Source organism: Salvia hispanica, chromosome 1, assembly GCF_029641045.1.
Source record: "Salvia hispanica isolate PSC_SH4W2 chromosome 1, Shi_PSC_v1, whole genome shotgun sequence".
Taxonomy (NCBI): Eukaryota; Viridiplantae; Streptophyta; class Magnoliopsida; order Lamiales; family Lamiaceae; genus Salvia; species Salvia hispanica.
The window spans coordinates 62730126-62787222 of NC_142692.1; the positions used below are offsets into that span (position 1 = coordinate 62730126).

Sequence of the window (57097 nt, forward strand, 5' to 3'; positions counted from 1 at the left end):
ATTAAAATAAAAGTGAATCGAAGCTAACAATTAAAGTGATGGAGATGAATGCGGTCCAATTATCTATATCATATTCCTACAAAGTAATGGAAAAAGACCTCAAGTTCAAAGTGGAATTCGATTTGATCGTCCAAGAATTTTATACGGACAAAGTGGACCTACAAAGAATTTTTTTATTGGCCGGCAATGTTTAATATTAGTGGATTTGTCTGTACACAAAAATCTATATAAAATAAATAGTACGGTCCAATATATATGGACTAATGTGATAAACACCTTTTTACTACTTTAATTCAAGTGGAATTTTCTTACTTCCTTGCTATTTGTTTATTAGAGCATCCACTATGAACACTTTTTAGTGGACAACTTTTTTTTTCATAGTCCTATTTTATTTGTCCACAGCCACAAAAAAAAGTGTTCACAGCAATAGTGGACACTTTTTGGTGGACAAATTTCACTCTATTTTATTTGTTGTATATTTTAATTTAATTACAATTAAAATTATCGGACTATAAATAATTAGAGAACGAGATAATAATAAAATTAAAAAGTGCGATGAGACCAAATATTCGTTGTATTAATGGATACCAGAAAATTACACAACAAACATTTTATAAAAAAAACATTTAAAAACAAATAAAAACACCGCCACCATCTACTCGGTGGCGGAGTCGGAATCCTCTGCCTCTTCTTCGTCGCCCACTCCCCCCGCCGCCCCTGCCCCCGCCGCACCCGGCGTCGCCCCTGGACCAGTCAGCCCCAGATCCTCTCTGATCCTACACATGAGCTCATAGTATATCGCCTTGGTGATCGGGTCGGTGGCCGACTCGTAGAAACGGCAGTTATCTTGCAGTTGTTTCATCAACTGCACATTCAGGTTCTTGTTCAATACCACATGGGCCCCATGGTCCACGGACTGAGCTCCAGAAGGCGCCTGCGCGCTGCGCGATCCAGACCCGGGCGCCGAGTAGCGGGAGGAACCTGCAGACATTCGGGCGCTGCGGATACTGGCCTTCTGCCCCGGAGGATGTGAACGCCTAGTGTGTGTATCAGAGGGCTCCTCCGTTTGGGTGTCGTTGAGGTCGATTGAGTGTCCGCCGCTGCTGCTGCTGTAGTTCCCGGCTCTGTTGCGTCTATTGCGCTTCGCCGCGTGACCTTCAGTCTCCTCTGCACAGATGGACTTGAATTTCGGGCAGTTCTCGAGAACGAGAAACTCCTCCCACTGGGTGAACTTAGGCTTATATAGCGCGTTGTATTGGGACACAGACAGAGCCTTCACGTCGGCTTCGTTGCGGCCACTCTCAACGTTGAGAAGGTTGTTGCCGTAGATGCCCGCGAACTTCCTGGTGGGTGTCAGAATCCTCCCAAACTTTTTCCGGAGCTGTTCCGCGTCACGCGGTTTGGCGCCTCTCGGCTTGAACTCATTGTAGGTCAACAAGACGCGCTTCCAAAAGCCCATCTCGGTCTGATCGGTGCCAACACAGGGGTCTGATGTGACGGCATCCCATGCCCTCGCCACAACAATCGACTCGTCTTTGGTGTAGTGCCCGCCCCGACTTGTTACCGCCGACTCGCTACCGCCGCTGCCGCTGTCATCCCCGTCGCCGTCGGCCCGCCCCCCACCGCCGTCGCCGCCGCCTCTCCCCCCACCGCCGTCGCCGCCGGCCCTCCCCCCACCGCCGTTGCCGCCGCCCCTCCCACCACCACCGTTGCCGCCGCCTCTCCCACCACCGTCGTCGCCGCCGCCTCTCCCACCACCGCTGTCGCCAGAAGATCTCGTCGGTGGGGTCTCCGGTAGGCCCGGACTCATCAGCCCCATCATCTGCTCCAGTGTGAACCTATCGAAATCAGACAAAGGAGTCTGGGTGCGCTGGAAAGAGTGAGAAGGGGTATCCGGCCGCGGATGGTTGGGCGAGTCCATAGTGGGTCGATAATCTCCAAATGTCGAACGACCCAAATTCCTCTGATGAGAAGATTGACCCCGATATTGGCTTTGTTGCCACGGTGGGGATGTCGGTGACCACGACTGGAATGGAGGGGGACTGGGACTCGATCCCCGAGGGATGGGACTCGATCCCCACAGTTGAGATGGCTGGGAAGAAGGATAGTATCCGTATCCCGATTCTTCCGTGCCGGGTGAATCTTCGTCTCTCCCGTGCATTTGGTATAAAATCTAGGGTTGTGAAATTGGGGGTGGAGTGAAAATGGGTGTGGAGTGAAAAATAAATTGGTGGGGTAAATAAACCAAAAAAATTAATTACAAATTCGAATTTAAAAAAAATAATAAATAAATAAAAGCCGGCGACCGCCGCGGCGGTTTCGCCGCGCAATAAATAGGCGCGGCGGCCGGCGCGCTTCTCTCTCATCCGGCCCGTCCTCGCTGCAAACGCGGCGATGGCCCTTCCGCCCCAACATTTTCGTCCGCCCCCGGGGTGGACGCGTGCTCCCCTATACACCGCCCGGCTAAGCCGCCTCCGGACCGGCCGGCGCGCCGCCCCTATAGTGGATGCCCTTAGATCTCTGCATTAAAATATTACAGTATTTCAACAATTAGTTTTATATTAATATAAATATTATAATATATTAATATTTACTAAATGTTCGAATTTAAGTAAAAGATGCTATAAATTTTACTCTCTCCGTCCTAAGATAAGTGACCTAAAACTTTTCGGTATGGGATTTAAGAAAGTGGGGTTTTATTAGTAAAGTGGAAAGTAAATAAAGTAGAGAGAAAAAGTAAAAGAGAGAATGCCAAAAAAGGAAATGAGTCACTTATCTTGGGACGTCCCAAAAAGGAATGTGAGTCACTTATCTTGGGACGGAGGGAGTACAACATTACTCCATCCGTACTCAAACAATATACGCTTTGAGTTCAACATGAGTTTTAATGCAATATTGATAAAGTAAGAGCATCCACAATAGGGGAGCCGTGGCTCCCTATTGCTAGAGCCACGGAGGGGGGCGCCCATGGGAGAGCGGCTCTTGGGCGAGAGCCGCGGCTCTACCCTATTCGCATTTATTTATTATTTTTTTAACATATTTTTTTTAAAAATAATTAATTTGTTGGCTTGGGTTTGTCCACTTTTATGGGGTGGGCAAGTATTTTTGTGGCCTGGCCAAGCTTTTGTGGCTTGGGCAGTGCCACGGGGTTTCTATTATGGACACCCTAAGAGAGGTAAAGAGAAAAGATAAATAAAGTATTGTTAGTGGAGAATGAGTCACACCTTATTATAGATAAAAGAGTTTTCACAATTCGAAAGTGCATATTCTTATGCGACGTACTAAAAAGGAAAGAGTGCATGTTCTTTGGAACAAAGGGAGTATATTATATCACACATTTATTACTGATAAACTGGTTTTAACTGCACAGTGTTTTTTTTTTCCCATTTTCGGACTCAAAAGAAATAAGTCTCGTACAAACATTGAAATAACTTGGATAATAAACGGATAGGTAATTAAATTTCAAAACTAGAGTAATATGAGTTTGGTTTCATAGGATCTACTAACGAACAAATTTCAAAAAGTATTATTGGGGTAACTATGGTAGTACGTATTAAACATTGTTTAGTTACAATCATTAATTAATCAAAGTATAAACACTTCCAAAACGATCTTAATTAGAAGTAATAAATTGTAAGGTTCTCTTTTTTGACACCGCAACCTTCTTACGAACCAGCTTATATTAATAGTTATTTCATAATAAATCAATGTATGTATACTTCTTTTTTAGGCGACTGCAACCTTTCATGCATCATAATCATAGTAATTAAATGACTTTTCTATTCTAAAAAATCAAAATCATTCAACATGTGAACCTTAAACCTAAAAGAGGATTGCTAGCTTGAAGAGTTGAGGAACTAAGAAATAGTCGTCAAAATGTTGCAATTCATATTAATGTGGAATTGACAAGAGAGCATATGGAATATACCTACAATACCAAAAAAATGTACGTACTTTAGGTCAGGCTGGTTTGTACTAAAAAATTATATATTTTTTTATTTTATTGTTGTTTGATTGTACTAAAATGCAGGTAAATGTGTAGATGTACGAATTTTTCATCCTTTTAGTATGTTAGTGTCGAGCTTTCTACAAAATTTAAATCTCTTGTATTTTTCCTTTTAACTTCAACGTAGCTCTCTCTCACGAGACGGTGTTTACTCAAATTGCTAATATTAATGTTTAGTACATTAAACTACTCTTTATTCGATAACATTTGAGCTTTAACTTACATTAAAATTGAAGGTGCAACTTGCAGAGAGAGACATATTTTTAGTATAGCTAAAAGTTTCTAAGATAGCCAATTGAATTTTAGAGTACGAGCCGCCAATTATTTTATAGCAACAACAGTTATAGTGAAAGCGACGCATGGATTGATTCAAATAAAGTTGTAGTTTGAATAGAGGAGTATCGTAGCAAAGGCTTTGATACCATTTAACAAGTGCAAAGTGTAATACAGAAAAGCATTAAATCCATTAATTAAGATTTACTACATACCTAAATACGCTAACAAAAGAAATTTCATTCTATATAGTACATAAATAAATCTTATACGATATGTAGACTAATTTACAAGTCAATAAAAAGCAATAATTGAAACACACGTTATTAAAATAAATCAATTATCAAATACTCCTAATCATTCTGGATCAGAAAACAATAATATTAACAACGTATTATAATCCAACTTCATTTAAAATATACTCCATTTGACTAGTTCAAATGTTCAATTATCGTGTGTTAATTAAGAATCTTATTGAAAAGGCTAATGCAACCAATTATTTTCTCATCATTCTTGTTGAAGTATATTTGATAAAGATTCCATAGAATAATTTGGATAACGCGGAAATGAAAATTAGAAGTAAACTTGAATACATTGATGCTCATATATAAATAAGTGCTACTACGATAAATAAAACAGTACAAAGTAATGAAGTTTATAGAACTAGATGCAACTGTTGCTTCAACTCATGCATAGAATAACTTATTACTATAAAATATTTACGTAATTAATTTGAAGTGGTTGATTAATTTTTTGGTTAGTGGATAATGATGTGTTAATGGGTTCATAATAATTATGCACACCGCACAAAACTTTAATTAATTTCTACGTCATCTACAAATGGACGGCGTTGCATCTTCGAAGAAGTGCAAATTACAAAACAGAGTAGCATTAAACACATTGGGTTTGAAGTTGTAAGTTTCAAAGATTGGAGTCCAGATTATAAATGCACCAAGATTGAATATCAAATAACTCAAAACTCGTTGCTTGTTTATTAGTAAAAGTACTTGGAAGCAATTAAACAAGCAAAAGAGTTTACAAATATAGTTTTGAGCTGGAACACTTATCTTTATCTTCACAAAATGTTTGTGTGAAACATCATTTTCATTAAGCGTAGACAATGCAACTGCAGAAGAAAGCAGCTAATGGTCCACAATCCAATAATTATACCAAAATATAACCAACTTTTCTGAAAACGATTTAAATTGTGTGCAACACCACCACATGGCATGGCATCCCACTTGACTTCCCCATTCCCAAAACAGAAGAGCTTTATTGTGCAATATTTCCATCCAAATTACACAAGAAAATTCAGTTTAACAATTCACCTAATGTAAAAAGAGAGTAATTTAAAAAGGAACTAAGATCATTTTTCAACTAGGAATGTAGTAAATGAGAATCTCACACAAACAAACACTAGCATTGAGTAATCTAATTAAGTAGTGAGTTTCCAAGCTGAGGTAGCAATCAATGGCCTGGTGTGCCATCCCAACATCAAACATCCATTATTTTCATCCACTCTGTAACCATCCCCACCTGCAAACAGCGCCAGCAGCATGCTCGCCTGCTTGTACGCGTTCGACCCCAAATTAACCCCCTCGAACCCACATGAACCGAACCGGATTTTCCACTGCTCCAGCGTCTCGTGTCGCTCCACCCGTTCCACCCCTTCGCACGCCACCACATTGCATATCTGCCTCCCTAGGTACACCTCGCTCATCACCTTATCCTGAACACTAACCCCCTCTTCTCCACCTCCTCCTCCTCCGCAGCTCTCCAGCGAGTCGAATAGTGTGGAGTAGTAATGCAGGGACTCGGTGAACCGGTCCAGGAACACACTCCCGTTGTGATTCGCCTCCTGCTCCACCACTGTCAAGATCTCTGGTTTTAATTTTCCGACAACTTGAAGCACCTTCTCGATTGCCCCCGGCCGCGCCAGCAGCTGGTGGAGCTCGAAGATCGAATTCACCGCCACCGTTTCCCCCTCGCGGATGTCGAACATCGCGGCGTCCAGATCGGCCAACGAGCTCGCTACGAAGCCTCTATATTCGAACTCGACATTGATCGATTCCGCCAATTGAGCTAATCTCCACCCGACTTCCTGCAGGTGATCGGTTTCGTCGTGCGAGGGAGGGCCGATTCCGGTTAATCGGAAGCTCGGCGGGCCGCCGGGTCTCAGGGCGAGCGCCTGCAGCAGGGCGGGCCACTGCATCCCCTGTTTCATGCTGAAATCGATGACGTGGACTCTGGTTTTGCCGGCGAAGGCCTCGAGGATGGCTTGGTTGGCGGTGAAGTGGGCGAATTTGAGATAGGGGCAGGTCTCGTAGAAGTGCATTTGCAGCAGATCGTTGAAGGCGGAGTCCTGGTGATTGGGAGGGTACAATTTGTAGATTCGGCGCGCTAGGGCTTCGGCGAAATAGGTGGCGACTTTTCTCATAGCGCCGGGCTGCGAAACCGCGAGAAATCCGATGTTTTTGACTAAAGCTTCGGCCAATTTGAAGTCCTCCTGCTGTACGGCTTCGGCGCAGGCCATGAGCGTGTGAACGAGGCGGACGCCGTTCTCCTGCGAGTCGACTAGTAGGAGCGGCGTCGCAGCAGACATGGGAGGAGTAGATTTGAGTTTTTTGGGGTGCGGAGGGTTGGATTTGGGGTAGAGGGCTTTACCGGGGATGGAGATGAGATCGGAGCCGAAATCGGAGTGGAGAAAGGGATCGGAGGAGGAATCGAATTCGGAGATCATGGATCCGAGCCAGGAGGCGAGATCGGAGGGGTTGTAGTGGACGGTGTCGTCGGAGAGGGCGGCGTCGTGGTGGACGGTGGACATGACTTGTTCGAGGCGTTCAAGTTGGTGAGCTACCTCGGCCATGTCGGAGGACTTGACGTTGTAGCCGAGGACGGCGAAGAGCTCGTCGACGCCGGCGTCCATGGCGGAGGAGGAAGAGGAGCTGGAGAAATTGTCTGGATTCATGTGGTCTCGCTTCATGTTGTTGATTTGATTGAAGGAAGAATCAGGACATCGGGGATTGGAAGATTGGGCAGCTAGGGTTACTCTGCTTGGTTTTGCTCACAGAGTTTTTGCTTGCTGGCTTGGGCAGAGAGAGAGAGAGAGAGATTGTAGAGAGAGAAAAGGGTGACTGTGAGGGGCGCGAGCTTCCAGACTGACTATATACATACATTGGTAGTGGAGTAATAATTTGTTACAGCTCCTGCCATCATAATTACTTCTACTAGACTAAAATTCACTACATTGTTTTCGCCCACTACTTTTACCTAGTTTTACATATCAAGGCTAATGAAGTTTGTACTACATAGTCGATTAAAATAAAAATCTAACATAAACAAGATGACTTGAAAATGTTTATGTTTTCAATATATTTATGGAAATAGTTTTCAGAGGTAAATATAACCGATCATGCCTTTTTTTTAAATTGTTTAATATATCGAACTCGATTATGGAATGATAAAGTTAAATGCACTATATTAGTTATGTTAATGTGGGGGATTTTTACTTAAAGGAGTGAATCATATGATACCCTACTTCTTTATACTATAAATACCTTTACTTGTTATTGTAGTACTTGAATTTAGCAAGAAAGAAAGTGTAGAGGACCCATAAAAGGATTAGGGAACACAAGTTTAGTTAGTGAAACATGAAAGAGATACTCCTAGTATTCATAATTTGTAGGGATAATACTACCACTTATCATAATGTTTTTAGTTCAAAACATATTATCTATTTATCTTATAACATAGAGTATGATATTTGGGGGAATAAGGATACCATCATCATACATTACTGAAAATGTGGTTAATCTCTAAAGTAGTTGCATCGATTTTAAAATCTCTTTTCTTACGGTGAATGGAATTATGTGATAGTTAAGCTGTTATGATGCATTAACAATTCTATAAAATATATAATTAGAATTGCTTCTATATGGAGCTAGCCTATTTGCTTGGTCAACTTCATGCTCCAGCTTATAAAAATCATCAAGAAAATGAAAACATTGTTACCTTAATTAACCTTATTTTTGTTGGATGAAGATTTACTTTATTTGATAAAATATACTCTGACAATACAACATTTTGTTTATTTTCTATTTTGTAGCTAGATAAGATCTCTTTACTGTTTACACTTACTAATTTACTGTATATGCAAAATTTTACTTGGGTAAAAGGAATTCTGAAATTAAATATATTTCAAATATTAATACATCCCTTATTAATGCAATAATGTGTAACAAATCATGTAAAACAAATAAAATATTTCGATTTAGCATTTGACAAGTTCAATGCAAATAATGCAGACAAGAGTGAGGTTTGTATCGGAATCTCTGTGTGCAAAAATGTGCATGAATAATTCCAATATCTTTTATATTTTGTTTTTCTCAATTTTCCCATGAAATGCTCAAGTGATTAATTGGATTCATTAATCTAGTTATAGCTGTCGATTTACGGTTTAAATATTGAAAAAATCAGCTTTATTATTGCTTAAGCATGGAAGGTAGAATTCCGTGTCTTTACCTTTATCGCAAGTGGCAAGACTTTGAAATTCAAATGGAGATTTGTCAAACACGTTTTTATTTAGGCCATCCACGGTGTGGCGGACGATAGTTCGCCACTGTAGTCTTGCGGACTATGGTTAATCCAACGTCGGTGCCCTATAGATCGTCCACGGACGATACGCCTTCGACAAGGCATCATCTGCCCCACTGCGGGCAACGCGGACGATACCGCAGACAATGCGATGCGCTTTTTTTTTTTTTTTGTAATTCTTCAAAATTTATATGTATGCACCAATTAACTTCCTTTCACTCTTCCATTCACTCTGTTCTATCTCATTCTCTATTCTCTATCTCACTCTTCCAAACCCCACAATGAATCCCGGTGATTACCCAAGTCCGAATAGTCCGATGTTCGGTGGTGGTGCACGGTGGCCGGGTACAGACCCTGATGGATACCGACCCTTCGACTCCAACACCTAGTACGATCCCGATTTCAACAGGGATTCGTACGGGCTGTCAAACATGGAGCCGTCTCCCACCCGCGGCCCCGCCCCACCCTGCCGCACCTCTAGATCCGCCGTCGTCGCCGACTCGGGCTCCGCCACCAAGAAGTAGCGGAACAAGCAAACGGCCCAAAAGTTGCCCCTTCCGGAGAAGAATGAAGAGTTCGCCCCAGGAAGGACGAACTACAATCCGGATGAATCCATCGTCTTGACTAGGTGTTGGATTGCTATTTCAGAGGACGGTGTTTGCCAACAACTAGAAGCAAATCGCATACTGAGAGCGCATTGATGACCGCTACAACGAGGCCAAGCCGCCGGCCGCCTACAAGCACCATAGGGAGCAGCTCCGCAAGCAATGGAATCAGGTGAAGAAGCATGTCAATTTGTTCTCTAATGAGTACGAGAAGTGCTTGAGGGAGCAGGGAAGCGGCGAGACTTTGACGGATGTGCGCGATAAAGCGATTGCGACGTACATTTCATTAATTGTACAGCGATTTCAAGCATTATAATTCTTGGCTCCTCCTAAAGGAGAAGCAGAAGTTCCTAGGAGGGATTCTGCCTTTATCGGCTGCGGTGAAGAACACCGCCACCGGTGATTATACGAGCAGCGACAGCGGCGCACCTCCGATGGACCTCAACCAGCCGATATTCGAGGATGAGAGTTCCGGCACACCGATGTCCTCCCGGCGTCCCATTGGCATCAAGACTGCCAAGAACAAGGGCAAGGCGAAGGCGTCATCCTCACCGGCCGCGGCCCCAACCCCAACCCCGATCGCGACCCCGACTTCGGCTGCGGGACATGCCTACGCGGAGTTGATGGCGGCCGTCAACCGGAGGATGTTGTTGGACACGCACCACGCTCTCCAGCACTGCCAGGACCCAGCCGAAGCCGAATACCTCAAGTGGATGATGGATGATCTGCGCCGCAAGTTGGGAATTATGTAGACTTTTTTTTTTTATCTCCACTCTTGTAACTTTTTTTTAATGAAGTAAATGTAGGATATTCCTTTTAATTGTGGTGCTTTTTTTTATTTATTTTGCTTGATATATTTGCAAACATAAATTAAATACAAAATAAAAGTATAAAAATTATAGGGCGGATTTTAGGACATCTCATTGCAGGTGGAAGGGTAGGAAGATAAAATACTGATTTGGTGGAGCATAGGGCGCACTATAGGGCGGACCTTAGGGCGCCCCATTATAGATACATTTATTATTATATTTTTTAGAAATCATTCAATAATTAAATGAACCGATATTCAGATTGTATTTATACAGTTAACGTACACTGTTTTATGCATTTTACTTTGGTATATCTGAAAATTATTATTTTAGTGAGGTAAAATATTGTATAAATTTTAAATAAGGGTTAGTAAAAAACTGTCTAACTTGAAAAAATAACAGTAGCAAAAAATGTCAACACAATGTTAACGGTTAATATTGTGTTGAAAATGTGTTGACACTCGTGTTGAGATTTTTTTTTATTTTGTCATCTGTTGACATTTTCTAATGGTTCAGATCATAATTTAGAATTTGTATTATATATAGAGTTTGCATTGTACCATTACTATATTATTTCAACTATCTAAGTTAATCACTTGTGGTGGAAAGAGAAGAGTATTAATGAATAATCTAAAAAAAATACTCCATCCGTCTCATTTAAAATTACACATTTTCCTTTTTAATTTGTCTCAAATGATATGTCATAATTTTACTTTTGGAAAAAAAAAAAATCTCCACTTAATATATCCAAATACTTTTTGTCTTTACAATTAAATACTCCCTTGGTCCTTCTATAGTAGAGGCGTTTCATTTTGACTACTCGTTTTAGGAAAATTTAATAAATAGTTAAAGTGAAAAAAGAGTAATGTAAGAGAGAGAATAATATAGATATATATTATTCTTTCTCTTAATTTACTTTTTCTCTTTTAACTATTTATTATTATTTTTTCGAAACGAATACTAAAAATGAAACGCATCTACTGGAGTACTATTCAACTCTCGTTCTCTCTCCACTTAACACTCATACTTATCTTTTCTCTCACTAATTAAATACATTACTCATTAGTTTCTAAAATTCGGTATATCTAAATCTGGTATCAACCAAGATATGCATCATCTCAGCTAGCAGGGAAGGGAGTAGTAAAAACTGAATTGATCTCCTGCTCTACTTTTCTTATTCCATTTCTAATCCACCTCTCACATCTTAATAAAATAATTTTAAAATATGTAAGTGATGGTTAAGTGATGGTAAGATTATTTTATTAAGTCATGAGTGTGGATTAAGAATAGAGTAGGAAAAGTGGCGTAGGAGATCCGCTCCGATTTGATTTGATTTCTTCGAGTGCGTGGATAAGGATGAATGTGAAACAGATTCCGTTTCTGTTCTGTCCCACATAAGGGAGACAAATTCACCCGCCGTCAATATTACCGTCAACGCACCAAGGACGGACAGAACAATACATATAACGTCGTTAATCTTTTCAATTTCCTATGCGCTGCTAAATGCTCATTTTCATTCCAAAACATACTATGTGTATTCTCTACAATCTTTTATTTTTTTTATTTTTTGTTTGCCGTCTTTTACTTCTAAAGAGTAGTACTCCATACCCCAAAACATATATACGTATCTAGTTTTTACACTAGATTATTTATCTACAAAAGTAATGAATACTACCTCTATCCTTCTAGATGGGAGATGATCAAAATAAAAATGCATTTAAACCTAGAAATGCAGCCTAAATCTTGGCCCTAAGATTAGATGATCTAATAGTCAATAATTAACCAAAAATACGGAAGGTCATAATTAAGTAGTTTTAGGTCATATTATAAGATTTGAGTTTATGTCATGTTAAAATCATTTTAGGTCATGCTTTATTAGCATGACCTAAAAATACACTAACTATGACCTAAAAATGCCCTACGTATGACTTTGTTCTGCGTTTCTGTATTTAAATCTGGTCTTCATAGATCAAAACCCCCTTGTAAATAGAAAGTTTGACACGATCCGAGTCTTAATACTAAAAATTTGATGTACAATTTATAAACGCTAAAAATATTTGCAAATATACAATATAGATCTAGTATTGCTAAAGGTCAGTATCGACATATCAAACATAGAGAATAAAATTACAATTATTATCGTATACTAAGCATCAAATACTATCTAGAGACATGAGATTTTTATTTTGGATTTATAAACTAGACATATAATACAAAGCGGAGGAAATATAGAGTTTAGGTATCCAACTACTACAACCTAGTAAAGCTTAATCTCATAAAACCTTTACCTTTATGTGTCTCTAGGATTATTAGGAAAATCGGTACAATAGAATTAACCCTCTTTCGAGTGCACCTACCCAGTTGATTGAATTCTAATTGTCGAAGTCTCCTTCCAATATTTAGACTCACTCCTAAAAGCTCCTAAAAAACAAGTCCTCACTAAAGCATCTATTTTCTCGAGTGCAAATAATCTAAGTGTTTATTGTTCCCTTAACCACGAAAAGCTACCTATCTCTCAATTGATATAGCTAAACGATCTTAATTGTAAAGTTGGCTTGGCAAAAGAATAATAAAAGCACAAGACCAATCAAAATAGTCACAAGAGCTAGCAAAATGTTCAATTCAATAAATCAAAACATGTACATAATAGTCTTTACTGAAAACCCTACAAAAGATGTTTAACTATTCATTGAGAAGTAGTATAAACAATAAATTAAAGTACGAGACACGAATGAAATTGATAAAACCCAAGGTTGAATCTTGAATCTTAAGTCTCTCTTGCCTGGATCTGTAGAATTATGTGTGGAATATGATATGGAAAATTTATGTATAGGAAGAGAAAAGGCTTGGAGGCTCTGAGATGAATATTATGAATCAAGTTATCGGGTATATATAGGCTTAAAAAAAGGTTTAGACATGGTAAAAAGTCTACTAACAGAAAATACTCCCACTGTCCTGTTAGAAATGAAACATTTCCTTTTCGGCACGGGATTTTATGTAGTGTTGTTTTGTGAGTTTTGAGGAGAGAACAAAGTAAGAGAGATGAAAAAGTAGAGATGTTGTTTTCATTTTAGAAAACGTTTCATTTTTAATGGGACAAAGGGAGTATAATATTTTCGAGTCCATTAATTAATTGGAAAGATTTGGCTTCATAAGACAATAATTTCTTCCTTTCTTGAATTTCCGCTTAATTTCCATCAACTTTGAATGCATTGTGCAATGTTCATAGAATAGTCATAACTTTATCCGCAGAACTCTGATTGAAACGTGCAAGGCATCATGCCACGCTCTTTCAAATGAAGAGAATGGTATGCATTAATCACTTACTAGACTTAAACAATGCCAGGAAAATCAGCTTACAATTGAGGCGGCTGCATCTTGGCCTTTGCACATTCTTTTTAAATCTTTTTGCATCATTTATCAACAAATACGTCAATATACCAAAGCGTATAACATATGTAATTTTAGAACATAATTTGCATGATCGACATTTTAAAACGAACCAAATCTAGGTCTTATAAATATGCAAAATCCGTATTTATCAAACGTAGGGGTGGCGAAACGGGTAGCGGGTGACAGGTAATTCCTATCCCGACCCGATACCTGACGAGTATCGGGTACTCGCTACCCGATGATTTCGGGAAACAGGGCGGGGTTGGGTAGTATATTTTAGAGTTTTGCGGTTATCAGGAATACCTGATACCCGAGCAGGTAAACCCGATAAACCCGAGAATACCCGACTCTTTCACAGTTAAGGTTTATAAATTTTTAATTTTAATTAATTAGTTTCAAATCTTTAATATCCAATAAACTATATTCTCTAAATTCTAATCTCCTTTTACCTCTCTTCCGATTTCACTTCTAATTTCATTCCGTCTACTCGCCGCATATTTCACCCGCCACCTCCATTGCTCCACGCATATATTAATGTAACAGCACACACATATATAAGTATATATATATATATATATATATATATATGTATTAATGTAACAATACTTGATGTTGATGATGAATAACAATACACAAACATATATTAAAAAAATGTAGTTTCAGGTATAGTTTCGGGTTGGGTACCTGCAGTGTCGGGTACGGGATACCGGATAAAATGCGGAACGGGTATCGGGATTGATATTCTGGCTGAAATCGGGTGCGGGTACCCGAATTGTTGGGTGCGGATACCCGCGAGTACCCGTTTCGCCACCCCTAAATGCACAATTAGTAAGTAAGAGAAAAGAATTGGTGAAGTAAGAGAAAGAAAGAGAAAAAAGAATGAAGTAAGAAAGATAGAGAAAAATTAGTAAAAATATTGATGTTAGTGGATTGCATAATTTCCTTTTTAAAATTAAAAATTAAAAAAATATATTTTTAAGAGATGGACTATAATAGAAATTATTTCTATTATTTAGGGACGAAGTTAGTAAATTTTTACAACTCAAGATTCTCACATAATGGAACTCCAAACAAAATTTTCAATACCACATTCTGTGAGTACAATCACATTGTCCACTTCTTTGTACAGTCAAGATATCGAAGTACGTAAAATTGAAAATTCACATGCCTTTCAAAGAATAATAGTACTTCCTTCATTTCAATGAATCATATTGTTCTTAGAAAACTCAAGAGACATGAGGATCTGGTCACTAGACAAATCTTTATGTTTTTTTGTCTCTAATTTTGTTTTGTAGGTTAATCATCGACTTTATAGTGAGTCTCTCAATCTTGCCCCATCCCACGCACAAATTCTTTTGTTGTTTATTCTATAGGCAGACTCAATACCAAGGACGGACGTTAAGAATTTGTGTGAGTGGAATCAGAGAGGATCAGTGTGTTCTTTGGATAACGATGTTCTATGTGATTATGTGGACCGTTTGGGACATAAGAAATAAAATCACTTTTCAAGAGTTTCAACCCAATTGGGAGTTCGAGAAGAAGCACTTCTCTGGAAACTTGGCACTTGGACTCGAGGTTGGTGCCCCAAATTCTCCTTCTCACCGGAACGAATGAACAATGAGTGGAATTAAGTTAGAGCTTGGAGAGAACCCAAGAATCAACAAAGGAACAAGATCCCATAATGGGTGCTGGAAAGCCAAAGAAGAACTCAAGAAACTACCGCAAGGTAAGCAGAGCTGAACTTGTGCTTGACCTTGCTTTTTTTTGTTCTTGTCTCGATCTTGGGAACTCTCTTTTGGTGACTTATGCCTTGGGTGTCTCTCTTGGGTTTGTGCTCTTTCTGCTAGTTCTTCTCTTTTTTGTTTTGCTCTTGCTGGTTTTGGGCTTGGTGTTTCTGTGTTTGCTCTTTTGGTAGATTGTTAGCTAGTATTTGCCTTGGCTATATTTGTGTTTTTTTTGTTGGATGCTTTGGCTATCGTACTTTAGCTCGCCATAGCTGTAGCCTCGAGCGGCTGTTGTTTCATCAAAAATTTATTAAAAATAGAAATTCATTTATCTCAACTTTATTCTTTCTGTTCGACTTTATTTTCTACATCCATATTCAAAATAAAATTACATAAAATGTATTGTTCAAAAAAGATATCTATCTTTCTTTTAGGACGGATTGAGTACCCCTACTATTGAACAAATATTCATTTTATCACTTTTTAAAAAGAAAGACCTAGATATTTAAAATACTTAATGTGAACTATTGAACAAATATTCATTTTATCACTTTTTAAAAAGAAAGACCTAGATATTTAAAATACTTAATGTGAATCTACTAAGTAATACTTACGAATCTACTATACCCGGCCAATCAATATTATCTTTTCAATTTGGTAAATTTCATGATAAACGTAAAATCATTGTGTTTTAAATTTTTAATGTAGCCAATAAACTAAACTAAAGATTGAAATATAAAAATTAGAACTATCCATAGAATTAACTTTATGTAAATATACAAGAATGCAAATCTTTCACTAATAGTATTACAAGAATAATAAAATTATAAATATAAATTGCGTAGCTGTCTATAATAAACAATATAAAAACTTCAATGTTCGAAATATACCCCATCCGAATTTGTTAAAATCATGTGATGAAAGTGCCACCTTCCATATGATAACGACACGTGTAAACTATTACTAAGGAGTAGTCTATTTTATAGTAGTATTTGAAGCACATGCATGTGCCGTCGACATATTCATTAGGTAACATTAATAAACTTTTTGAGCTTGTGAAATTCGTTTTTCTATGTTGAGTTCATCAAATTTCTTATGTCGTGAGTTTCTTAAGTTTAAAGAGAGAAGTCAAAGTAATAAGCGTATGGTTTGTATATGGCGTCATAGATTAGTAATTAGTAGCAGTAGTAGTAGTACGAATGTCTTTTGGCCACGTTTGATTATCACGATTCTTTTCAAAAAATTAATCTAATTCTTTAAATTTAAAATTCCTATGTTTATTTTAGGTTTTAATTAAATTAGAAAAGTAATCAAAATCTGAACAAGAAATGTACTTTTCAGGACTCTGAATCCTAACTATTCTTAGGTATTCTTTTTCATAATTTTAGGATTTTTACATATTTAATGAAATATAGTATATTTTATATTTTATATTATTATTGTTATTATTATTATTATTATTATTATTATTGTTAATTATAATATTTTAAAAATAATTTAAAATTATAAATTGTAGTACTTAATTTCAAAATAATAAATAACTATGATTAAAATTATTGTAATTATATAACTATATTTTATAATATTTTATAATAATAATTAATAATTTATTAAATAATTAAATACAGTTATATAATCAAATCCTATAATAAATAATAATTATATTTTATAAATTAATAATTAATCAATAAAGTCGTATTGAAATTTTATATTATAAAATTTATTCAACTATAATATACGTAAATAATATAATTATAATAATAATAATTACAATCATATTTATTTTAACAATAAATAAGTATAATACACTGTGTAACTATAATTTTAATTATATTATTATATATTATAATGGGCAATCATATTTAAACTATCCATCATAGTAATAAATATAATAATATAATTATTATGATTTGTAATTAATAATTTATTAAAAACTTTATATTATTATTATTTTTTATAAATAAAAAATAATAAGTATATTTTTAATTTGGTGTTCAAATTAAAATATAAATTTAAAATCTTGATATTTTCCAAACACGGAAAAGTAAAGTTACTAGGAATCATATTCCCGGAATTTATTTTCCCAGGAATAATTTTTCTTGTCAACTTTACTTTCCCGTCAACCAAACATGGCCTTTAAGTATTTTATTATGTTTATATCATTTGATATGGGGGAAAATTTCAATTTTTGGGAGTTACTAGAGTATTAAATTGCAGCAATGTGGTGTAGCTTAAACTTGTAAGTTTTAACTGTATATAAGCATTTGTATCTTAATGAATATTATGCAGAGTATTACTATTAGTTTATTAGAAATAATTAATATCAACGCTGCATTCATCAAAAAGGAAAAAGAATCCAAGAATTGTGACAGTAGAGGAATATAAAATGTCTAGCAATCTGACGATATATGTACAAATAATTTGACACTAGAAATACACTAGTGGCTGTTCGGTTCATGAAACAAAATTGTCTTGAGATACAGTGTAAGATATATTAAAATAGACCTTGGCTTGGATTAAATTAGTCTTATGTATGGTTGTAGAGTAGGGTGGAGAGGAGAATAATGAGGAGAGGGAGATGGACAAATTAGTAGGAGGGGGTGAGGTGAGATGGTTAGTCATGAGATTAGGTGAAAAGGAGTCCATTCAAATGGGCCGAAACAGGCCCAAATCTACAATTGTTAGCTAAAATTTGGTTGAAAATGTGAATGGAGAAGATAAAAGTTATCTTGGGAACCGAACGGGCACTTAGTAAACTGAAAATTAATGTATTTGAAATGAAACATGCTCAAAATTAAAATACTGCTCCCTCCGTCTCATAATATGTCAGGATTGTCAGCATCGGCAAACATTAGTTTGATATTGTCCGCTTTGGGTCAAGCCCGCACGGATTTGTTTTTTGGTCACTCCCAAAAGGCCTCAAACTAATTGGGGTTGGACATGAATTATATACACCTTCCAACTTCCCTCAAATGTCCGATGTGGGATAGGTTTGTACTAACAAACCTCCCCCTCGAACCGAGACCACATCGAAACACATAATGGGCTCCGACTCAGACGGATCGTCGGCCCCACTCAAACATGGGTCTCGCAAATCGGACAGACCCGACGCCAACCTGGCTCTGATACCACTTGTCAGGATTGTCGGCATCGGCAAACATTAGTTTGATATTGTCCACTTTGGGTCAAGCCCGCACGGATTTGTTTTTGGGTCACTCCCAAAAGACCTCAAACTAATTGGGGTTGGACAGGAATGAATACACCTTCCAACTTCCCTCAGACTCCCGATGTGGGATGGAGTTTGTACATAACAAATCTCCCCCTCAAACCAGATCATATCGGGACAGACGCAGTCGACACAAACATGGGTTGCGGCCCGACCCATAGCCACCTAACCTGGCTCTGATACCACTTGTCAGGATTGTCGGCTTCGGCAAACATTAGTTTGATATTGTCCGCTTTGGGTCAAGCCCGCACGGATTTGTTTTTGGGTCACTCCCAAAAGGCCTCAAACTAATTGGGGTTGGACAAGAATTATATACACCTTCCAACTTCCCTTAGACTCTCGACGTGGGATGGAGTTTGTACATAACATAATAGATGTCACACTTTCCTTTTTAGTTTGACCCACAAAAAATGTTACATTTTCTTTTTTGAAAAAAACTCCCTCTCACATTAATATAAATATATACTACTATTTTCTCTCCTCACTCAATACATAAAACAACATCACCTAAAATCTCATGTCAATACCCAAATGTATCATTTATTATGGGACGAAGGGAGTATCTTCTTCTACTAAAAATAGTTTTGACAAATTGTAAACACAAGTTTTAATTCAAATTGGTGAATAAATTTTAAAATTTATCATAAATATACTAACAAATTTTTGTGGAGTATTATAAATTTTGGTTTGCAGTATTCAAAACGCTTTAGATTTGAGGTGTGCTTGTCTTTAAAATAAAACTAATTTAATTTTGAACTCTTATAGGGGTGCAAAACTTTTTAAAACAATATTTTTCACATAACTACTTGTAAGTTAATGTAAAATTTCAAATTTTCATTAATATAATGATATTTTCAGTGCAATATAACGTAATGATTTTATTAGCTAGTCGAGAGACTAAAGACATTTTTTAAAAGAAAAAGAACAATTTTTCTTCGCCGATTCAAATAATAAAAACAATCAAAACCTACGGTGGCGTTCGGTTGCCATGACTAATATCATGAGACTATCCATCTAGGATTAAGTTGTGGGATTATTTTAGTTGGAGGGAGGAGGCTATGACTAATTATCACGAGACTATCCATTTAGATTAAGTTATACTCCTTCCGTTCCCCATTAGGAGTCACACTTCCATTTCTGCACTCGTTTTATAAAAATGATAATAAATAGTTAAAGTGGAGAAATGGTAAAGTAATAGAGAGAATAATGTAGAGAAAACTTTTCATTGAATTATTCTCTCTCTTACTTTACCATGTCTCCACTTTAACTGTTTATTATCATTTTTATAAAACGAGTGCGGAAATGGAGGTGTGACTCCTAATGGGGGACGGAGGGAATATGAGTTAATCTTATGAACCAAACATAATACATATTTAATCATGAGATTTAGTCTTACCAACCGAACACCTCCCCCCTGCGTATATAAAATAGCACGAGTAGTATTAAATAACAAAGCCTGCGTATATAAAATAGTACGAGTAGTATTAAATAACAAAGGATATGGCTCCGTTAAGGCACCATCATGTTAAGGCACCATCTTAAGGAGTAACATAGTAGCAATCAAGGTCACCATCTAAGGGGCTAAACATGAAATAGAATAGACGAATTTGAAATTATATATTGATATCCAATTTCGTCCAAGATATTTGATAACGTCACAGCAATTTTTTTAATATACTTTTTTTGGGTGTCGATACAATTAACTCATTGAGCTCACATCAAATAATTGTAAAATATGGACAGTCAAGTGGAACAACGATGGATGACTAGCTTAATTATTACTACTATTAGGTTTCCTAATCAAATTGTGTTACTTAATTATTAATGTATGCGCCGGCTAATTGATGGGTGAGTATATGTAATACAAATATGCCAATTATTTCGAATTAGACATACACCGAATTTTTACTAACTTATTTTTAGTTATGAAGGAATTGCCAATCGAAAATTTCAGCATTGAAACTTTTCCTTTTATTTGATGGAATAGATAATACTTTGATCTAATTTGTATTTTGGATAATAATCGATTTTAACCTATAGCCTGGGTGTGAGTTCCATCTATTTATTTGACTCATTTTTTCATTGAACATTTTAAAATCAATCTTTTCGCACAATTTTTAAATTTCTTTGATTCCAATACTGTTCATTCGGCGATTTGCTTGAAATAAATATTCCTCGAAAAATTACAGTTGCCAAAAAATGAAAGGAAAAACCGTGTCCAATAATTTAAATGATACTCGAAATGGGAAATATTTTGACATTATCAACAGTAGGTATTGTTGCGTTTGAATAATATAATTACTGTATGTGAGGTGTGAATTAACTGTCGTAGCCGGCAACTTTGAACAATGTATTAATTGAAGTGTATCTTAAATTGTTATAAGTCAATTTATTTAACTGATTGAGTGTAAATATGGGAACATGATAAAAAAAATATTTCACACGGGTTAACTGCTAACTACTAATAAAACAATTCGGATATATAACAAATTAATTTTTGAGTAAAGATAAATTAACAAATATTGTATATACAAATGCCCTTCAAATTTAAATAGAATAAAATCAAAATTATTTTAAATTGATAGCATCATTAATTACATACTTCTATGACTAATTTGACCCTATTTACAATTATAGGAGGAAATCCTTATTAATATTATTTTAAAAACTGTAATTAATTTATTCTTGAAAATAACCATGTGTATTAAAAGATTCACGATATAAATTTAGATAGAATAATCATTTATAATATTTTAATAGAATAGATTTATTTATTTATTTTATTTGAATTATCTAATGATATAAAATTGGATAAAATACCCTTTTATTTCGTATTCCTCTCGTATTATGCCACATATATTTTCAAAGCTGCTAATATTTTATTTTAAATTTCTAACTTAAATTTGCAAGTATTTTGGTACATATTGCTAGATATTTCAAAAGAGAACAAAATTTTTCGTTTGCAAAAAAAAGACCTCTCATTTAAACTTCTTTAATACTATTTCTTTGTAATAATAATTTTTATCTTTTATAAATACTATTTTGCTAGTATATAATATTTTTGTATTTTATATAGTGTAATATCCAATGAAAAGATTTCAAAAATGAAAATTTTATATAATTAAGAAACTATTATTTTTAAATGATATTATGTGGATGTATTGCTATAATATACTTATTAAAAGTATAGGGATCAGATGATGAGAGATTATTTAAATCAGTACTTATAATACAATCTTCTAATGCATAGCTCGTGTTACAAATTGATAAGATCATGAAAAGTTGAAATTATATGATTAATCACTATGATTCTAATATTTCACTAAAATATTTTAATATAAATTTCATAATTATTTATGTAGTGCGGATAGTTTGATGATAGCAACCCGTGGCATAACATGTGACATATCCTTTAGTTGTATGACTACTAAAATATATTTGAAATTATAAGTTTCAAATTATATTCCTTATCACAAATATTAAAATAGTCAAAGAAAGTGAAATAAAATACAATGTACATACGAGATCCAACTAAAAAAAAATACTCTTTATATAATAATTTTTTGAAATAAAAAGATAATTTAAATAAATTTATGAAAATAAGTTAATAAAGAGTACTCCCTTCGTCCCACCAAAGATGACATAATTTTCTTTTTAGTTCGCCACGTCCAAGATTACCATTACCAAATATAGAAACTCATTTATCCCTACTTAACACATAATATAAAATTGCATAAATGTCTGTACCGCCCAAGGAAGAGGTCATCTTTCTTGAGACGAGGGAATATTATTTTATAATAAAAAAACGTTAAGTATTGAAGGGGAGCGGAAATATTGGAGTAATATAGTATCAAAATTGATCTTCAAATAATTTTATAATATATCATTATATTTTTTTCAAATTAAATTTTACTTAATTAATAGTATTAATTTAATTATCAATATTTTCAATGTTTTTTTTTTCTTTTAACTCATTTCATATTTTTTGTTAAAACTTAAAAAAAAACATGATGTATTATATTTGTTTAAATTCTGAAGATAAAAATTTGGTTTAAGATATTAGAGTTCATTCGATAAAAATTTGGTTTAAGATATTATACTTCATACCTTAATTGTCATGGGGGTTATATGTAAAATTAAAGTATAATTAGAATAGGTAACTTCCATAATCATTGCAAATGATAGAAAATGACAAATATACCCCAATTTTGTATATACAATTTTTATTAATTTATCACTATCCTTAATTTTTATACGACCTAGCAGTTGTCACATATATATGTGACAATTAAATAAATAATTAGCGCATGTATTAATGAATATTGTATCGTGTAAAGAAGCATTTACGTAATATAAGCATTATATATATTAAGTATAAATAAAATACATAAAAAAATATTAATATATTAAAAAAGCTTTGCTCATACTAGTATATTAGAAATTTATAATAACCAACCCAAAAACATATATTGACTTAAAAAAATTGACTACTTCACAGCCGGCTACATATCTTTGTATAGTACTCCGATCTACATAAGTTCTGTGTTGATTTAAGTAATCTTTATATACGTGGAGTAGTATTTTTCTTTTCACTTCACTAATTACGAATCTTTAGGTTACGCAAAAGTATTATTTACTCCCTCCGTCTATGAAATAATATCCATCTTTGCTATTTTGATCCATTAACAAAATAATACCACAATTATTTTTTCAATTTTTAGTAAATGAGTCTCACTTTTCACTAACTTATTAAACTCACATTTTATTATAAAATTAATATACAATAATAAAATTAATATACAAAGTGAAATTTATATTCCACTAATTTTTCCTCATATTTTAAAAAACGCGCACCGAAATGTGACACTTTAAATAGGGGACACGTGAATACCAAACCACGATCAGACATTTGCAGCAAATCTAATATGATACATATGAAAATTTTATAATAAAAGAACAAAAAGAAAGCAATTAGCAATAGCATTTGATTGGACAAAACCATAGATCTAAAGAGGCATTTCCTTTTAGTATAAAGATTTGTATAGATATTTCATGTCATACACCATAATCATGTTCTGGTTTAGTTCAAGACATTAATATTCGTATAATTAACTTTTTATTTCTTCATGATATTCATAGCTTTAATCATGTACACACCTTAATTATAATAAGACGCTTTCCTTACAATTAATAAAGCTCCAATTAATAGATCGAGTTTTGACTCATCTGATATGCATGAATGTGGTTGCATATCTTAATTAATACTACTACTAAAAATCTAAATGGTCACTATGCACTAACCCAACAATCCTATTCTCCACCTAATTACAACACAAGTGGATTTGGAAAAGATAAACCGAAAGTTGGATGTTTACAGAAAGGGGAGTGGAAAATTGAAATAAATGAGGAATGATCGATCATACATGGACAAATATGTGGTGGGGAATGCTTTTTTCTCTTTTATGATACATAATTTAGTATTGTATTTAAAGACAATTGAATCCTATGGCAAATTGGTTTCAAGTGCTTTGCGCCCTGTTGTAAAAGCTAACTTTCATGACCCACACAATTCATATTGCCCAACTCTAATTGAACTAGGATCCCACGTTTAATTGGAAATCAGTTAGTCCATTTCCAGTAATATCTTTCCTAAGTTAAGCTATTTGAAAATTATTTTGTCAATTTTGCTTGTTCTTTTATCTCTTAATTTTATAAGAACTATTCCATATGTCCTAGCTAAGATAGACACATTTTTTTTCTCATTTGTTTTGGAAAAATGGTGGAGTAATAAATAGTTTAAGTGTAGAAAAAGTAAATTAAGAGAGAGAATAATGTAGAAGAGACTCTCATCTACGTTATTCTATTTCTTACTTTACTCTATCTCCACCTTAATTATTTATTGTTATTTTTCCCAAACACGTGCGAAAAAGAAACAGTATCAAGAATCTCCTTTTAGAATTTGTGATCTTTTCCTCCAAAACATATCTCAATGGCATTCCTTTACATGTATGTTTCCCCGATGTTTTGGAGTAGTATAGATATAAATTCTTGCATTCATTCAAAACTATTAATTTTATTTCCAATTGTCACTTATAATTATTACTACTTCAATTTAACCTTTTAGTAAGTTAACTTAGGAAACTATATTAGCAACCCACTTATCAAACAAGGCCAGCAAATTGTTGGTATCAAGAATCACCCCAAATATAAATAGATTTATCAAAATATACATCTAAAATGTGTGTTGAAAATAAATGTTGTCATAAATTGTGTGTTGTAAAAGTAGGATGGGTCGCAATTTGTATCAATCTATAAAGGGAGGGCACCCAATGCTGAAGAGATGACATAAGGTTGAATGAATCAAAGTTATGATTGTTGTTAGTCTTCATAGGATAAAATTCCACATCCATTTTGATCTCTCTTAGAATTTAGATTGACACCATCATCTCCATGTGCTCTCTCATTGTACATACAGACGAAAAGAGAAAAAAATGGGGAGAATTGCTTCATGTGAAGAGTGGGCCATTCATTACTCATCGCAAAATATGCACATAGCATCATAGCGCCATATATTTGTGATGAAGACTACTTACTGTAGCTTCTATTCACATGTCTCCAATATTTATATACAAACACATGGATTTCATTCACCTATTCTCACTCTACCCTTATATTATCATATCTTATAAATTTGGACTTTCACGTGATTGATATTATGTGTATCAGTATTACTATCTTTCGGTTATACAATTAAAGTGATTTAATAAAGATTAAGTTTTGGCTAAAAGTGTATTTATTCGTTATGTAAATAAGTTTAGATACCATATGAGATTTTCTATTTAATAAGGGACCGAATAGAAAATAAAGGGGCTTATATTTTATATAAATACTCCATCCGTCTCCAAACAATATGCACTTTGAGTTCGGCACGTGTTTTAATGTAAAATTGGTAAAGTAAGAGAGAGGTAGTAATAAAAAGAAAATTGAAGTATTGTTAGTGGAGAATGAGTCTCACCTCATTAAAAAGAAAACACTTTCCACAATTAGAAAATGCATATTCTTGTGGGACGGAGGGAGTATATGCTAGGTTACGGTCCCCAGACGTCAGAAGAACGATTCGAAATCTCTCTCGGCAGACTATTGCAAAGAACGTCTCTGATCATCTAGAAGATCCATAACCGTTGCAAGGTACGCTTCCGCTCTACAGTTTGTGCTCCTTTTCTGTTGTTCTTGGTTAATCACCATAGAGATCTTTATGTAATTGTTCATTAAATTATTTCAACAAGTGGTATCGATGATTCGCTAAGAGTTGGAAAATTAAAATTAAGATTTTAGTTATTGCTTAGTTAATGAATCCAAAAATATTAGGGTTTATGTTTTATGGATTGATTTGACTGTTTTAAGGATGAATTGACCGAGAATTGTACTCCCTCCGTTTCATAGTAATGGAGACGTTTCTTTTCGGCCCTACGGAGATTAAGAAAAATTGTGTTAGGTGAGTTAAGTAAATGGAGAGTAAAGTGAAAAATGAAAAAGATAGAGAAATGAAGAGAATAAAGTAAGAGAAAGTAAAGTAAGTGTGGAAAAATGTGTTGACTTTTACTAAATAGAAAAATGACTTTATTACTATGGAACAGAGGGAGTATGATTATTCTTTATTTGTATTCCACGGTTCTTTCAATTATTTATGGTAAAAAACCATCAATGATTTAATTGATTATGCACATATACAAGAACTTGCTTTTGGGCTAATGAATTGATTTCATTTATGTCGTTGTCTTTTGATAAAAGAGATCGTTATGCCGACTTTATTGATTGTTTATGTAATTTGTGAATACAAGTTTTTGGTTTGAGTCACACATCTCGTTGCTATTTCAATTTAACTGATTTGACGCCTATTTGAGAAACAAGGAATTAAGTAGCGATAATAATCATGCACGCCTACAGTATAATTGTTTTGGTTGGTTAACTGAGATTTGCAAACTTATGAATGTTTTAAATTGATGTTTTATGAAAATCATTTTCACCGCCGCTTCGTGGCTACATGATTAAGAATTCTTATTACGAGTTTGTGCTTCCTGTAAAGAATTGTGAATGAATTGAACTCTATATTCTTGTACTTAAATATATGGGAATGAGAGATTTATTTTTTGGTCATACACATACATAAATTTTTGGTGAATGATTTGAGAGTTCATTCATGTTTGTTTTAGTTGTCTTGTTTATTTTGGTTAATTCATGAATTTAGAGTTTGTATTTTGTGGAGAAGTGTTGAGCATATCACCTTCTGCCATGACACCAGAACTCATAGCTTGTTTTGGGGCATCTAATTATTGAATATGGCTGTGAAATTTTGTCACTAGGCTGCATATTGTTAAAGGTAGTGAAAGACCACTAAAGTTATGTCATGACAATAACCCTGCAATATTATATTCCAAAAACAATAGGAGCTTCCTGGTTGTAAAATAAAAGGTTCGGAATGGACAAATACTTATAGATCATAAGGTAACGGATTTGATAAATAGCAAATCCGCTCACTAAGGGACTATCAACCAAGGTCTTTCATTGGCATGTAGCCCAAATGGGTGTTATGTCATTTAAGAATGTTCTCGTATTGTAACAGCCCGCCCTCCTAGGGTACAATAAATGCGGCGGCTGCTACCCAAAAACCGACTCGAAAGAAGTAAACATAGGCTAGGGTTTCATTTAAAGAGTACTGACCAAAGAAACGAAGGAAATATCAGAGTATTTAATGCAACAACTTAACCTAGAAACTTAAATAGGTAAACAAAAGGGAGTTTTATAAATGACGATCAAAACTTAAGAGAATGACATAGGTTTCAAGATAACGTCACGAGAAAAGTATAAGGCCTCAGAAACGAAGAAGAGTGCCAATCAACCAAATCAATATCAGAGTATTAGAACTTAGCGGAAAACGACCAAGAGAAAAAGCATAGCTATGTATGGAGACACAACTACACTTAGAGTTCAACATATCCATTAATTAATTGAGCTGCTCAACACCCGCCACCGCTCGTCATCATTCAACCTGCACATAGGAAAAACACATGCAGGGCTGAGTATTTTGAAATACTCAGTGAGCTCGTTGCCAAAACATTTTATTCGAAAGTTATGCCACCCTTACCAAGTGAACTCGAGTTTTAAGCAGTTAAGAGAAATATCACGAGTATCACAAAATATTTTCCATAGACTGGCCAGTCAAAATAACTCCCCATTTTCTCATCAAATTCCACAATCACATATCACAATCTTTCCATGGTGCGACGAAAGCGTGGCCACGCTTTTCGCCCACGAGACCGGCCGACTAGCTAGGACGGCTCCCGATCCCCTTGTGTACACAGCCTGGTAGGGTTTGCGGCCCATACTCAGACCCGAATTCGTATATCATATCCATAGCCCTATAGCCCAATGGAGAGAACTCACAAACTAGGCATCAGGCACACAATCTCACAATAAAACAAACATAGGCATGGCATAACAGTTAAACCACCCTTATAGCTCCGATAATTATCTTTGACAAAATAAAAGAGAGTTTTTTAGAGTAAAGCTCACCTCGACTGCTTAGATTTCAAGTAGTTTCGCTTTTCCGTTGTCTGGCTTCGCAACCGAGGTTTCACCTTTAAATTCACATAGGCACATATTCACAAATTATTATGCATGTCTCGTTACTTCCCTCTTTCCCATCGATTCAACTTAATCTTCATAACTTATAAATTTCAAGTCACACTCATCATAAATTACTAATTTCAAGTCACGCTTAGCATACATATATATCTTAGCATCTCAACCCTAGATCTGTAACGACCCGCCCATCTAGGGTATAATAAATGCGGCGATCGTTATCTAAACAGACTTAAATGCATCAAAAATCATGGGCTAGGGTTCCATTTGAAAAGAGATTTTCACCAAAGCATTTAATGAACAATTTAATAGGAAAAGAATTTATGCTTTAGCAAAGAAAACCAATAAAAGGCTATCACCATAAATGCTCCAAAGTAGCAAAGGTTCCAAAATATTTCCAAGTGTTCTATACCCAAAATATACCCACGAAATAACAGAATAGAAGTATTTATCCCAACAAAAGATCACAGTTTTCATAATCAATAGCGGAAGCGACCAAGAAAGAAGTGAGGCTATGTATGAGGACACAACGACACCTTAAGTACCAACAGATCATTTTATTATTCTCTACTCAACACCGCCGCCCGCTCGTCACCACTCAACCTGCACATAAGGAAAACACATGCAGGGCTGAGTACGATAATCATACTCAATGGGCTCATTGCCGAAAACAGTTTTTATCACAAATATAGTTATTATCATGCCATTTTCAAGTGTCCGTCGGGGTTTTAACTTTAGAAAGACCCGAGGCACCAAAATATCTTCTTTCTCAAATATCACGGTCGCGCAACCATTTTTCTCATAGACGTTTACCATATCCTCATTCTACATGACAAGGAATGCGGCCGCAATCCAGGTCACTAGACCGGCCGACCCGTACGCCAGCACTCGGTCTAACATTGGTGTACACTAACCCAAGTAGAGTTTGCGGCTCTACGAGGATCCGAATTCGATTATAACAATAGTGGCATAGCCACGAGGGATAGGCACGACAAAACAAATCAAGGCATGATAACACATCTTTCATTCTCATCAATATCAGTTTAGGACAATGTCCTTATTTTAAAAGAAAGCCCACCTCGTAGGTTTAGCTCGATAGAATTCTCTTCTCCTCGTTTATCACGCTGAGAGCGCGAAGTATCACCTTTAAATTAGGCGTATCACAAATCAGATTCAATCATTGATTTCAAATCATGCATGTCTCTCATATTTCCCCTTTTTCCCATCGATTATTTTCAAATCATCAATCAAAATCAAAGTATGATTAACATACCATTTTTATTTAAATACTCATTCTAAAATCACCAATAATTCGTATCACGCATGAGTGTTCCACACACATAACACACGCATACGAACACAACAATTGTGCACACCGATCGAGGCGTGCACACACACACACTCTCGGCCACACACACACACACACATCCATGCATCCCAAAATTCATCAATTTATTTCCCCTTCACTCATCTAAATGCATGTGGACTCAAGAATACCGATTAATCGGTAGAAGAAGAGGAGATCAATATTTAAAGTACCTTTTCCAAAAGAACGAACGGTAGAAACAAGGAATTAGTCTTGATTCTTCAATAATCTCTTGAATTTCACTTGAATTCTTCTCAATTGATGAAGAAATCTTGAAGAAACTTGAAGAAAACTTGGAGAAAGTGGAGGAGTAATTTTCGAAAATAATGGGGAGAGTGGGCGCCGGTTTCTTGATCTCTAGGGTTTAGGATCTCTCCTATTTATAGAGTGCCAAAATAATATCCCAATAATTAATTAAATAAAAGATTTGGGAGAGATATTGGGGAAGTGGCGTTGAATTGGTTGAGAAGAAGGAGGATTTCGAAAATTATAGGCTATTTATTTAGCCTATAATTAAATTCAGATATTTTACGGAGTAGAATAATATATCACGGAGCAAGAAAATAATAATATTCCTCCCCAATTAAAAGGAAATAGGCGTGACTTTTTCAACTCCTCCAAGAGATTTGAATTTCAAATCCTAATTTAATTAGGATATGCAATATCTTCTTAGATTTGGCAAGATATGCTAGGATATTTTAGCATATTTATATTTATTCATGGAATAGAATAAATAAGGAATCAAATAAATAAAATAATTCTCTCTTTTCCAAATTATGAGATTTTCGAAAATCTCATGGGAATAAATCAAGGTGGAGTTCGAAAATTCCATGTAGGAATTATAGAGTATTTGGACTTTGGATTTAATTTGGATAATTATCCCAAACAAATAATTAAATCCAAGAAAAATATTATTTCTTCTCCAATAATCATGATGGCCGAAAATTCCACATAACAAATATGTTCCTATTTAATTCTCACTCATCCCTTAGGAAAATAATTTCCCACAATTATATTACTCCGCATCAAAAAATTCACATTTTCAAATCAATCATCTCTTCACTTTCACTTCATTTTCTCATCGTATTGACCTTTCAACGGCCACATCATTTTTCCACATCTTTGACTATTCAATAGCCACGTCAACATTTCAACAAGTTGACTATTCAACTCAAACTCCATTCTCATACGCAATTAGGTCATAAAGACACTTATGCAATTAATCACTCCTCAAATAATTCACATATCATAGCATTTAAGGCATTTAATGCAAAAATTTTATAACCCGAAAATTAGGGTTTGAAAAAGTGGGGCGTTACAAGATCTATCATCATATGTCATACAAAAGTATTTAGCCATCAAGCACACACTACACAACACACACTCACACGCATAACACACACACACGGCACACACACCTCACACACTCTTGGCACACACACACACACACACATGTGTTCCCATATCCCTTCTTATCCCTTTTTCACTCAATTAATATGCATGAAGGTTCAAGAACACCGATTAAATCGGTTGGAAGAAAAAGAAAAGAAGGGGTAGAAGAAGAACAACATAACTCTTAAGCAAAAATACCTTTTTAGAGAAAATAAATCGGTAGAAATAAAGTAGAGACTTGGTTCTTCAATATCCTCGGATTAAACTTCGATTTCTTCTCAAAAGATGAAGGATTTATGGAGTAAAGTGGAAGAAAATTGAGAGAGTGAATGGGGGTGAAGTTTTCGAAAATATGGGGGCTAGGGTTGGGGGTTTTGGTTCTTATTTATAGAGTCCAATGAGATCTTTAGGTAATACGAATAGAATATTTGGTAATATCTTTTGCCTTATAAATAAATAGAATAAAATAATGTTGTGGAGTAGGGAAGAAGAATTAACAAAAATAGATTATGGTAATATTCTCAAATTTTCGAAAATATGCTTAGGGGATTAGCCATGGTTTTGTTTTTGGTATATTTTCCAAGTAGAATAAAATATCATGGAGCAAAAATAAAAATAAGGAAACTCCTCCATGAAGCAAGGTAAGGGACGATTTCTAGCCTTTTAAATAAGGCATGGATTTCTTGAATATTGACTAAAATCAAGTAAGACAAGATCTCTTGAAGTATGGAAAGATTTGGTAGAATAATTAAATTCTAGGTATGGAAGGAATCAAACAAGGGATTAACTAAAATAAAATAATTCTTTCCTTCCCATAATTAAGTGATTTTCGAAAATCACTAAGGTAACAAGGGGGCTCGATTTTTACATCTCTAAACAAGGAAATAATTGGTTCTTGGAATTTAATTTGGATAAATATCCCAAGGATTAAATAAATTCCGGAAAAAATAGAAATTCTCTTAAAAAGGGTCTAGGGTTCGAAAATCACAAGAATTTGGGTGACAAGTATTTATGGAAATTTTCTCTAATATACTCACTCACCCTTAAACAAATAATTTACCACATAAATCACACAAATAAATAAATCACATGCCACATCATTAAGTCAAATAGTTTGACTTTTCAAACTTTCACACAAACCCTAAACATAATTCGACAATATCACCTCGTGAAATAACTGCATTCTCGATGCCACGTCATCAACAATAAATTCTAGGGCTCAAAAATTAGGGTTCTAAAATCCGGGATGTTACATCCTACCATCCTACCACACTTAGAAAAATTTCGTCCCGAAATTTGGTACCTTTTACGGAAAGAGTTCCGGGTAAAGCTCTATCATCTTATCCTCATGCTCCCACGTGGCTTCCTCGGGCCCGTGGTTTCTCCATTGGATTTTCATGAAGGCAGTGGTTTTATTTCTCAAGGTTTGGACCTTTCGATCTAAGACTAACTGGGGTTGCTCCTCGTAGCTTAGATCCGGGCTTACAGCAATATCCTCGTAACGAATAACATGCTTCGGATCGAACACATACTTTCGCAACTGCGACACATGAAAGACGTTGTGCACGTTCCCAAGGCTGGGCGGCAGCGCTAAACGATAAGCTACGGGTCCTACATCTTCTAGAATTTCGTACGGTCCGATAAATCACGGTTTCAGTTTGCCTTTGACTCCAAAACGCGTTATCCCTTTCGACGGGGATACCTTGAGGAAAACTTTATCACCAGCGTGGAACTGTAGGTCCGTCCGTCGAACGTCAGCGTACGACTTCTGTCTGTCCTGAGCTTCCTTCATTCGCGTGCGGATTCGTCGAACGATTTCGACCATTTCTTCAACTGCATCGAGTCCGAGCGCTCTTCGTTCGCCAACTTCATCCCAGTAGAGCGGAGATCTACACTTTCTTCCATAGAGTGCTTCATATGGCGCCATGCCGATCGTTGCTTGAAAGTTGTTGTTGTATGCGAACTCGATCAATGGGAGTGCGGTCTCCCAACTTCCTCCTCGGTCGAGCACCACGGCTCTTAACATATCCTCGAGAGTTAGTATCGTCCTCTCGGATTGTCCATCGGACTGGGGGTGAAAAGCGGTACTGAAGTTTAATCGAGTTCCTAGTTCGCGTTGTAGGCTAATCCAGAATTTCGAAGTGAACTTCGGGTCACGATCAGACATAATCGTCACTGGGACTCCATGTAATCGCACGATCTCTTGAATGTAGATCCGAGCTAACCTATCCGATCCATGGGTTACGGGGATTGGTATGAAATGCGCGCTCTTGGTAAGTCGATCGATGATCACCCAGATCGCGGTGTTCCCTTTGAGGGTCCTTGGTAACGCCGTCACGAAGTCCATGGCGATGTGCTCCCATTTCCACTCGGGTATCTCCAGCGGTTGTAGCTTCCCGTACGGCCGTTGGTGTAAGGCTTTCACCTGTTGACAGGCTAAGCAGCGCTCCACGAAAGCTGCGACGTATCTTTTCATGCCGTTCCACCAAAAGGATTTCTTCAGATCTTGGTATATCTTCGTGCTCCCGGGGTGAGCAGTGTATGGGGTTTCGTGCGCTTCGCTCAAGATTTCGTTCCTAAGACTCTCGTCGTTCGGCACGCACAGTCTCCCTTTAAAGGTAAGAGCGTTATCGGAAGCCTCACTAAAACTTCCGGACTCACCGGTTCTCACTTCGACTCGAATCTCTTCTAATTTCTCGTCTAGTCGCTGTGCTGCAACGATCCTCGTTCTTAGATCAGGTTCTACTACTAACGCGGCGAGTCGACCTTTAACGGTATCGGATGTTCTAACTACCTCTATACGCAACTTACTCAACTCTCGCACTAAACCTTCCTCTTCCGTTAGAAAAACAGCGAGTTGCGAATGGTCCCTACGGCTTAAAGCGTCTGCTACCACGTTCGCCTTGCCAGGGTGGTAGTTGATGCCACAATCGTAGTCCTTTAGCAGCTCGAGCCACCTCCGTTGTCGCATGTTCAGGTCCTTCTGCTCGAAGAAGTACTTCAAACATTTATGGTCCGTAAAGATCTCACACCTTACTCCGTAGAGATGGTGCCTCCAAATCTTTAGGGCATGTACTACGGCGGCTAACTCTAGATTGTGGGTAGGGTAGTTCAGCTCGTGCGGTTTCAACTGTTGCGACGCGTAAGCGATCACTTTGTTGTTCTGCATCAACACGCATCCTAATCCGACTTTCGAAGCGTCGGTGTAAACTACGTAATTCGCTCCTGGTTCCGGCACGGCCAACACTGGTGCTGTGGTCAGTTTCTCCTTCAAAAGCTGGAAACTCGCTTCACACTCCGGCGTCCAGTTCACCTTGATTCCTTTCTTGAGCTGCTGGGTCATCGGCCTCGCGATCTTGGAAAACCCTTCTATGAACCTACGGTAGTATCCTGCCAGACCTAGGAAACTTCGGATCTCGTTCGGCGTCGAGGGTGACTTCCACTGTTGCACAGCTTCGACCTTGGCGGGGTCCACTCGGATTCCTTCTGCTGACACGATGTGTCCTAAAAAGTTGACTTCCTTCAGCCAGAACTCACACTTGCTGAATTTGGCGTACAGCTTCTCCTTCCTCAACGTCTCCAGCGCGATCCGTAGGTGTTCCGCGTGTTCCTTTTCGTCCTTCGAGTAGACTAAGATATCATCTATGAACACTAAAACGAACGTATCTAGGTACGGGTGGAAAACGCGGTTCATCAAGTCCATGAACACGGCTGGGGCGTTGGTTAGACCGAACGGCATCACGACGAACTCATAGTGACCATATCTGGTACGAAACGCGGTTTTAGGGATATCCTCCTTTCGCACTTTCAGCTGGTGGTATCCTGACTTCAGATCCATCTTAGAGAACACTCCGGCTCCTCGGAGTTGATCGAACAGGTCATCTATCCTCGGCAAAGGGTATTTGTTCTTGAGGGTCAATTTGTTCAACTTTCTATAGTCGATACACATTCTCATTGACCCATCTTTCTTCTTAACGAAGAGCACCGGGGCTCCCCATGGCGAAACACTGGGCCTAACGAAACCTAAGTCCATGAGCTCTTGCAGTTGGATCTTTAACTCCTCCAACTCCTTCGGTGCCATGCGGTACGGCGCCTTTGATATGGGTGCGGCTCCAGGTTCAAGGTCGATCGTAAAATCTAACTGCCTATCGGGCGGCAGTCCGGGTAACTCCTCGGGAAAGACATCGGGAAATTCTCGTACGACAACAACGTCTTCAAGCCTTGCTTCCTCCTTCTCTTCTCCGTGGAGATAGACAAGGTAGGCCGGGCGTCCTTTCTTCAGCATAGCAGTGGCTTGTAACGCAGAGACTACAGCGATTCGTCGGTTCATCGAGATTCCGTGGTACACGGCGGGTTCCACACCCGGGGTTTGTAGGGTTATCTGTCGCTTCTTACAACTAATCGTCGCAAAGTTCGCGGTTAACCAGTCCATTCCTAGGATTACGTCAACGTCTCTCATCGCCATAACTCGCAGGTCGTGAGCAACTAACTTAAGTTCTCCTAATACGATTTCTATGTTCAAGCAAAAGCGGGAAATCTCTACTAGTCCTCCTACTGGTGAGGACACCGTCATCCCATGTTCACATTTTCTAGTAGGCAAGCTAAGGGTATGACACATAACTCAGAGATGAACGAATGAGATGCGCCCGTGTCAAACAAAACAACAATAGGGGTATCAAGGATTTCGCCTATACCTGCTAGATTTCCACTCTCGGGCTTTCCTTGCTCGACCTTGGGCTGCTTCTGCTCTATAGCGTACGCTCTAGCCGGGGCGGGAAGTCTGGGGCGGACAGGCTGTTGTAGCCGCAGTGGCTGGTTCCGGTTCGCTCCTGAGCCCGTAGGTGGCGCCCTCGGCTGCTGACGGAAACTCTGTTGGTTCTGCCTTGACCCGGTTCCTACATTCCTACTCGGACACTCCCTAGAGAAATGACCGTTCCCTCCGCAGTTGAAGCACCTAGTTGGGTTCGGTCCTCTATACTCCCCGAAATGGTATCTGGCGCAGACGTTACACTGTGGCAGTCTGGCACGGGGGTTGTTCCTTGGGTTGTACGATGTCTGTACTCCTCCGTATGGCGGCCTGCTCTGAGTGGGGCGGTATCGCCTGTTGTCGTAGGGGACCCTATTCTCCTCCCATCTCCTCTTATCGTGGTTAGGACGTGGCTGGGGTAATGTCATTGCGGTGTTCCCCGCGCTCCTCTCCTTTGGCATCGCTGCCTCCACATCAAGGGCGAGGGCTAGCGCCTCGGCGTACGTAAGGGTTCCGCGGACTGCTAACGCCATCCTAATCTCGTGCCTAAGGCCCTCACGAAACTTCTCAGCCAACTTCTCATCGGTGTCGGTTTGTTCCGGCGCATAACGGGTCATGTCACAGAGTGCACGGTCGTATTCGGCTACGGTCAGACGTCCTTGGGTAAGGTTCTGAAACTCAGCGGCTTTTGCCTTGCGGTAGCTCTTGGGTACGTACTTGCTGTAGACCTCGGTCTTGAATTCTTCCCAAGTCATCTCGTCTATGCGATCCTAGGACATGGTCTTCAGTTTAGTGTCCCACCCAAAATCGGCGGATCCAGTCAGCTGATGCGTCACGCAGATCATCTTCTCCGCATCGTTGCACACTAAGGTTCGGAAGATGCGTTCTAAGGCTCGTATCCAAGTTTCGGCCTTGGCAGGCTCACCCATCCCATCGAAGGTAGGAGGTTTTTGATCAAAGAAAAGCTTCACGACTTCCCTATCTACTCGTGGAGGTGGTGGTGGCGACGGCGGTCTTGGTTGGGTCACACTCTCTTCTACCGAAGCCTGGGAGGTAGGTTCCTCGTTCCTCACGTTGCGTCTAGGCGGCATTCTGATTTATCACACTCGATTCGTTAGCGTACTTATTTAAAACTCAAGGCAGTTATAGGGTACTTTTTGAAAAGAAGGAAAAGGAATCTTTAACTCATTCACAATTAGGGTCTAAAGAAAGACCACGCAAAACAGTTGTAAGGTAAACAGAGAGCATAATACAGTTGCACCCTAAGGTGGAAAAACAGTCGTGTGTGGAAGAACACGGTAAAATCGCACCATAAGGTGGAAAACAGTCGGGTATGGAAGAACACGATAAAGTTGTATGATAAGGTGGAAAACAGTCGTGTATGGAAGAACACGATAAAGTTGTATGATAAGGTGGAAAACAGTTGTGTATGGAAGAACACGATAAAATCGCACCATAAGGTGGAAAACAGTCGTGTGTGGAAGAACACGATAAAATCGTATGATAAGGTGGAAAACAGTCGTGTATGGAAGAACACGATAAAATCGTATGATAAGGTGAAAAACAGTTGGAAGATAATGGGACAAGCAAGTATATTCATGCGATAAGGATAGAGAAGAGTGAAGACGGCTTCATTGCCATGTAAAAGAAAGAAAGGTACGAATTCCCCATTAATTTTCAAAAACGATCCCAAAAGGTCTTGGTACAATGAATGAAAAGAGCGATTCAATCGCGGAAGGAAAATAACAACAAAATAGAAGTTTCTGAACTCAAACCAAAACGTGGGGAAAAGGGAAAGCAAGATTCTTATTCGGGCACTAGACATCTCTGCCCTCGTCCTCTTCGGGTTCTCCCGACTCTCCGACACTCTCCGCGTTTGAACTCTCTCCTCTCTCGAACGTTCTCGTCTCCTCGTCTTTCTCCTCGTTGCTTAGGGGCGACGGAATCGAAGCAAGCATCTCTTCGGTCTCTCTTATGATTGCTCGAGGGGCTGATACGCGCATCCTAAGGGTTCTTTTACGGGGAACGCGAGCAACGTGCGGTTCCTCGTCATCGCGATACTTCATTCGACGTGCTGCTCCTGGCGAGTACCTTTGCGTTGGCGGATGAAGTGGAGGTCCATCAACGGCGGTAGACATGGCCGGAAGTAGAACTCCCATTAGGCCGACGAAGTCTCCTCGAGGCGTGTATTTGGGAGGGCTAAACCAAGTGAAGGATACTGAGGCTTGAGTGGTCCACTCGCTCCAAGGGGAAGGTAGTATATGGATAAGTCGCATGATTCCCTCGTGATGGGTAGTCCCGTACGCGTAGGCGTCCAGCCAATGACCATAGAAGTCGGTGACGAAGTTCAGAAGGAACTGCTCTCCGTCCCATTCCATCTCTCTAAAGCGCTCCACGGGAAAGTTCCTATTCTTAGCGTAACGATGTCGCATAAGGGCGTGATAGGGTTGGACCATCTACAAAAGGGGAAAAGGAACAAGTCAGCACCGTCTCAAAAGGTGGAAAAGAATGGAAAGTGTGTGATCTCAAACGGTGCTGCGAAAGTGTATAAAAGTCCAAAGGGTGATGGTTCGAAGCGTAGTGTCGCGTCAAAGTTCTCGTCCCTAAAACAACTACTCGTGCGTTTTCTGTTCGCGTTTCGTCGAATTCTCACATACACTAACGGCCTTATCCTAGTCCTTCCACGTTCCTAGTGTTAAAACAAGCGTTGTGATCGTATAGCTAAGTCATGCTAGGTTCCAAAAGTCCAAATCTAAGCATCGCAACGTTTCAACATGCTTTCACGTAATCACATTCGTATTTCACAATTCTTACAAGTTCTCACACAACACTTTCAATAATTCATCATTCAAGAAGCATCGCTTCGCATTCATAATATTTCTAACACATAAGGCATGATTTTCACAAGTTCTCATATTTCACAAATCATCGTTCAAGAAACGTCGCTTCTCATTCACAATATTTCCAAAAGCATCAAGTTTTACGCACAAGTCACAAAATATCTAGTACCTCTTTCTTTGCGGTTGAACGAGACGAGTTGCGGTGTTGAGCTTTCCACATTTAGTTCATTTACACAAAAGACTACCTGGACAACCTAAAGTTCGAAAAGAAGAAAGACTCTTGGGTACAGAGCGGAAAGAACTGAGGCTCTGATACCAACTGTAACAGCCCGCCCTCCCAGGGTACAATAAATGCGGCGGCTGCTACCCAAAAACCGACTCGAAAGAAGTAAACATAGGCTAGGGTTTCATTTAAAGAGTACTGTCCAAAGAAACGAAGGAAATATCAGAGTATTTAATGCAACAACTTAACCTAGAAACTTAAATAGGTAAACAAAGGGAGTTTTATAAATGACGATCAAAACTTTGTCGAGTGAAAGTAATATTTTGATATTCTTGTGACCTAATTGGAATTAGGGTTTGACTGTGCGTTGACCAAGTCATGAACTTCTTTGATTACGTGACATGGATGTTTGAATATTTGATTGACCAAGTCATGAACTTCTTTGATTACGTGACATGGATGTTTGAATATTTGATGCGGGGTGAATTTAATTGTTTCTTTCAAATGGTTGGAATTATCACCAAGGCAGGAGACAACTTGCTTTACCAGTTTGAAATTGCGATGGCAAAACTACAATTTAAAATTTTAAATAATTTATTTTCTTGAGAAATATTTATTGGATTCAATTCCGTGTCGGGAATGATAAATTAAATAAATAGTACAAATTCAATATTGTGAAATATAAATTGTGGGTTACACAATTTAATTAAATAAAGTACAATGGGTTTTCTACCCAAATTAATTAAACTTAAATCTCATCTAAAGAGCCCAAATTCTAATTTTTCTTGAGCCCAAAGACTTCCTCTCAATATCAATTACCACAATCAAAGACTTATTCTTCTTGGTAAATTCCAGTTATAAGGCAATCAATTACCACAATCAACAGTAAATTCCAATTCAATTATGCAATTACACCCATTTATTCATGCACTACCCTAATCTGCCTCACTGCCGCCTTTCACCTACAATACACTTGTCACCTTTGTCTAAACATGAGAAACGAGAGAGATGGCGGAGAATAGGAGTAGCAAAGGAGAAACTAAATTTCGGCAAGGCAACGATCGTTTTTCCGATCACAACCTTCCTACCACCAAGAGGTAATCCCATTCACGTAACACCGTTTCTTTCTCCCAATCAACCTCCGGTAATCTTTTGACAGAGACGTGAGTAAACAAGAAAGATCGTAGGAAAACAGTTTATACTCTCACATCCCAACCAAGCAAGTGCAAGAGGTGTAAATTTCCTTCCCAATATCCTTTTGATCTCATACAACTGCATACGAACCTAATCAACGAAACAAACCGATAATCGAATGCACCGAATTAAAGAATGAACTTTTAAGGGGATCAGAAAATAAGAAACTTATATCGGGGCAATTCGGGGGGCGGAATCAGGGCTGCCGAGTGAACAATCGGAACTGCTGAGCCAACGGTTGGCTCTGATCAGCGGCATCACGATCTGGACTCTGGCTGAGCGGCTGCCCGTAGAGAAGAAGGAGAGAGAGAGAGAGAGAGAGGGGTAATGAAATTGGAGAAAGCGAAACAGAGCAGGGTGTATATGACTGAAATTGTGTAATACTATGCACAAGTATGTGCATTGTGTAGCCCAGCCCAATATCTAGTTAGGCCCAAGAAGAGAAACAAAAAGCTAGTTCAAATATCTTGATTTAGCCGTTGGAGCAAAGGAGTTAGTTAGAGCTTCTGTTATTCTTTCTTTTCTCTTTTCTTGATTGTAGCCGACTGATGGCAGTTAGTAGAGGGTGAATATATAGTGTAATGTCCATACTTTTTCTCAATAAGATTTACACATTTTTCCCCCAAGAATTCTCTCATACACAAACAATCCTTCTCGGTTTTCTAGAGTTGATCATCAATCAAGATTCATAACATACTATGTGCTTTCTTATTTGTTTTTCTTTTAAATCCTATAGTGTTGGATTTGTTTAAAGTGAATGGGAGGGTACGTGTAAAATTCTGAGAAAGGGAGCTTTATTGTTTTCCTTGAACATTCTTTTTAGTAGTGGTTTAAAGTAAAAAGGGAGTATATACTATATACATGTTGTATACTGAAAATAGGAGATTAATTGGTATCCTTTTAAAATCCTTTCACTTCCTTTAGATTTTTTACTATTTAATTTGATCTTGGGCCAACTTTGGTATCTGATATTTTTTTAGCCCTCTTCAATTTTAAATGGGTGATGGGATAGTGAATGTATTTGTTTTTGGCTATGGAGGTAATTAAATTCTTATAGGTCAATTTATCTCTTTTTGCAAAATTATTGGGGATGTGAGCGCCCAAAATTAATCGAAATACCTAAATTTCTAATTGGCAAAATTTGTAATCCTATCAACAAAAATAATCGAAGCCTAGGGATTCATGTATCTTATTTATTTACTCGATTCGTTATGTTGATTTATGTGTTATTTAAATGCTAAAGCTGATTCCCCGCAAGTGAATCGTGATCGCAAGGGAAAGTATATAATTTCGAATTAAGCAGTCGAGGTGGACTCTCTTTTAAATAAGGACAAAGTCCTAACTATTATTATCAATGGGAATAAAATGCAAATACGTTTATCATGCCGTATTTTGTTTTAACATGCCTATTTGAAATGGCTTTGCCATTTATTAGAGCATCCACAATGGTAAATAGGTCAGCCATAGGCTAGCCTATTTCTCCTCCTGCCACATCATCCAGCACTAAATTCCTCTTGCCACATCATCAGGACAAGCAACTGGACAAGCAATAGGCTAGCTACAGGCCACATCATCAGCACTATTAAAAAAAACAACTAAATTTACGGAATTAAACACAAAAATACAGAATTAAATTTATGACACATATACGGGAAAATTCGTTAATTTTATTTAAATAAAAAAAGTACATTAACTAAAAAAAATTACATAATAAAAAAAAAAATTCGGGCTTCCACACACGAGCCCCCGCCCCACTCTACTCCTCGTCGCCGTCACCGTCGTCCTCGCCGCCACCGGCTGCACCCCCGGCATCTGAGCCCGCGTCTGATCCCCCAATTGTGCCGCAAAGGTATCCAAATCAACTCGCATACTCTCGAGCATTGAGTGAAGAAACCTCTTCTCCACGGGGTCAATTGCCTCCCTCCATTCAGCCAAGATCTTGTGCATCTGTTTACGCGTTGATTGACGCGCGTAGAAGGCGAGCTCGGCTGGCGACTGGACCTCCTGAAACCCCTGGGCGACTCCCCTCGCTGCCCGTTGCGCCCTCCTTTGACCAATCGGGCGAGTGTGGCGAGCGAAGGATGGAGGGGACGGCTCCTCTTGAACATCCTCGGTGAGGTCGTGGGAACCGCCGCTGCTACCGCTGTAATCACCGGCATAGTTCAGCCGCTGCTTCTTCGGCCAGCCAGCATCGACACCCGCCCGGAACTTCTCGGTGTGAAAACATTAACCCGAAAGCTGCATTATTTTGCATATTATATTGTCATTTATACTACAGAGATATTAAGTATGTCATAGAGAATATATTTATTTTTATGATCGATTCGATATAGTCAAATATATAGATAGTTTTGATTCACGAAAATTTTAAATATGAATGTGTATATACTATATAATTAAATTAGTGTATATATTCCATAATTATTTAAATATATGTGCATGTATACCATATATTACTAGTACTGATATACGTACTTAAAAATATTATATATATGCATTTGGATTGAAAGCTACATGTACTATTAGAAATGGGCCACTCACCTCTTAAAAGGCCTCATAAGGGGGAGGGTTATCCACACTTATATAGATTAGATTGGATCATCACCAAGTCGATGTGGGACAGAATTTAGAGAATTTAACACGCCCCCTCACGTGTGGGCCGGAAAGGACATCGGTCTTCCATCACGTGGGTAGGCAATGCTAGAGATAAGAGAACCATCATCGATGTGGGCCGGAAAGGACATCGGTCTTCCACTCGTGAGGTAGATAAGAGATAAAGAGAAAACCATCATCGACTTGGGCCCGCTCTGATACCATATTAGAAATGAGCCACTCACCCCTTAAAAGGCCTCATAAGGGGGAGGGTTATCCACACTTATATAGAGAAGCTAGGATCATCACCAAGCCGATGTGGGACAATGATTTGGAGAATTTAACACGCCCCCTCACGTGTGGGCCAGAATGACACATCGGACTTCCATCACGTGGGTAGGCAAGAGAAGAGATAAAGAGATAAACCATCATCGACTTGGGCCTTGCTCTGATTCCATATTAGAAATGGGCCACTCACCCCTTAAAATGCCTCATAAGGGGGAGGGTTATCCACACTTATATAGAGAAGCTAGGATCATCACCAAGCCGATGTGGGACAATAATTTGGAGAATTTAACATGTACTAAATAAATTGTTCATGTACGTTTGGTTAGTATAATGTACTACATTCTTATATTATTATTTATATGGGTTACGTGTTGCATAGTTAGCAAAGTATATGACACTGGTACTTAAGAGATTATTTTAATTAGTATAAGTCTGGCAATATAGCCGATGTATATACTTGTGTACAAATATCTATATTGTTTATCATTTGGGAAAAAAAAAGGTTTTGATAGAGTTTAGAGGAAATACGAAAAAGTGTAGAGAAAATTTTGGTAAGTAGATGATTGATTTAATTAAGATACAATCTGCACATAACCCACTTATTTTTAGTCGTATGTTTTATTTAGTATACGATGGTATATATTTTGATTATAGGTAGATGTTAGTTATATAGTTAATTCTTTTCATCCCTAATTAAATCATGCATTTAAAAATTTATAGGATCGAGAGTTATAAATCAAGAATCGGAGTCAAGAGCTCAATAAGTTTACCTATCATAATCAGGTGTGTATAAATCACACTTTTAATTTTATATGTGATATTTGAGTGATTGCTAATTGTTGAATTTGAATGAGTAATTGAATTATATGGTGTGAAATTTGTATGGATAGGTTTTATATATTATGTTGGAATTATTTGATTGAATATAATATAGATATGTAGTTGATGTCATTGATATATGTTACAAGTTGTTTTGAAAGTACATGAATCATGTGATTAAAGAGGATCTGTGACAGCCTTGCACTGGATGAAATTTTAGAGGGACCTATGAGTCCAAATTCAGAGGGACCTATGAGTCCAATACAGAGGGACCTTCGGGTCAAATAGAGAGGGACCTTCGGGTCAAATAGAGAGGGACCTTCGGGTCAAATAGAGAGGGACCTTCGGGTCAAATAGAGAGGGACCTTCGGGTCAAATAGAGAGGGACCTTCGGGTCAAATAGAGAGGGACCTTCAGGACATAGAGGAATCTCGGGCAGATACCAGGCTTGATTTGTCACAGAATAATAAACTGCACAGAGTGGCATAATGCATATCTATATGAATTATTTTTAATACCTGTTGTTTATTGTTGAATATTTTGGCTAGAGAATATGTTTGATTTTTGTGATGTGAAATTAAAGGTATGGTTTATATATACTGAGTTGTGGCTCAAATAAACCACCAATATTTTTCAGGAATAAGAGATTAGTGAAGTTTTTGGTTGACGTTGGTCGTAGGAACTGCACGTGTTATCAGGTTCGGCGGCTGACGCGTTTTGGCAACCTTCTCCTCCTCATCATTTTTGCATTTAGATAAATGTATAATATATAGAGTGGTGAGAAGGCCCCACTACTGTTCAAAATGTTTTGAAATATGTACCTGATAAATGTTGATTTTTGAAATTATATAATATGTGTGTTTTCTTTACTTGATGTGGGTATTATTTATTTTAAATTTTGAATTTATTTATAGTAAGTGCATACGTCATAAGAGTTGAGGTGTGACACTCGGAATCCATCAGCACCAGATAACAGTTCCAGTAGGTGAATTCCTTATACAGCCCCGGCACGGGGAAGGCTTTCTCCGCTATCCTCCTGCAGTCCTCATCAGTCTGGCCACTGGTCTTCATGCGGAGGGCATTGGTGTACAAGCCCGCAAATCGGGAGATCGCAGCCCTGATTCGCTCTCACCCCTTCCGACACTCATCTCCGGTGTATGCCTTCCCATCCGGGAAATTCCTCTTGTATGTTGTTGCAATTTTAGCCCACATACTGACGATCCTCTGATTGTTCGAAACGAAGGGATCATCGCAAACAAAGATCCAAGGCTTTGACAGCGCGACATTCTCATCATCCGTCCACTTCCTCCGTACACTATCGTCATCAGCTGGCTGCGACGACTCGTCTACCTCCTTTTTGCCCATCTTCTTCTTCGGTGCACCCCGACCCTGCCCCCACCCCTGACCGACTCCCACTGTATCCATGGGAGTGGCATCATATCAATCGACTTGTTCCAACAACTCCTCTAAGGAGAAAGTCTCATCTCCACTGAATTGAGTCTCCACTGGGGGCAATGTGTGGGAAGACGCAGTCAAAAAATCAAGAGTGGGGCGATAGACATTGTCCCCCCCTGGCATCCCCTGCATCACGGGTTGCACGCCCTCCTGCCGCCCCGACATCATCAGCGGCATCATCCGCATCCCGGCTCCCCAACTGGGCATCATCTGCATACCGGGTTGCATGCCTGGTACCCCCTGCCTGCTGCCCTGCGGCATCATCTGCTGCCAAGGGTACATGCCGTAGTACCCACCGCCCATCGGCCCCCATTCCGCTCCCGCGGGTACCGTGGGGGTTTAAGTCTCGCTCGTCGCTGGAGTAGACTTGTTGTTATCAATTCCGCGTTGTTGCTCTTGTACAGAAATTAAGAGAGAGAGAAAACTCGTTAAAACAAGTGGTGTGAATGAAAATGACGTGAAAATCGCGTATATATAGTGTTTCGAAAATTTAATTCAAAACAAAAAAAAAGCGTTGGCCGATCGCCAACCTACAATGGCGGCGAGCGCATCGGCCAGCACCTGGGAATTGGCGAGCGCTCGCCAAAATTCTCGCCGATTGCAATGGTTCGACGAGCGGACCGGCCAGCGCCGAGAATCGGTTAGCCGGTCGCTCGCCGACCATTGTGGATGCTCTTATATAAATCGAATTCGGATCCTTGTAGGGCCGCAAACCCTACTTGGATTAGTGTACACCTATGGTAGACCGTGTGTTAGCGTACGGGTTGGCCGGTCTAGTGACTTGGTTTGTGGCCACAATCCAAGTCATGTATGAGCAGATATGGTAAACGTTTATGGAAAAAATGACTGCGCAGTCGCGATTTATGAACAATAGAATATTTTGGTGCTTCGAGCCTTTTAAAAGCTAAAACCCCGATGGTTACCTACATTGGCATGATAAATATAAATATTTTTGATTACTTGTTTTCGGCATGAGTAGATATGGTAAACGTCTATTGCAAAGAACGTCTCTGATCGTCTAGAAGATCCATAACCGCTGCAAAGCAATTCCGCCGTTCAATTCTAGATGATCAAGGTACGCTTCTGCTCTACAGTTTGTGCTCCTTCTCCGTAGTTCTTGGTTAATCATCATATAGAGCTTTATATAAATGTTCATTCAATTACTTCAATATATACTACTGTACTAGTTTGTTTAAAAGCATACCTGCTGAAATCCAGCATGATATCACTCATCTATCAATGAATGCAACTGTTTCTTGAAACTCGATATCTTACTATCTTCAACAACTATCACTAAACCCATCAGCCGATAGTTTTTTAGCTGCATCTAGGTAAGAATTCAAATCAGCAAGAAATAGTTTCTAATGCAAGAAGATGAATGCATATGCACTTTAAGAGATACTCCCTCCGTCCGCCATTAGGAGTCTCATTTATGGACGGCACGGGTTTTAAGAAATGTTAAGAAAAGAACAATCAAACATAATCTCGTGTAACTTTTTTTAAATAGCTATCTTTATCTACTGTGTCCGTTTCTAGCAATAAGCCCGTGAAATATAATGAGACATGAGGATATATCATATCACACAATACAGAACAGTGTTAATGCACATAATAAAGTATGAAAAATAAGGTAGTGTGAAAACAGGGAATGCATGCACTAGACAAGGTTGAAAACTAGAAGATGAGCCTCAGTAAAGTAAGAGAAATGTAGAAAAAAAAAGTTATTAAAGTATCATTAATGGAGAATGAGGCTCATTTTATAAGAGAGAAAAGACTTGCCAAAAATAGAAAATGGCTATATTTGTAGGACGGACTAAATGAAAAAAGAAGACTGTTTTTATGGGACGGAGGAAGTATTTGAGATATCATCTAAGGTTGAATGGAAATACTTGCCTCATTTGTTGTAACTCTCTCCTCTACATTATTCTGTCTTACTTTACTCTCTGTCCACTTTAACTATTTATTACTCCATCTGTCCAATAGGAGTCACTTTGGTGTGGGCATGAGATTTAAGAAATAGTGGAATATGAGGCCCACTTTTTTATATTGATTTTATTATAAAATGTGAGAGAAGTGAGTTAGTAGAATGTGGGTCTTACTTACTCCCTCCGTCCCATAGAAATTGACCATATTTCCTTTTTCGTCCATCCCATAGAAATTGGCCATATCCATTTATGGTAACCTTTTTCTCCTTCTTTTTTACGTTTTCATTTATAGGCCACCATCCACTACACAATTTCAACTATTTTTTCTCCTTTTATCTTACTTTACCAAATTATGCATTAAAACCCGTGCCAATCCTAAAGGACCATTTTCTATGGGATGGAGGGAGTACAATTTATGGTAAAAGTGAAATGTGAGTCTTATTGCGGGGCAGAGGGAGTATAAATTTTCTAAAACGCGTGTAAAAAAGAAGTTATTCAAGTAATGTGACGAGGGAAGTAAATGTTTGCATTAGTTTTAAGGGTTCATAAGTAAAAATCGCCACATTTATTTTATCAAATTACGGCCACTATGCAAAGTCCACACACATGTCAGAAAATTTGAGATGCCGCTATAATTTAGATTTGTTGCTGAGATTTGCGGTCTAGACTCGGTGGCGTGCTCTCGAAGCGTGCAAAAACAATCAATTTTGCAACCTTGGTGTCAAAATTTCACAACACGTTCATCAAGTGTAGCGGATCTGCATCGAAAACGCACCTTCTTTAAAGACCTATAACCAGCACCGACCGACGCAAATTAAAAAAAGAGTAAAGGTCAAAATTGGTCCTGAACATATGGTCATTTTATGACTTTGGTCCTAAAATTTATTTTTTTGATTTTTTGGTCCCGCACATTTCAAATCGGATCACAATTGGTCCTCTGTCAATAGTTTCGTTAATTTTATAACAGTCAACAGATTTAATCCAATTTTGACCAAATTAGACTTTTAATTCTAATTTTTTACTCCCTAATTAATTTCCTAATTATTTTATAAAAAAAATCACACTGTAATAATCTCTCTCAAGTCTCAAAGCATCATCTCTTCACTCCTGCTTCTGCAAATCCTCTCCTAAACCCAATCCTCCTTCCCAATCTGCACCGCAAATTCACAAAACTCTGCCCCCTTCTCCTCTTCTCTCTCCTCCTCCTCCCGCTCCTCTAGCCAGCTCTTCGTCGGCGCCGACCTGCACCGCATCAGCATCAATGCATTTTCCACGGTGCCGCCTCCGATGACTCCTCAACCGCCGCCACACTCTCTTCTTTCCTCAATTAACTATTATTCTCCTCTTGCAAAATCATGAACCACTTCGAAAACACAGCTCCTTTAGAGGAGCCCTTGTCGTCGTCGTCGTCATCATCTAATTCTTCTTCTTCGTCATCGAGGGAGCTGATCTCGGCGGTGGGGATGGATCCAAAGCAGCGAAGGTTGTGCAGGCATGTCAAAAACTGCATCGCCTCCTTCTTGAAGCCTATCGCGGCAGCCCATGGGGGGCGCTTCTTGTGCTTGTGGCGGTGGTTGTGCATCTGCTCGATCTCTTCCATGACGAATTGCCAATTTTTATAGGAATTGGGCTTTAAGAAGCGAATTTTTGGCCAGAAGAGAAGAAGAATCACATTCACTCTTCATCACTTCAGCAAACAGAGTCTGATTTCAATAGATGATACTTCTTCTTCTTTCCTTGGAAACATGGATAAGTTCTGACTAGCCTAATTAGGGGAATTAATTAGGGAGTAAAAATCAGAATTAAAAGTCTAATTTGGTCAAAATTGGGTTAAACCCGTTGAATGTTATAAAATTAATGGAACTATTGATGAAGGACCAATTGTGATCCGATTTGAAATGTGCATGACCAAAAATCATAAAATGACCATATGTTCAGGACCAGTTTTGACCTTTACTCTTATAAAAATTGAAATGAGAGAAGGGTAAATTGAAATGGAGGGTAACGAGGTAAGATATTGTATTTCAGGTTTTGATTTGCGAACCAGAATAGTATCGTAGGGTTAGGTGTCCGAAAAGGAAACAGGGTATGGAAGAATAAAAGCTTGGGCCGAACACGCTTACTGATAAGTCTCGTTTCATGCATTGGTTCTGGGTTAATATTCTGTATTTTTGGGGCACTAATCTATGTTTCCGAGTTCAGGTGCGTAATAAATCTGTCGGACCAAGAAGTTGTTGTTACCTGACCTGGCAGATGCAAAAGAGATAAAATTGAAGTGAAAATCAGATGTCGTCGTCCAGACCTGGGAGAATCAGAAGTTGGCGACAGGAGCTGAATGAGGCAAAAAGCAGATTATTAAAGCATCTTATCCAAGGGCAGAAGCGTCAATTCACCAAAAGGATGCCCTAGGGATCAGAGTCTCACCTATATAAAGAGCTCAACCTTAAGGAGCAAGACATCACTTCTACACACTCTCTAGCTCACTTTTGGAGGCTCCTTGCTCCATTCCTGTTTTTCACACTTCAAATACTCATTTCACTTGTTGCGCACTTGGAGATGTGGTGAATTCCGGCTGCCGTGGTGGTTCTCAACGTTTTGCTGTCGTGTAACAACGCCTTGTGAAGGCGAAGAAACAATATTTACCTGGCTTTATTTAGTTTGCTTTTCGTTTTAAATACTTGTTGGTTTTTAGTTTCGTAACTTTGGTTTCTGACTTTGATCAACTGGATTCGAACTTATTTCCCATTATTATGGAAGTTTACGTTGGTTGTTTTTGGATCTAGCTGAGTCGATGTTTATTTCTTGCTTTTCGCTTTCGTTATTGTTGATTGTTGGATGTTTGAAGCTGAGATCTTTTGGTTTGTTGTTGGAGGCTGTGGATTTACGTATGGAGATGTTTGCATCTGTTGAATCGTGGTGGATTTGAGTTGGAGTTTCGTAGATTTGGTGTTTGCTGTTTACATTCTGCATGATTATGGCTATTTACGCTCTGTTTCTTCATCTGCTAGGTCCAGTAGCGTAGATCTATTAAGTTTCGGTTTTAATTTCTCATTTTAAGTTTAGATCTGAAGATTGCTCTGTTTTCATGGTGTTTAATGCTCTGTTTTATCTGTTATTCTCGTTTGATTCTCGAAGAAGATGAATTTTGTTGGTAGTTAGAATCATATCTGCTTTTGTCAGTACCTTATGCATGTCCTTTTGCTTTTCTGCAGTTTTTCCAGACCCTGTTCGTTTAAGGATATTGGTCCCCACTGTCTGTTTCTCTTTTGTTTGTCTAATTTAGGAAAGTCCGTCTAGTCCGTTAACTCCCGTTGTTTTAAAACTTTCAATATTTCATTTCTCAAAGTCATGAATGTTCCGTACGTTCTCGTTTCTTAGACCCAGTAGGTAGAGTAAAATAGTTTAAGTCTCTCAGACCCAGTAGTTTTAGTACTTGACCCACAAATTGCGTGGCAGCAGCCAACCCCTTCCCAAAACATTCCAAATGCAGTTTCGTAACACATCCATCCTCATGGGATCGATCTTTTGCTTCCATGTACTAGTTGTAGTATAGTGGGTTGAGGTTTTTGAAGAAATTAGTGTGCACCCAACGATCCCCGTCTTTAAGATTCATGGTCTTCTAGCCTTTGTGAACTAGTTGAATCCTCTGGACCTGTTAGCCTTTGTCGGGGACGGATGGTGTTATTTGTTTGTTTATGAATGTTTTGGTGTAAATAGTTTACTTATTATGTTTTCTTTTGTTTCTTTTTTTTAGTTTATGAGCAGAAGCTCCAGGTTCGGACACTGAAACAACTCACCTGGTTGGAGAAGCGCCCAGACAAGTTGGCGGGTCAAGGAAACTATATTCCTATTTACCACCAGATCGCGGCTTACAACAGCGGATCCAGTTCACCTGAGTTCAGAGAGTGACGAGGAACCGACCTCGACGGTTAAGGAGGAACCAGAGTCAACCTCGGAGACAGAGGAGGAAGGTGTCGACGACGACCCGGAGATCGGCTCGCTCACTGCCCATTTAGATGGCGAGCCTGCCCAGGCTATTGTTACTACCAGCGCCAGAAGGCGATCGACATCAAAACGAACGTGCTGGGCATTCTACCTAATTTCTCTGGGCGGAGGAACGAGTGCCCCTACGAGTTCCTCAATGAGTTCAGTACGCTTTGCAGTATTCAGAAGAGGCCCAATGACACAACGGAGGAGGACTACCGCCTACGCGCGATTCCATTTGCGTTGAAAGGAGAGGCCAATACATGGCTACTAAGGCTGCCACCGGAGTCCATCCGCACCTGGAGAAATTTCAAGATGGTCTTCTTAGACTACTTTTTTCCTTCAAACAAAACCAATGCCCTCAAGAAGGGAATTCAGGAATGTAAGCAAGATTATGATGAATCTATGAGCCAGTATTGGTCGCATTTCAAATGATTACTCGATGCCTGCCCTAATCACATAATAGTGGACACTTAGATCTTCTATCTGTTCTATGAAGGAGCGAAACCTGAGTCTAAGGACCTGATGAATACTGCGAGTGGAGGAAATTTCACCAAGAGGAGGGTGAGCGAAGCCCGAGAGATTCTAGGAACATTAATTGATGCAAAGAAGGCATACGATTCTCCTCATACCATCTGGAGAAGAGGAAGTGTAGATGCAAATTTTGCAAAGTGAGGATAGAATGGATGCTCGAGTGGACGCAATGATGGATGCTAAAATGGAGCAGCTATAGAAAACGATTCTGACCGCCATGGGAAAAAACAACTCGCCTGACCCGATGAAAAAGGATAAGCAGTCATCAGGCCCGGAGGATGGAAACAATTGTTATGGTTCTCAATGAGGGATGGATTGTCCAGCCCAAGTAAATGTTGTGGGAAATTGTAATCAGAATAATCAGAGCAGTAATTGGAATCAGTGGAAAATTAAAGATGCTCCATGGAGGGACAATCCATGCTTCAGATGGTCTGATGGGAATCAAAACCTTCAACTACAGAATCCTAACTCAGAAGGAAACCAATTCAACTAGCCCGGGAGGAATCAAGAAGGACAATTTAATTAGAATCAAGGAGGACAAGAAAATCAGTCCAACTGGAACAATAGGAACCAAAATAACCAAGGAAACTCATATGTACCCCCACACCAGAGGAATAACAACTACCAAGGGAATCAAGGGCCCGGTAATCAGTACCACAACAATCAAGGAGGTCAAGGAAATTTCTGCTCAAATCAGGGGAATGGACATAATCACAATCAAGGGCCAGGTGATAGTCAACCGAACTCCAGACCCCAGAGAAATCTAGATGATATGGTACACGACCTAGTCAGTTCTCAACAACACATGCAAAACAACTTACATGCCAACAATGATGTGGTCCACAAGCTTCAGGATGCTCAGCAGGAACACAAGGGTGCAATGGATCTGATGTTGAAGCAATTGTCTCAGATCGCGACTTCCCTGAGCGATATGCGAGGAAATGAAGGAAGGATTCCAGCCTCAGTAAAACCATCAGGCAGGGCAAATGTCAGCCAGATTACCCTGAGGTCCGGAAAAGCATATGAAGGACCCAAGTTGAAAGTAAATGATGAGACACCTGTGCCGATAAGCGAGGATGTCATCCACCCGGTCCAGCAGAAAGAAGAAGCCAGAGCAGAGGATGACATACAAGCTGGTGATTTGGAAAAACCGCTATCCCGAATGGCTGACCCATTTTTCCTAGACCCAGAGCATGAGGTGGAAATTGAAGAGGTGAAAGAAGAGACTGAAGAATCCTCTAAAGAAGATTCCACCAACGCAGTGAAGCGGGTGAAACATTTTCCCTACCGAGGGGATTCCAAGAAGAAAAAGGATAACCCCGTGGACTTCATAGAGATCTTTGGCAAATTGGAAATTAATCTCCCATTCCTAGAAGCTTTGAAGATGCTCCCGTTCAGCAAATTCATTAAGGAGTTCATCGGAGGCAAGGCAAAATCCGATGGAAAGATCGTGATTGGGGAGAATGTATCTGCAGTAATTCAAAAAAGGATAATGCCGTCGAACAGACTGACCCAGGTATGTTTACCTTACCTATCACTATAGGAGGTGTTAGAGTCGAGCATGCTATGTGTGATCTAGGTGCGTCTATTAATATGTTGCCGCTTTCCATATATAAAAAATTAGTAGGAGCACGAATGACAGATACGAAAGTGATAATTCAATTAGCAGATAGATCATGCACTTGTCTAAACCCTAAACCCTAAAAATCAAAAATGATAATGACTTGTCAAAAAGTAAATGGTGGCTATAGTATATATAGTAGAAAACTTTCTTTTATCATGTATATTTAAAAATGTCCACAGTGATAAAAATGTGAAAATGTATTTTACGAAGGACATTTTGGGATGAAATTATCATCGGATACCAAAAATATAATTTTTCAGATATAAAAAACGATATAAAATAAAGATCATGCATTATTTTTGGTTAAGAATGAAAATCCAGGTACTAATTTATGTAATTCACTCTTTTTAGTAAGCATGAGCTCATTCTCAGTTGTGAAGTATTAACTCATGCTTAGTTGTCAAACTGCTGGCAAAAACATATACAATCACTTTTTATTCCTATAATCAAAAGATTATGTGTTGTAATAAGAGTGTATGATATTGGTGTGGTGGAGGACGAGGTCGTGATGGTAGAGGTGACCGAGGTTGTGGGACAGGCGACCTTTCATATTGTCCCAATGTTGATTGTTATAATTGCAGCAAACATGGACACTATGTGAGATGAATTGATTGAATGAGAAAAACAAAAGAGAGAACAAGATGAATTGATAGAGGCTGCGACCTTTAATTTTGTTTTCACGATTTTTGAGTCTAGATGAGAATACAGATTTTATAATCATCAATTAGTTAGATAATAGTAGTACTAAGAAATTAAGTAAAATATACACTTGCAGTTATTTTTATTATAAATTTAAAAATTATTTAATATTAAAATAATTGGATCTGAACGACTATTATTATAATTTTAACAGTAACGCCTTTTACACCGATTTTTTTTTCTTTTAAGACTAGCATAAAGTTCCTTTTAAAAAATGATCTTATTCAAATATTACAGTCCATGGTTAAAAAATTTTCTAAAGTGAATATCGTTGAACTATGTACAGTGGATAGCTGTTGAAATTCATAATTTAGCCCAAAAAATTTATCAAAATTAAGCGAACACTAATGGATATGGTATGACAGTGATTATAAAAAATAGTCCAAAATTGAGTAAGACGCGTTACAATAACTATTTTACATTTAAAAAAGAGTAGTGATAAACGTACGTATACGTACGTACATAACTGAACTTTTTTAAACATTTTATATTGAAAATCATTTTATAAACATTAATTGATTTAAAATAAATTTCATACTAATCATTTTGCAACACTTCAATAAAGATTTAAAATTTATACTTAAATATTTGTATATTTAATAAAATATATATTTTCTACTAAATATTGTATATTAATTCAAATCATAGTCGAAATCATGCTACGATTCGACATAAAATTTCTATATCACTTCTTTGTTATTGCTACATATATTACAATAAATAACAAAATTAATTTTTAATTAAATTCACTTAAATCTAAAAATTTTTAAAATATTATGTACATGTACAATTATGTACGTTTATCTTTTCCCTAAAAAATATAAGTGTAAGAGACGTTATAAAAATAGTCCAAAATCGAGTATGAGGTGTTACAATAACTACTTTTGAAAACTTAAGTGTAAGAGCCTAATTACATTTTTAAAAATAGTCCAAAATTTTAATCTCTGTCTGAAATCAACAAAAATGCTTTAAGTTGTGACATCATTTACTATTGTTTATGAATCGAGTAAGAGATGTTACAATAACTATTTTAATATACAGAGTATGAAATTTAGTTTAGTTTCGAGTCAAGTGTAGAATAAATGAAAAAATCGATGATCATTAATTAATTAGGTAATAATAAGAAACAAGTAATCCTAATAATCCATATGAAATTTAATTTCATTTCATTTTTTAGTGTAATAATAAAATAATTGAATATGAATGAGTATTATCATTTTTATTTTATTATAATTACATATTTAATTTTATATGTTGATTTTGGAGTGAAGATATGCAATATACAAAGAAATAGTTGCAAAGACATCGGCCACTCAGGATACTATTTAACCAACCATTGAATCTTGCAAATATTCATAGATGATGAAGTGATTCCTTCATATGATTGAGTTCCAATAGAAGAAAGTTTAAATTTTGATGCAATGAATTTAGATATAATTATGGAATTATCCAATGGATCTTTCCTAATATAAATATTAAATTTGGAAAAATTAATTTTTTCCTAAATTATCGTAAAGAATAAATTTGTAATACTATATTAACTTAATCAATGATAACAAATTTGTTTTGAATGTTATAAGATGCCTAAAGGATAAATGTCCAATTATATACAGACAATTTATGTAAATTTATTACTACTCGTTAATAAATTTAGTCAATTCTCAAATTTTTGAATAAAAATTTCCATGTTCAAAATGGTAGTCAATTTTTCTTTAATTATTTGGTACGTATGGTTCAAATGTTCATATTATACCACGAGTATCAAAGTCGAGCATGCGCCATTTTTCTCCTTGGATAAATCTTAGAATGGTCGAAATGGGATTTTATTAGTTATCACAACAGCATTGTTAGAACCATTATTAACAGGTTTCTTTAGTCAAAGCCTAAATTAAACCTTGAGAATTATTACTTATTTTTTTCAAAAAAAAAACTTGAGAATCCAATTTAGGGCATCCACAATGGATGCCCTAGTGGAAGCCCTAGTGGTTGCCATGTCAGCATTCTCTATCTTTCTGCAATGGTGGAACCCTAGTGCATGCCCTATCTCTTATCCACTTTTCATTTCAATTTTAAATCATTATTTTTTTAATTTGTTTTTAATTACTATAAATTATCAAAATACATTATTTCAAACACCACAAATGCAAAAAAAAAAAAAAAAAACTACATTACTTAATAGAAAAGTGGAACTACATCATACTTAAATTAAAAAAAAAACTACATTAAAACTAAAATACTAAAAAAAAGAAAAAACCAAACTAGTCATCTAAATTCAACCTCTGCGCCAAATTCTTGATCATATTCTTAGTCCTCTGTCGGGCTTCCGGATCGGTTTCTTCACGAAGGCTGTTTTGGGCGTCAAGTATAAACCTATACTCAACCACCTCGCGATAACCTCCGAACTCCTCGATCGCCCTGTCCATGAGCTGAACAGATGGAGCAGGCGCAGCCTGCGGGGGGGCCGCTGATCCAGACGCGCCCGCCTTCGCCTTCCCTTTGGCCTGGGCTTTGGCAGCCTTGGTACCAATGGGACGTCTAAAAGTAGACGTAGGCGTGCCGGAACTCCCTTCCGGCTCAGCGTTCAGATCCACAGGAGATGGGCCGCTGCTCGTGTAATCGCCAGCGGCGGTGTTCTTCGTCCGCTTCGGAGCCGAGGATCCAACCGGTATCCCTCGTTGAACTTCCCCTTGTCCTTCAAGATCAGCCAAACATTGTACAGCTTGAACTGCCCGAACTGCTGTTGGTACTCGGACAACGACTTGTTGAGGACATCCTCCATGCTCTCACCGCTAGCTCTTCCGTCCCTGTTCCTATTGTAGATATAACAGAAGTTGTTGACGTGGAGCTTGATCCGATCCCAACACTTGCGCAGCTGAACCTTGGTCCGCTTGAACGCCCACTTTGGTTTCACCTTGTTGTAGCGTTCCTCAATGCGATCCCACATCCTGGCCGAAGTCTGGTTGTTGGAGGCTATCGAATCCTCCGATACATCGACCCAACACTGAGCCACCTTCAGGTACTCATCCAACTCGTAGTCAGTGTGCCCTGTTGCGTACTCCTCGTTCGGCTCATCGTCTGGGAGTGGGACTGGGACCGATGGCGCCTTTTCTTTCCGCGCCATCTTCTTCTTCCCTTTCTTCGGCG

General features: G+C 38.0%; 2 protein-coding genes and 1 pseudogene across 2 annotated transcripts; all 3 read right to left on the reverse strand.

Moving 5' to 3' along the window:
• Positions 1–5532: 5532 nt before the first annotated feature.
• Positions 5533–7425, reverse strand: LOC125222610 (DELLA protein GAI1-like). Its single transcript, XM_048125319.2, has one exon. It carries the CDS (start codon positions 7260–7262, stop codon positions 5715–5717), a length of 1548 nt encoding a protein of 515 aa, XP_047981276.1. The 5' UTR covers positions 7263–7425; the 3' UTR covers positions 5533–5714.
• A 7886-nt stretch (positions 7426–15311) lies between these two features.
• On the reverse strand, positions 15312–36531 carry LOC148934335 (uncharacterized). Its single transcript, XM_089062272.1, has 4 exons — positions 35789–36531; positions 35520–35630; positions 35053–35426; positions 15312–15367 (listed from the first exon to the last, which is right to left on the reverse strand). The coding sequence occupies exons 1-4, from the start codon at positions 36529–36531 to the stop codon at positions 15312–15314; spliced, it is 1284 nt and encodes a 427-aa protein (XP_088918398.1).
• Positions 36532–48197: 11666 nt separating this feature from the next.
• LOC148934336 (uncharacterized) lies at positions 48198–50647 on the reverse strand (annotated as a pseudogene).
• Between the last annotated feature and the right edge of the window lie 6450 nt (positions 50648–57097).

What these genes read in the sequence shown, in the direction of transcription:
- LOC148934335 (XM_089062272.1), bottom strand. Translation starts at nt 36,531, where the DNA reads ATGACTTGGGAAGAATTCAAGACCGAGGTCTACAGCAAGTACGTACCC. An exon ending in ATCGTATTAGGAGAACTTAA is followed by an intron (nt 35,427 to 35,519) that starts GTTAGTTGCTCA and finishes TGCGACGATTAG; the next exon opens with TTGTAAGAAGCGACAGATAA. An exon ending in GCAAGAGCTCATGGACTTAG is followed by an intron (nt 15,368 to 35,052) that starts GTTTCGTTAGGC and finishes TTGGCTTTCCAG; the next exon opens with CACCCATTATGGGATCTTGT.
- LOC125222610 (XM_048125319.2), bottom strand. Translation starts at nt 7,262, where the DNA reads ATGAAGCGAGACCACATGAATCCAGACAATTTCTCCAGCTCCTCTTCC.